This window comes from Sinohyriopsis cumingii, chromosome 16 (genome assembly GCF_028554795.1).
Source record: "Sinohyriopsis cumingii isolate HCF-2022 chromosome 16, ASM2855479v2, whole genome shotgun sequence".
NCBI lineage: Eukaryota > Metazoa > Mollusca > Bivalvia > Unionida > Unionidae > Sinohyriopsis > Sinohyriopsis cumingii.
The window spans coordinates 90,645,127-90,717,215 of NC_142976.1; the positions used below are offsets into that span (position 1 = coordinate 90,645,127).

Consider the following 72,089-nt stretch of genomic DNA (forward strand, 5'->3'; position numbering starts at 1 on the left):
AATATAGACATCAGTGTGCAGCTCACTCTCACCAATGTGGTCGTCAAGAAGCAGACGGAGTATTGCTCACGGCGGCACAGCAGAAGTGATCTACGATAATGGCACGCTCAACATCGTATACAATAAAGATATCATTATCAAATACAGCATCTCTTGCATGCATCAAACAAAACTCATGAAACTCATACATGGATAAATAACAACACAAAAAACAGGTACACACTCGCAGACAATCACTTATTTTCTTTTTCCATCCTGAGTGGAGGATACGCATATACTTTATTTTGTTTTTTTCTTCTTTTAGAATCCTCTGCTACAAATTTTTTAAATCCAGCAAACAATTAATGTCAGGCTGTTTTTCAATCTTTATATTGTCTAATCGATTATCAGATTTAACCTCGTTAAGGTGAGTGAGGACATATCCGATGAAAACGATGCCCCTGTGAGTTTCAAACACATGGCGGTCCATCGTGGCTCTGATACCACCTGAGTACAAATTAACGGTGGAGTTGCCAGTACTGCTGAATCTTAACACGAACATTATTTTAGTGCAAACGCTACATGCATCTCCATTCGTACTAGCTTCGTAGAAAGTAAACACTGGAAAAACTTTACAATTGTCGAATTGAGATTACATCATTCTTAATGCGTCATGTACACGTAGATCACCGCAGAGGTTTTATTGATCTTGCTACTTGTTCTCAATTTCTCATAGTAATATTTGGTTGCTCTAATGTTTGAACCACCACAGTTTTTACACACTGGAAAATCACCACGAACACCTACTCTACACCCCGTACAAGGTTTAAGTCCTTTACTTCCATGTTTGATGAGAGCATTATGCAGAGCACATAACTTTCCTCTGCAGATTTTGTCACACCTCTACGTGCTGCTAACCACTTTTACTAATTTCTTCCTCGTAGAAACACATATATTAAGCAGAATAACTTCATCTCTAATTATCTGCAAACACAAAACATGCAGTGTCTCCAGCAAAACGTATATATATATATATATATATATATATATATATATATATATATATATATATGTGTGTGTGTGTGTGTTACGAATCTATGCTCTTAAAATAAGTAACAGAAAAGAGTGAAGACAACAAGCTTTGTAAAATTTAACAAATAATTTATTTCTCTAAAATACAAAGTGAAAAATGAGAAGAAAGAACGTATGGTCTTGCGAATTAAATCCAAAATTAATCCAAGAATTAAAAGCACAAGTCCTAGTAATAAAAATTCATGAATGAATCTGAGTTCAAGTCCCGATGAGATACAAAATTGAAGGCGATTACGTGTATGCTATGGTCAGCGAAGTGCTGATGTGTCAACAAACTCTTGTGGAATCACATAAATATTATTCCAGTTTTGAATTCAGCATAAATTCCAATGAACAATGAATGTCTTTACCCAAGAATTTTGTCAGAGCACTGTTGTATTTCCAGAGAAAATAATCACTTGAATTAATTAACTTGAAGAAAATAAAGTTCAGCATAAACTGGACACAATATAATAGAACTTAAAGTGCTATATGTTAAACAACAACTAGTAAAACTTCATACAGACAAAAGATAATATAGTTCTCTCTTTGACCCCAGGTCACATATTAGCATGTTCTAAAAAAAACAACCATTACCTAATGGAAAATAACTTTCTAACATGATTTAGTGAACCTTGTTTATTAAAACATAATACCCTATAAAATTCACTTTGGAGTCCTCAAAACCCTGACCCAAATCAACATGTTTACATGACTAATATTTTGGTCAGTGAGCTCATACACATACAGAATAACAAAGCTATTTTCACATAAATGAAATAAAACCAAAAAAAAAAAAAGAGTCAATCAGGTCAAACAGAAGTGAACTCAGTTTTAGACATGGTCAAGTCCAGCAAACAATGTTACATTAAAATAACATGTAATGGAATAAAAACTTTTAAAACTTACAATTTAAATTAAATATAGATAACAATATATATATATATATATATATATATATATATATATATATATATATATATATATAGTTCTATAGCCGGACCAGAGAGTCCGTAAAGATTACTTTTCTCCCTGTAGTGGAATGAAATGAAGTAGCTGTTATACAACGATCTGTCAAAGGCGGATGTAATGTAAGATAGAGATGGACAACAGGAAATAGTTGTGTTATGCATATCTACATTGTGTGCTTAACTTGTGTCCATTATTTTTATAGTTTTTAAGGGTTATTTGTATGTAACCTATTACATAGCTAACTTTTGTCCATAATTGTAGATTAGTACTTTAAGATGATCATTTGTAAACGTCATTTGTATTTGGATTTGTGTTCAGGACATTGTTTTTTCCCCTTGGAAAATGCATGGTTTACCTGATCTAAAAGTTTAATTTAAACAGACCTGACCTTGTTTACGAATTTGATAGGAATATGACCTACATCCTTGTTATCTTATTGTATCATATGTTTTTTTAAAAGAGATGTGATCAACAGATTTATTCATATTTCAACATCTCTCTAGTGGAATCGGTCTTTTAGCTGTGTTCAGTTATAATTTTATAGGATTTATTTATTTCAATTATTCAAGTGCTGGTTGAGTTTTGGACTTTACAGTTTTGGGATTAGTGTGAATTTATTCAATGACATTCTGGATTATATCACGTAGTACATCAGCTAATTCTAGGCTAATGACACCGCAGAATATTCAACATGGGAATTCATTCAGAACACTCTACACGATTATACTTGTGATATAACTTTTAGGATGATTTGTGATTTTACTCATAATGCTGTAAGTTCCTATGAAATTTTTACTTTGTATTCTATGAAAATAACTTTTTGGTTGAATTTTACTAAACATTTTGGTTTTTGCTTTTTCTGTTACTTAGTTTAAAATCACACAGTCATAACAGTAGGCTTAAATATGTCACCATAGTAATCATTTTGAATCAAGTACTCAGGATCAGAATAGATTGTTTCAAATATATCCAATATTTTCGATGGCAGACAAAAGTGTGTAGGAGTGAAACTTGCCGCCAATTTTATGCAAAGTACAGAAATGAAGTAGGTGCACTCAGATAAAGTGATATACCTGCAATTACTTTATGAACCAAAATGTAACGGAAATCGATAAAAAAGGGTATTATAATAAAGTTTAGAATAACAGAACAAACAATAATGAAATATATATAGTACTTATTAGCACACAGTTATGTGGTAGAAAACTTGTTTAATAGTACACTGATCGATGGATATTTACCAGTTAGGTTAGTATTCAAATGACTTAAACAAAAGGTAATTATGCACGCTAACTAGCAAAATAGTTTGAACAAAAAGTAATTTTTTAAATAAAAAACAAAAACTTGTTTACAGTGGTAAAATATTGTAAAGTTATAATAATTAGCATTTGTGCATCTTATGCAATAAATCTTTCCCAGACTAATGTACTGTTAGTCAAGCTTTCCCAGACTAATGTGCTGTTAGTCATGCTTTCCCAGACTAATGTGCTGTTAGTCATGCTTTCCCAGACTAATGTGCTGTTAGTCATGCTTTCCCAGACTAATGTGCTGTTAGTCATGCTTTCCCAGACTAATGCGCTGTTAGTCATGCTTTCCCAGACTAATGCGCTGTTAGTCATGCTTTGCCAGACTAATGTACTGCTGGTCCTGCTTTGCCAGACAAATGTACTGTTGGTCATGCCTAGCACCAGAAAAGTAAGTACATAATAAATCAAATCTGTTCATCCTTGTCTTTTTCCAATGAGAGACAAATAAGATTTTTACTGTGCAATGGAACGGTTTAGGAACATTTCCATTGCATGGGTTGGTGAACATTGACCAAACATATATTCTTACTTAATCTAAATAAAACATAGCCAGAAAAGGTAAAAGAGCAAGTGATAGTGATTACTTAAACAATTCAGTTAACACACAACCATAGTTGTTGTGTATCAATGCTTGAGAAAACAGTGTGATGTTTTACTTGAGCCTATCAAGTATAAAATTCAGTGCCTTTAACATCCTAAGTACCTCATAAGAATAGTTATAATATGATGTGTGGACATCTAAGATAAATTTGACATTAAAAATAGTATAATGAAAGTATGCTGAAGTTTGTCATGCAGGGGTACTAGTTCGTAACTAATTTTGCAGTCCATGTGGCAAGCATCATGTGGATAAAATTTTGGCACATTAATTTAATTCATTTTTACATTGTCTGATATTTTGGATGATTGTTAAAAAATTGCTGAATACTCTCTGATTACATTTGTCAAGTACTGGTTTAGTATATTAAGTGTTGTACTATTTTAGTTTAGTCTACAGATGATTGTGGCTTTGCTAAGACTTTTGTTAAAATATATACATGTTTGAAAAAACAATTCAGTATAAAAATTGTCCTTTTCAGCAAAACACTATGCAGGGATTAGTTTACATTCTCTTTTGCATGGCAGTTGTCTAACTTGATAATATTTGATCGGCATTTGTATGGTTTGATTCAACACCATTCATATGAACATAAAAAACACATAAACATATGTTGTGATTTGGAATTTTAACGTAGCTTTACCAATTTTTCAGTCATATCACTACAATGTCTGTAGTGTGTAAATTCATAGTCAGGTTTTAACAGTGGGGCATCATGCCACAGACATGTAGCATGATGTCCCACCCACTCACATTATCCTGACACCAAGCCGACCAGTTCTAACACCAACCACTCAATGCTGAGCACCAAGTGAGGCAGCTGCTAGTACTATTTTTTATAAGTCTTTGGTATGACTCGGCTGGGGTTCGAACCCATGACCTCGCACATCCAAGGCGGACGCTCTAACCACTTAGGCCACCAGAGTGGTTCATAAACACATAAACAACATAGTTTGTAAATTAATATGGAACAGAATGAGCTAAATCCACAGATATCACGTCTTTCACTGGCAGTCACAATCAATATACAAAATAATCATAAATCTGCCAACTTTAGACATGAATATAATCAGAATACATTCAAAGTACCCTAATAATACATTCTCTAACAAAAATTTTCACACTCAAAATTAGGTAGACCAGGATTCCGTCTCTTCTAGGTAAGAATAATGAAAAATATTTTGCAAATTTCAATGAATAAAAAAATCTAGGGGATCTCTGTATCTATTATGGAGGGGAGATACTATATAATACATATATGGCATTTTTAGTATATTGCACATAATCCATGCATAAACAAACAAAAATGTGAACGTGGTACATGCAACAGGGTACAACACTAAGGTCCTGTTGTAGACAAAAGTCAGTCCAATATGTATGTAAAATCGAATTCATTGTGTTGAAAGTTCCATTTCCAGTCTTAAGATTAATTTGTTTGTTTATTACTCAGCAGTGGTAGTGACCCGGGTGGCTGAATAGTCTAAAGTGCTTGCCTTTACTGATCACAGCTATCTCACTTCTGTCTGCATGGGTTTGAGTATATGGCTCAACCAATGTAGTATGTTAGAAAGCTTTCCAGTAGCTTCCCTTTGGTCAGTGTTTCTTATCGGGTTCTTTTCCAGGTTCTTACTCCACCAATTATATTGGCCACCATGTGCTGAAAAATGACATTAAACTAACAACAACAATTTAGCAGTGGCTGAAAGTTGCTTTGTGTTTGTCATTCTTCTTGTACTTACGTGCTGGTATGATGTGTGTGTATTGAAAATTTCAATTTGCTAGTCTAAAATTAAGTTATGGTACATGAATATATTTTCTGTCGATAATTTCTTCATTTTCAATTGATAAATTTGGTTTTAAACATTCTGTTCAAACTTCTGAGGAGTGGAATGGTTTAAATGCTCCATTTCTAGGACATGATTTGAACTCCATAGTTTTCTTAAGGACATTTTTCAAATATTTTAAATTGTTAAACAAACCTTCCACATCTCCATGCAGATATTTTCATCTCATGTGATTGGCTTTTCTATGTTAAACATGCATAATCTTAGTTGAGTTCACTTGGACATTTATTTATTACATGACTGAAACACTGCTTGGCTATTTACGTCGAGAAATAATTTCCTCAACTCAGTGGAAATAGCTGAGTGTTGTTTAAATCGGTCGATTAAACTGAACACACTGAAGTCATCCGAGTTTAGTGAATGAATCAGCTTGTGCTGGTACATTTCTTTTAATTTTTTTATTTGTTCCACATCCAACACTTCTTAGAAAACATTTAGTGGCATGGCCATACCTAATGTATTTCCAACTGTGCACACAGAGACTCATCCAGCATCCCAACATGTATTAGGATGAAGCTAGTTAAGATGTGAAAGAGGCGTTTTTAGTTCAAAATTCATGGCATGTTAATTCAACATGTACTTGTGTAAACAATATTCCATATGTCAATAAACAGTTATAATTATATTTTGCATGTAGAATCAAATTTGGAACTGGAAAGTTTTAATTAAATGATGATAATGTTCACTATAATAGCAAATAGAGACCTTCAAGGTCATATTCAAATCTAGCACATTCTAGATCAATATATATGATACAGAAATGTTTCCAGAAAGAATTTTAAATAATGACTCTCTCATAAAGTTGTAAAGTATAAAAGATCTTATAGGTCATTTTGAAAGGTAATATGAGGTATTACAAATAAACATAATTAAACACATTGTATACACACACACTATCAGGGTAACTGACGCTGTTGCATACCAAGATCTTATTCTGCAGAAACAGATTTATTGAAATATTCATAAGCTGTCAGAATTAGTCTAAATTATATCAAGGGAATACATTTTTAAACAAATATATGACTGATTGACGATGTCTAGTATAATACATTCAGCAATAGAAATTAAATCGTCATATATTTTATAGATAGTCACATCATAGTGGGAGCTGAAATAAAATCGTAAACGCATTACACTATGTTTTTAAATTCCTTCACAGCAAACTGTAAGAGATGGAGCATTTAATTTTCAGAGAGGTTATTGTGGGAGGTGACCTGGGATATTTTTTAAAAACAATTTAGGCCCTCAAATAGCTCGAAAAATATTCTTGCTGTGATTTGTAGAAAAACAGACTAGTTATTTCATTATGTTCATTGAAAAAAATTTTCTTGAAATAAAAAAAAAATATATCCTGGTTCTAAAGAAAATTCCAAGCATTTCCCACCCCTAAACTCCCCCACAATAAAATGACTGGTTACTAAACATATTCTGAAATCCTGACTGATTTATCATCAACACAAATTATTTAGCAAATTCCACTTACCAGTACAACAAGCAAAATTTACATTTAGATAATGCATATAGCAACTACAAATCTCTTGCATGTACATCAATCGACCAAAGATAGTTTGTTCCTGAGGATTATTACTGATTTTGAAATAAAATACACCATGCCATGTTTTAGTTTCCCTCAAAACCTGCAACTAACAGGAAATAATGCAGGAAATTCATATCGAGCATGCCTAGCACACAAAGCTTGTCTGAGGGTTTCAGTCTTTGACTTTCCTGGCTCAGAGACATCCAAAATGATACTCTCATGAAGTTCTCAAACACTGCACATTGGAAGGTGGTAGATTATTATTTAGAATGTTTACATGCATGTAATTTTACAACAATATGCATCTATAGAATCACTCACATGGCATAAGAAGAAATGTAACTGCAGTATTCCAATATCACAAATATCACATTTACAAAGAAATATTTGCAATTAATCCTATGCAAATCAGAATGTAAATCATACAAAAATTGAAGATATAAATATGGAATATATACAGCAAATATTACTAAAAGTATTAAATAGAAGTAACGTGGTGAATACCTTGTATAGGCAATGATCATGCTATATATGAACTTAATGGCTGTCCATGTTATAAACAGATGACTATTTAATGGATGGACAGCAAATGATGCATACAGGGACATGTCACAGATTCAAAAGTCCTCATTTCCAGATGTGCTCAACATGGTTTTCTATTACCATTTTTAAGGCTTATAAGAGACTGCTATTTACTTCATGTTAATAACTTTTGATTCATGGGTAATCAATCTGAGGTTTCCAGGTACATGCAAGAAGACAAATTTAAAGTCCCAATAAGATCCAAACTGATATTGAAAGCACACTATGTGTTTTGTCTTGCAATACAAAATCCACAAAACTGGTATGCATGAATATCCATTTTTATTGAAACCACAAACTTTGATATCCATGAATTTAATGTGATTCGCAGCAGTTGTCTTGTAATCTGGATTATTTCTCGTTTAGTATTTACTGATTTGTGAATGTAGGTATCATTGAAATGGCAGCTGCCATATTCTTTTTGAATTTTCTATAGTCATTCAATACTGGAATCTTCAGTTCCATCGTACAGGTGATTGCAAATGGAAAACCTACAGTACTCTGCTCTTGTATATCCTCTGGGTGGCGAAAAGACAACTGCGGTTTTCCATGGAAACTCAGCAGAGGCACCTGATCTGCTCCAGTTGCAAAGACAAGGAGATTTTCAAGGGACAGACATACCTTGCTGTCACTTTTTAAAACATTACCACCTAAAAGATGAAAGAAAATAATTTCACCATTCATGAGTAAAGTAGCTGGTTTCTTTTGAAAGACATGTATACAGACCACAAACCTTTCACACCCATATATTTTAAAGCTGCATTATCAACAAGTTGTAACAGTACAACCTGCCTTGTAAGAGCATCTCTTCTGCCAACACCAAGTGGTCTACAAAAACAGGTGGTCTGTCAAGAGCTCAAAACACTAAACAATTGTATTGGTACACTGAGAATCAGGTCTGAAGTAACAGGCTTCAACAACAGTGTTATCTCAAGTCAAGTTTTACTAAGTTGAATCATTATGTTTTCTAGATAATGAAACCTAATATAAAACATGTTACAAGTACATTATTTTCCATAAAACCCCTGGCCTTACACAAATTCATAGCATGTTATTCTGTCATTGGAGGAAAGGGGCTGTCTCCAAAGACAAGGTAACCTTTTACAAGTCACATGATAGATCATATATAAATTAGTCACATGATCCATGTGTTTTATACTTATTCTGGTGTAGCAATGGAGTGGTAAGATATTTAATTCCTAGCAGTCAGTTTGGTACTATGGTGTTGGTGTAGCCAGCTTAGGGCATAGTTCAAATTACAGTTGTTATTCGTGGTAATTTTGCAGTACATGTTTTTTCTTTTAGTTAATCTGCAATGCTTACAGGCGAGGATGAAGTCCTCTCAATTACTAACAGTGAAGCTAACTCAGAATGCTTGGGTTTTAGTCCATGTAGAGACTGAAAATGAAGGGTCATCTGACATTGATACATATTCCTGCTGAGGGTGATCAAAGTAGACCAACAAGCAAATATTCTTAAGTGGCAAGAAAATGGGAGAATTGCTTGAAGGTTTAGAACCAGATAAGAATGGACAATGCATTCAGGATTGCTTCCTGATAGTACATAACACTTGCCCAAACAAAGCTGTTCAGAGAGAAAGGTCCATTTCTAAATCAATGTGGTATGCACTTCTTAGTGTGTAACTGATCAGATTGTATAGAAACAAGATCTCTGAAATGTATGATAATTTGGTGTCTCACTTGTCAATCAAGAAATTTGTAATGATGTAAGTAAAGAGTTCATTCTTGTCACAAAGTCTTTAGGAATATACAGTACCTTGTTGCTGCAGGTAGTATACCTACTGTCCAATTAGCAGACTTATTAAGGTCACAAATTGCCACAAATGTTAAAAGGAAAAGCTTCATTTCAGATACTACTACTCTCATGAGGCAGATTCAATACCATTATCTCTAAGATGGAGGTACATGATTCATCCACACTTTAAACTGAAATATTCTAATATTTGCAAAATAATCAGTGCTTTCGGGGGATCATGTAGCTAGAGAACTGAAAAGATGTGACACTGGTTTGGTTCTAGCAAAAGAAAACTTAAGTCAGGTGTAAAGAAGTTTCAGTAGATGCAGTGATAATAGGGTGGTGGGCCCAAGAACCTGCAGAGGTACATTCTGTGGAAAAGCAAAAACAATGTTTTACTATATGGAAGAGTTTCACAAATGTTCCAAAACAAATTAGTACAACTTGGTTTGGAAAAAACGAGCTTTTGGTGTAAGATTAAGAAATGTAATCCCTTTCATGTCTCTACTGATACCCGTAATGTTTGTAGTAAATGAAGGTAAGTCTTATAGTATTGTCAACACTCATAAGGCAATGTTTCTTCAAGCATACAGACTGTTTGACGATGACTGGTGCCTTCAACCTGTTGCTCATTCATAGATACAAGAAGGGTCTGTACAACAAAAGCCAACTTAAACCACAAAAACATTGACACTTGAGATGCAAGTTCAGTGACATGACCTGTGTACTCTTTATCCAATGGAAAACATATTTTTGGGAATGCTAACAATTAAACTTACTTGTTCTTACTGCAATATCTACAGCTTCTATTGCACATACTTTAATAACTTTGAATGTATGGAATATGGCAATATGACAAAAAGTAGTTAAATTTTTCAAATTTAACTTCTAGGCAAGGCAAGCTTAATAAAATGACAAGAAGCTACACCTTATGTCCACTGCATACTCTGCTGCATTACATTGACAGGACATAATATGGAGCAAGTTCCAGGTTTTTGTGTCGTATAGTTAATAAACAGCTGTAATAGCTGGCACAGTTGCTACATAAGACTAACAACAATTTTAGAATGATCAGGGATTGATATATTTAAGTTTCAGTTTCATTCTTACAGAGCTGTTTCAGCATTAGTTGGTTTCAGACAAGACTTTTCATTGTAGGAAATCTTTAAAACAGCAGACTGGACATCAGGAAAGAATTTTCATAAATTTTGTCCGAGGTATAATCAGGAGTAAAAACAAGGTAAGCTGAGGCAGTTATTACTTGCAATAAGTAATTTAGAACCTTTTTGCCTTAACCACTTAAAGAGTAATATAATGATGGAAGATTTATTTATAAGTAATGGTTATTATTTCTTCTGATTCTGATTTATGACTTAATGATCAGCCATACTGAACACATTTCCCTGTTTGCTAAGTGAATGCTGTTTTGCTGTTCATCTTTAAAGATGGTTTATATATATATATGAGGCTGAAGGCTGGTGGGAACATACACTCACCCATGCATTTGTGAAGGAAGGGCAGCATTATTGGAGTAAATCGTGAGGCTCAGAATGTATACACTCACTCTTACCACAAGTGTTATCCTCTCCCTTTATTACCTTGACAATAAAACTGTTAGCTTTGAACTCAGAAACATGCAGCTTGTTAATCCAGTTTAAATATGATGCATTAAGTGACTTGTAATAAAGTTATCTTCTTTTTGATTAATGTTTGATTTTCCAATGACATAATAACATACCACGCATTCATGCTCAACCTTTAATCTTTAATCCAATGTTGGCAGGCCCTCTTATTATGCACAACCGCTTTAAGAAGGAACATTTTCATGGCACTTATTCATAAGGTTCTGGTCAGGAACATCTGGATTTAATCCAATATTTTCTGCATGACAAATTATATATGTACCTTCTAGATCTTTCAAGAACATTCTCCAGTGCTTTTGTGTTTTCTTTTCCTTTTTCTTTCTCTCAGATTTATTTTCTGACCAAAGAACAGGAAACAATTTCTCAATTTGTGAAGCAGACAGTGGCTTTGGAGAGAAGATGAAAACATCCTTCCACTGCTCCTTGTTGTTCCGAATTTCATCTACAAGTTCCATGGTCTGAAGTCCTTTCTTAAATCTAAACATTTGAAAATTAAAATTAAAAGTATTTGTATGAACAAGGATGGACATGGGTAACACTGCATGCTCTACCACTTTATAAACAATAAAACAGAAGTAGCAAAAGACTTAGAAGAATTGGAGACAAAACCTAAGATGAGACTTATCATAGTATTACTGACTGATATGTATAGTGTAAGAATATTGCTTCCTAAGCATAATGTCCTTCGTGAGTGGATGACCATTGTGTGGAGGTGTCTGGTTGGTTAGGTCTCATTGCAGATGAATTGCATGCATGCAAATTGTCATTTGAGTGGTAAAATTTCAAAACGTGCACTTACTAACCATTTCACATGTCAGAGTGATTGCGTTCATACAGAAAGTCACATGATATAACATACTACATATAAACAGAACTTACCTTCTTGAATATATGTACATCTCTAGAAATGCTGTCTCTTGGTTAGAGGCCAGCTTTCCCAGCAAACAGTATACTTCAACCATCATTTACCCCCTCTATAGATGCCACCTATTATATACAGCCATATAGAAGGGGGATTTCCTGTTGTGTCTTTTCGATCACCATTTTAAATGACATTAAATGTGAAGTCGGTATGTAAATGTGAAATCATGATGCCTTTTGTGCAAACTTAGCAGACTACCATCCGAGCCAACTGTACAAACCAGTTGTTCTCAATAATCTTATGATAAATATTAGTTTCACTAATCTTTTTGTTTAAGGTGTATTTGATATAAGTAAATAGTTGTGTTAGGGAGGGTTTGAGATGTATGACAACTTGACAAGTTAATTTGTTACACAGCCAGTTACTTACTTTCCAAATGTTTCCATTACCACAAACTTTCTCAAGGATTGTACCAATTCGGTCATATTCTCAGTATTAAACTCTGTTAGACCATCACATTTTGCCAGTTTGATTATTTTCTTTGCTTTTAAAACAGCGTCTGTGAAATCCTCTTCATTAGCAACAGCAGCAGCGATCTACAAAGATAGATATATAATATCCATAAAGGTAATGTACCAATCCTCTCCTCAAAGCAAATTAATTATTTAATTTTCTGATGCCCTATTTAACTCCTGAGGTGTGGTTAACTTTAACCAATATAAAATGTCATAACTTTTTAACCTTAAAAATGATGTACTTTCACATTCACTAATGCTGCTTTGTCAATATTTGCTCAAGTGAATTTTAGAAGTCACTTGGAAAGATAGAGATATTTATGTCTTTTTAAACACAGAGCCATGGCCAGTTGAACTGAGTCATTTGTGTATTCATTTTAAATTATAGTGGATAGAATGATAAAATGTGTATGATAAGGATCTAGGAAAGGTTAAAGACCAGTTCTTATTTATATAAACCATTTATTGGAATTAACTCTTTCTTTATGCCATGTGTCACTCTCCTGAATTCTTAATTGTGAATGTGCAGATAATAGTATACAATGGAACTTGTTCTAGAAGTATAAAATTGAGGACCTACATTTTTATTGATGATTTTTGTGCAATAAAATGATACATATCTGTGGTCCATAAGTCAGTTGTATATTTAGCTATCCTTTAATCATTTCAATACATTTGGTTGATTGTTGGCCACTACAGCATACAACTGTTAATGCAAAAAAAGCATTTCTATCAAAGCTGAACATTCTGATTGAAATGAATAAAAGCAGCTTGTGTAGAGAAAATAAGCTAGAAGAAAGAATGGGCAATCATGGACATAACTCATCAAATTAATCAAGTGGAATGCTGGACATCAAATTCATCTGATGTTCAATTAATATAAAGCTGAATCACAATGCTAAATGTAAACCATCATTCCTTAGTAAAGTTATGCTGTGGAAACAGTGAAGGTCGAGAAGTCAGGGCACATATATCTCTTTAATGATGATGTATAATGCTAGAAATCAAATTAATTCCAGGCCTTGACCAGATAAAGCCCTTACAACATTTGGTTGAAGACCCACACATCTTGGTAAAGGCAAACATCAAAGACAGGAGGTTGGGCAGTCGGACACAATTCCTATAAAGTATGCCACATAAATCTGGAAATTAAACTTATGTAAGGCCTTAACAATATAAAGCTTCTTGCCAAATCTGGTTCAAGTCCAACAATCCATGAAAACATTATGCTGTGGAAACTAGAGTTAGGGCGACAATCAAGAGCCATAACTCCTCTAAATGAAGATTGGAAATATAACTTGTTCAAGTCCTCGTCAAGATTGAGCTTTATGTTAAACTTAGCTACAATCAAACAATGCCCTAAAATCAAACAATACCACAAAAAAATCATCTTGCAGAAATCAAATTGTATACTAACTTTATTACTATAGAACTCGGGATAGTTCTTCAAGCAGTGCTTTTGTTGGTTTTTGCTTTAATGATCATTAGACCCGATTTTAAACATCATTTTTAAATAAGCTTTCTATATACTTCTGGAGCATTTTCATTCTTTCTTATCTGTATGATCAGCATTTCTAGATGAATTGTTTACTTGAACAGCCAGCAACTAGTATAATTAAGAACAAATATGGCATGACGATTACAACAGATATATCACAACACCAACACAGCTCAAAACAATTTGACAAGACAACCAAAATTATGCTTTAAATAGTCTCAGATTATGCATTTATTAAGAGACTAATATCACTTGCTCAATATTATAAAGGGACACGAATCATGTCTGCTATTCTTTTACGATTCCTTCAGGTATAGTTTATTGCCAGTATAATATTGCCAGTTGTACATGATCCATTGTTTGGCAAAAAGGATACTTTGTCAATTCTAAATTCGATTATTATAAAAGATTATTTACCGCTTCCACTAGCTCACAGTTACAAATCTCAAGAGTTGGCTGCATCGGTTCAAAATCCTCAGTTAATGCTTTGTAAAGAGTTCGACTAAAAAAGTTTGGGCATGGCCCTCTGTGTACAATGAAGTAGGCTAACATTTGTCCAGCTTTATAGTAGAGATCATCAGTCACACCTGGAGTTAAAAACAAACTTTTAATAATGACATACATATTTGTAAGGTGTATCAAAATCATTTGCACAAACTTAAAGGCCTTTCTGCTAGAATGTTTTTTGCCAAGAGGGGTCAGATTCCTTTGATTTGTATTTGAGAAGTCATTTGAAGGCTATTATTTGGAACAATTTTCAATATTTTATGTCAGGTCAGTAGAATTTACAGAAATTATGATTGACTTTATGCAAGGATGCTTTCTGTGAATTTGTATAAATATTGGAATATTTTGGTTTTGAAGCTGAAAAATGAAAACTATTGAGAGATGGGAAATGATGATATATGCTGTTCCATATACTGTAAATCAAGAACATAATGTGTCCAAAACAAAAATCTGCATTGAAAAAATCTGTTAGGCCTGAAAATAATAAGGTTGTTTCAGTTTAACAGTACAAATGTAAGGGGAAACAAAAATGAATGTGTCTCATTCATTTGGTTATTTTATTTTACATATTCTTTTTTTAATTTACTGTACCATAAGCTCATTTTACACCCTGGTGAGCTAAAATGCTATGTTACATAAGATACGATATGATTATAACCTCTGTGGGACAAATATCACAGATTTGTATTGCGTTCAAACGTTCAACTTCTTGGGTAGCAGTTGCAACAACCATGGACAACATATATTTTATATATTAATTTAAAAAAAAACACTGGGGTTATGTGATTAAATCTTGCAGAGCAACATGGATCCAATTCACTTTTGGTACAAAATTAATGTAGAAACCTGACATTTAGGACAATTATAAAGGATAACTCTAGAACACTACTTTAATATTTTCCAGTGTGAAAAAGAAAAATACTACAGAACAAACACACGATGACAACTTCTTCCTTCTCTTGTATCTATTTATTACTACTAAGATCTAAAAGGCTAAAATGTGATTTTATTATGTAGTCCAATTATACCTGACGTATATCTGGATATAAAACCTTTTGTCAGGTTAAACAGAACTGAACATAAAGCTTGCACAAAAGGGTATTATAGAGCAGGTTCCTAAAATATAGAACTTTTTGAGGATCACACGCACACACACAACTTTTTGAGGATCACACACACACACACACATACACATATATATAAAACACATTTTATAGAAATTATTAATACGATTCAAGAAGACAGAATTCCCAGTAATACAAACTGCTAGCCAGTAACTATTGATTGCACTATCCTTAAAGAAGTTTCAAGGATTGCATTATCCTGAAAGAAGTTTAGTAACCTAGAACTTAGGTTTAACTTTTGGTTGCTCATGAAGTTGCCTTTAATAGATTATGATCAGGCTGTAAATATGGAATATATGATTTTAGAATAGGCCAGCACATACTGCCATATATCTTACATGCCATTTCAGTTTCCAGGTGCATTGTCTTTGCATGCTAAATCGCTTATGAGTATATTACTTTGATGTAATAAATATCTTATTAACCGTGCCTTTTGATTACTGCTCAGATATTATATATTTGATGGAGGCCAGGACTGAAAATAACAAGAAAATCCCCCAAAATCACCAACATAGTTTTAAACAAGAGGCCTCTGTCAGATTGATTTCAGTTAAGGGGGATTATGCTGGTATTAAACTCTTCACTGTTACATATTAACGTTCAAATGGAGGTTCTGAACATGTATAGCTAAAATACCAATCCTCTAAGTAGCAAGTAATAAGAAATTTTTTTTCTATAATTTAAGAATTAATTGGTGGTCAGTGTTAGTATATAATTTATACAAAACAAGACTTACACGTGTGATCAAATGCAATACTTTTCTCATTATCAGGACCTATAAATATCGGTAGTTCTTTGATTGCTCTGAGGGCAAGGCGCATAAATTCTCGTCCAGGGCCACCAGCATCAATGGCATCCTCACTCGAAAATTTGACATCAAGCCTCCTCCAGGGCTGAAAACTGCTGCTTCCAAATGCAGAAAATCCTCCAGCCAGAATGTTGTCTCTATCAACATTTACAATGTTCTTGCCATCTTCCAAAACTCTGGATTCAAGTCTAGTCAGGATCTCTGAGAGGGTTACACTGCATTATAAAAGATTTTAAAACTGGGCAAATTGTCAGGATGGTGAAAGAAAACTAGCAATGTGAAGACTGAAAAAGACATCTATTGAACTTTGCATAACTGTATATAACAGCAGTGGGACATAATGCCTTTCAGAATTAAACAAAAAAACGGCTGAAACGTTCTTAAAAAGTTGTGACAGATAAATTAGGGTACTATAACTGTGTACCAAAAGAACACAAGAGTGTGCCGTGAGTGGCATTATCTTGCACAAGTTTTCCCAATGCCATTTTAGAATACACAAGTTGCACATCCAGAGACGTACATAATCAAGAGAATTGTAAGTGCCAGAAACCTACCACAATTAAGTTAAAATTTGTTTCAAACATTAATAAAATGATTCTTGACCTTTTGTTGCACAAGTGCTCAAATTAATGTTTATAAACTACATATACAATTTTTATCTAAACTAAATTTGACCTCATTAGATATTGTAGACCCTAACTTACACATGTTTAAACAATAGCATGAATACTTGGATCAAACATCTGCATTTACAGACAAATGACATCACTTCTGAATGAAATTTTCAGTTCTCAAAGCTCTTTTTTTTATAAAAAATCTCATTTATTTTTAAAATGTTTGTCCGCAAGAGGCCATGACTATAAGGTAATATAATATTTATCTCTTCCTACTGGGAAAAGAAAAAGTTGATAGCTGATTAGTTTCCAAACCAGTATATTATTTATCAACATGAATGTGACATGTTTTAAGGCGAATTGAAGATAGAAGTGCATTTTTGCCATAATATGCTTTTTCAATCAAGGCGAATTGAAGATAGAAGTGCATTTTTGCCATAATATGCTTTTTCAATCATGATAATAAACTTCTTATTCCTACACAAATTAGGTAACTTTTCTGTCCAAGTGTGTGCAAGGGGAGGTGGCTATAACTTGTGTCTGGCAAAAGATTGGTAAGCAATGTCTCCACAAGTGCCACCTTATCTACTTTTGATTCAGTCTCAAAGAAGAACTTCAAAATGGGCATGCTTGTTATAAAAGAATCAATGCTCATATGTGATGGTGTCTGAATATGCCTGGTGATCTATTTTTTCTATATATATAATACTCCAAAATCAATAATGCATGGAACACACTCTTGACGTTTGCTATTTGCCTGTGCACGCTTAAAGATCTGGTTTTCCAGTGGAACAGTTCTAGTGGTCAGTAGGCTGGTTCTAACTGGTTTCTGTATTGTGTGGATATAATGCATAAAATATAAAAAGTTTAGTTTTCTTCTTTTCAATTTTGCAAACATTCTGAGTTGTAGATTCAAACTATAAAATGGCATGTACGCCTATTGGAATGCTGGACTTCATATTCTATTAAAAAAATTATGAAGTCTGATGTGATCTTAACTCTGAAAATTTCCAAATTAAGATAAGAACTTACGTGTCAGTGGTCTTTGTTTTAATCCCTTTAGGGTCAAAAGATGCTGAACTCGAGTGGTCATCAGAACTGAAAAATTGTTAATAGAGCCAAACAAATTAAATTTGGTAGACGACTCACTTCTGTAAAAAACAAATATTCTGCACGTAGAAAGAGAGTATTTGCCTGAAAAACACTTTAACAAGATGCACAAGATAAACTGCTTTTATGTTGTTTAGTCACTTGCACCTCAACTTGAAATCACTGTTCATTTTCTTTTTTTTATTCTGATGGCTGCAGTTACAATGTTCACTCAAATTTATGCCTCACTCACTATCATTTAAGTCTTTTGTCCCAGCTACTATGTTCAATATTCTTGTGAAGATAAATTTAATTAGAATTTGTTTTTATATTGGCAGCTTTTAAAAGGCATTTATGTTGGGTGCTATCTAACTGCAGTAAAAGGTAAATTCATAAATCAGGCTTGATCAACCCATCTCGTCAAATTTGTCAATTAAGATTTTTCACCTGATTATTACAGATGCTACTAACATGAAAGATAATTAGGGAATATAGCTAATAGCAATTAGTATTAACAGTCACATGATTTGCTATCAAGGTTTGCCATTCCACGATGACAAAAATAGGTTTCAAAACCTGTTTCCCATTGAAGCTACACAGTTGCATGAGATGCTAGCTTAGACACAGCTTTGGCATAATGTCCTGAGAATTATTTTTGTCATGTTTGATAAAAACACTGGATTAGCCATCCTGAAGAAGCAGTTAAGCTGTAGGTTTTACATGTTATAGGTATGGAAGCCAAATACAGGTGACAGACCACACTAAAATTAGTTCCTGTTGCATTATTGGATGCTATGGCAGGTGATAAACTTTCATGATAAACCCTTGCAAAAAGTATCCTTGAAATATCTAAAGTGGTTCAAAGGTTATGCTCTGGACAGGGATACATTTACTTTGACATGACTTAAGCCTTGTCATAATACATAACTGTGTAAAATTTCATAAAAAATATCATCACTAGTTTAAAAATTATACTCCAAAAAAGGATGTTAATGACAAAATTACATTTTCCCTTGTTGATACCTTGATACTGAAGAAGGGAAGGTGCATAAGGTGGCTATGGTATGTGACACTCCATGTAGTCAACTACCTCAACAAGTTTTATGAAACCCTCTCCAACTGATACAAAGTTAGTGACTGGACAAGCAAATATTAACAGATCTGCAGTTAACCTAAAACGTATGCATAAAAAGGTTGTAAGTGTTTGTAAAACATATACATCTCCACCATAATCAGATATTCCATGTATAAAATTTTTTCGACCAGAACCATGTACAATAAGCATAACATATGCAAATTAACGTTATGTATAATCAGCCCATTTGCATATGCATATCAGAAAAAAACTCAATATTTAATTTGTCTTGAGCAAGCAGATTTGTGTAACTGCATATTAAATATTAAAAAAATATGCCTATATAATTTCAAGTTTTTGTACAATTGTGAATACAAACTATCAGTATTTCCAGCAAAAAGTTCAACATGTCAAATAAATTAAATTTAATAAATAAAAAATTACCTAGATGGTATGTAACTCTAATCAAGTCATCAACACATTAATAGAAACACACATGCACATTATCATGATTCACAAGTAGTAAATTCATGACAACTACTCTTTTCTTACATTTGAAACTTCTTAGGCATTTCTGCCACATGTTGAATCTAATTTCAAAATCAAGGTTAAAAAGACAATATGAACAAATATTCAGATAATGAAAATACTGATATAATGGTAAAATCAAGACAAATAAATAATCTAAATAATCTTTACATTCAAAATTGTAAGGCAATTGTTGCATTTTCCTACACAAAAAAACTTTAGTGAAAGAGCCTTTCAAATTCACCAGAAACACAGACTCACAAAGAAGGTGAAAGGACTCGTACTTGCAAAACTCTCAAGTAACCTTTTGTATTGATAAGGCATTCCTTTTCCTCAAAGATACTAAGGAAATCAAGAAGACTGTCTTAAGGGTAAGGTTCTTGAAAGAAACATTTATTCAATGATTCATAAAGGGAATTTGACAAAGCCCACAAAATACATGAGAAATTCCATTTTGGCATTATTGAGTGTGATACACGTCTCTGCAGCTCAGAGTACCTGATAAGATCAGATATGAGAATTAGAACCAATGGACCCATGGAGAACTAAAATTTGTTGGACACAGCTATCCAATACACCTCTGATAGTAGAAACCAAACATTCTCTCTCAACAGAAAGAAAGGAAGATCCATCACTGCACTTGAAGAGGCACAGCCTGCTCAATGTGCTTCTGAAAGATCATTCACAGAAGATTGTCTACTAGACCTTGCACAATACTGCTGGCAATTTTGCTCATAAGCCTGTCATGGCATATCGAAGACATGAGATGAGCACAGTTTGAAAGTTTAGAATCTTTGGGCTGCTGTGAAAAAAGAATATCCTGTGATGTGACAGCAGGTCCCCTATCCAAGGTTATAATCTGGGTAGGTTTACCAACAGGTAAAGTAGATCTGACACTGTATGCCAGAGAGTTCAAAATCCACATGAGGGATAAATAAAGACAAACCAATGAGGTTTGGGCTTAAAGAAGAGCCACCAAAAGAGCCAGGATTCTACCTATCCTGTCCAGTAGAACACAGACTCACCTAAATTGGTTTGCAAATTCATCACCAATATGATATCACGAGAACTGATTAGCCCCGATTTCTCAAATTTGGAATAAGTCAAAGCCTGGTCACTCTGAACCAGCAGTGGTACAGATCTTGCAAGAAGGCTTCAAGAGGCTCTTGTTCAATGACCAGTAATCAAAATACTGGAGAATGGGGATCCCCAGAACCCTCAGATAGGCAGTACTTACTCTCATCACCCTGGTAAAATCCCTGGGAGTGGAGGCTAGACTGAATGGAAGGGCTCAAAATGACAGAACCTACCAATCTGGGTATTTCTGGTGGGTAGGAAAAATTGGGACGTGAAACTATGCAAAGGTCAATGTTGACTACTAAGTCACAAAGCCTTATACCATTATTGACTGAAGTGGCAGTCTCCATCCTGAATGCTTCCCATGAAAAATCTGGTTTAAGGAAGCAATATTGATGATAAACCATACTTTCTGCCATATTTGGATACCAGGAAAATCTTTAAGTAGAAGGCCAGAGAATGGTCACTTGCTACCCTCATTTGGCACTCTTCCACAGAAGGTGTGCACCACTTCCTTTATTTAAAGCAGTTTTGACCAAGGAAATGGATGAGGGTGCTTATAGAAAAGAAGTCAATAACCCTTCATTAGAATAGAAATAGTCCAAGTACCTTCTGTGATACCTGACCAAAAATCTGAAAAGTGTCCTATCTAACCACCCATGGGAATCCAAGAAGGAGGGATATAGAGCAAATGTCTAGGGCTGCCATCCCCACTTCCTTAAGGAAGGCAGAGGGAGGGGTCTGCAAATATCCTCCATGAGCCTCTATGACAAGCTCATCAACCTACAGTCAGGTGAGGGAGATTTATATTTGGGGTTGTTTCTTTGGTCTGGGACTGTATCCGTTTAAAGAACTTCACCAAAGACCCAAGGGGTGATCAGGATAAACAAACATTCTGGCTGGTTTCGATAGGCCAGGAACAAATATGAGGAACCAGTGCTATTGGTCCCTCGCATTCTCAAATGATATGGCGTGAATGAGACCTGAAAGAAGGAGTGTTTCTGCCTCCCATGTAGCAGCCCTAAAATGTCATTATTGTGATCCAGTAAGACCCTTGATGAGTTAAGTGCAAAATTCCAGTGGACATGAGTAGCACCATTAGCAGTGCCATGAACATAAACAATGCATCCGTTGAGGTTTAGACAACTGCTGCCAGCAATCAATGATCTAAGATTCCTCCTCCAAAAGACTTAAGGAGGCTGCTGAGATAAGATCAGTAATCAAGGCTATGGTGATAAGTGATTTAACCTCAAGTTTCGTTGCCTCCAGAGAGCCTCCCAAATAATAACAAAATATGGGGATAAAAAGAGGATCAGAGGGTGAGGTGGCCCCCGAGAGGATAATCTTGTCCTCTGGGCTCGAGGCAAAATCTGGTAAAAGAAGAATCTTTGTTTACAACCTTATTGGGAGACAAGACCTCTTCCTCCTCTGCCAACTGAGTTAATGGGTCATAAGATGCTGGGGGACCCTAAAAATGAGGAAGTGCCATCTCAACATGTTTCTGAGTGAACCTGCTATAGACTGCAAAACACTGACAGGACACCATCATCCTGCCCTTGCTCCCAAGAGGCTGAAATATCTAACCCATTGTCTCTCTGTTAAGGGGGAGACTTGGAGTGGAGAATCCTAATGTAAATGTTTCTCAACCATGCTTGAGCATCTGTGGGAGAAGACCCTTTCTCTTAAGACTCCACATCTTAGCAGGCAATGTAGGTCTGTAAATGCTATGAGGTAAAAGTTTTGGCATCAAAGGTTTTATAAAGAGAAAGGACAACATTCCTGGAATGGATGAGGTCACAATCTGAAGTGATTAAGAGGGATCATAGGGAAAGGGGTACACTGACCTAATCCCTTACCCTAGTCTGACATGCACAAGCCAACTCCATGCCCCCAACAGGATTGGCTAGTTGCATAGTGACAGGAGGTTTATCAACCCCTATCTGTCCCCCATACAGATGGTACTTTAGTGACCACTGATTGGTGCCCAGCTGTTAGTCAATGACCAGTTATGCTATTCCAATGTGATGGAGGAGCCCTCCTCAGAATTTTGAACAAGATCACTGATTTATATTTTTCAGGTGACTTGTCTCCTCGTCGCTTTCACTCATGAAAGGTTTTTTCACTGGGTGCAGCTTCTCACTAATGGGGAAAGGGTTGTGCAATTCATTTTCAACTCAACTATTTCCTCCCTTGGGCAGTACCCTGGATAGAACCCTCACTACTACTGGACCAGATCAACCGTCATGAATCCTTGAGCCACAATGACCATCAGGGATTCTAGAGCCTTATAATTCTCCAAAGAGATCCCATACCCTCCTGGGATAAAAGTGTTTTGCTAAAAGCCGTACTGGACTCAGAGAAGAATCCCATACATTCCTGGGATCTAGCAGTACTCTTCTCTAACAAAGTGGTCTTCTTATTCTGATCCCTAAATAACCAGAGAAGGATCCCATACTCTCCTAGAATCTAGGAGTCTTTCACTTACAGAGGGACTCAGAGAAGAATCCCATATCCTACCAGAATCAAAGGAATGAGGAGGAAGAATAGCCTTTGTTCCTTCCCTTGTGCACTGACTCTCAGCAAGCAGCAGAGAGGGCGATCAGACCACTTTAGGGAATGGTTACCCTTGTTTTTAGACCAAAAAAAATAGTGACCCTTCATAGAGGTCAATACCACGTCTACGATTATTGTTTGTCCCAAACAGAATTGTAGACGATCCCTCTCTGCTGCTATGTTATTCTGAATCCTGGGAATCTTCATCTGAATCCTGGGAATCTTCATCTGAATCCTGGGAATCTTTTGTTCTATGTTTTAAGTAATATTCAAGTTCTGATGGTGGTTTTTCTACTTTTGGATTTATGTTCTTTCTTTTTTTGTAATATATCATTAAACTTCTGTATCGATCTCCACCGCAATTTTTGCAAATCTGATATAATCCTCTAACGCCGTTGTTACAACCAACACAACTTCGTGGACCAGCATGAGGGTTTTTCTTTATAAGATAATTATGTTTTTTGCAATATTCTCCACGGTATTTTTTATCACATTTGTTAGTGGTTCCTTGACGCAGCCACGTACAATTGTTCATTATATTAATGATATCTGTTTAATTAAATTTATTAATTTATCCAAATATTTTATCAAGACCCACACGATATCTTGTTCTAGGATCATGTAAATTTATTGTTATAAATCCATGAGGAGTAGCTTGCGCTCGTGAAAAGAAATTTCTGAATTTAATTATATCCATGTCACCGCTGCACCAAGTTTGATGAATATTTCTAAGTGTGTGTGTGTCTACGCCATTAAACACAACTAAAATATTACAGTTGTCTCTGATCACTTTTGGTATTTGTGTATATCGTTGAGTAACATAGATCACATCTATATTTTTATGTCTACAACGAGAAAAATGATTGATTTGTGTAATTTTAAGTATCAACCACCCCAGGAGATTGATTCATAAAAAACAAAATATTTCAGAATAATAATAAATTATTTCAGATTGTACAAAATTGATTAATTTGTGTAATTTATCCCATCAGTGATTATATTTATTTATTTATTCTGAAATATTACTTTTTTAAGTTGATCGAGTTTAATACAGGAGTGTGTATAATTTAGAATCTGATCTCTGTTACAGATGATCTCGATAATATGTTCTCGACGGAGTTCATCTAACTGTTCTTGTATTAATAAGAAATCCTCGCTTCCGTATTCATCAATAACTAAATTAACGTTAAATTGCTCTGTGTTTTGTGAAAACGCTGTTCTGATGGCGTTTTCAAGTGCTTCTTTGTCATGTATAAAAACAATCACGTGCTGGTACCTTATATAATATTTACTTGATTAATAAGATTTTACATACAGATTTATCACAAGCTCTTCTCCACGTATGTCAATTAAGCGATTAAGGTGGTCTGTGAGCTTAAAATTTATTCGTGTTAACATATTATTATGACACCGCAGATACACAGGATTAGTTGGTTCTTGCACGATTAAACTTTCAGGGGAAACTTGTGGTGTAAATGTATATAAAATATATCCTTGTTGAGCCTGATTTGATTTTCTGAGATCTATTTGATAGCTACCATCGACTACATCACAAACCAGATTGACCACGATCGTGCTGGTTATATTAACGATTCCCGGAGATACGTGTCTGCCGCCGCCGTGTGGATCATTATTATATCTGAGAACAGTTGGAGGTGGTGCTAGTTTTTACAACGCATCGAGTTATTTTGGAAAATTTTCGTTGATAAGATCGAGTGATTTTACTAGTTCTCCAGCATTAATGCCTGGTATTACAAATGTTGGTAATTGTTGTTCAGTTATTTTGTAATGATTGAGAAACCATTCTCTAGCGTTATAATTATTAATAATTATATTACCGTTTTTAACCATATTCACAATGATAGTTTTATTAACGTACCTAAGATCTGATATAACCTGATTTAAATGTTTTATCGTCTCAATGATTTGATGTTTCACATCATCGCTGTAGCTATCAGAAAAGAAATTTCGTAGTTTATTGACTGATTGTTTAAATTCAAAATTAACAGGATCAGAATATGACTGAATAAATTCCTCATTGACGAGTGGAAGTATTACAATTTTTCCACCAGCAACACGTTATTATCTATTATTTTAGGAAGGGATTCACCATCATCTGCTGTTATAAAAATGGGAATACCGGGCTGTTTCCACGGATATTTACCTCAATATTCAGGAACTGTTATAAATTTCCTTTCATGTGTAATAAAATCATCCAGAGTTGGTTCAGGTGGTATCGGTGTTATCGGTGGTGATATTTCAGGCCAACCTAGTATGGATCTTATCGATGATTGATAAATATCAACGGCATAATCAGGAGAATGTATCTCAACCGTCGAGGACAGCGTCGGCTCATGAACATTAATTGATATTTTTGCTTCTTTTCCGGTTATTGATTTTATTCTACGTTGAAATTCTTCATTGATCTCTTCAATCTCATAACTACCAGTGGGTATTCCAACATCTATCCAGTCAGGAGTACCATCTGGTTTGTTCTTGTTAGCAAATACAAGCGAATTATTTGCTGGTGTACCATTAAATGATTTTGATCTGATATTTGGCCAGCTGTAATATACTCGTAATTGAGCCAGTGCTATTTCCTTTACCGGAATTGCAGTAGGAAAGTTAATACTAAATTCAGGATTAGTTGAACTTACCGAGATCATTGTTATCTTTGGTGGAGTTGTATTAGTCACGATCTGCTGGAGTAATTCTGTCATTATTAGCACTTGTATCTTTAATACCGATGCCTTCGTCGTATATTTTAGTCATCATTGAAAACTCGAAATCAGATATAATTCCGTCACTGAGACTCGCTGATAACAACGAGGATAACTTCGAGTATGCGACTGTCGCTGTATGTAATCTTATCATGCAATTGGATAATTTTTCATTCGTGCAGGTGCATATTTTTTTGCGATGATATTAAGCACACCTGCAATAGTTGTTGCTGCTCAAATACAAATAGTTACAGCTGCTGGTGCCATCACTGTCACCACTGATAATATAACACCAGTTCCAGCAACAACAGCGGATACTGAATAAACAATCACATCAACGATAACTAATCGTCGTCGATATCTTTTTACTTTTACTGTATATTGTTCAACTCGATCTTTTAATGCTGCCTGCCATTCACGCGCTTGATTGTACCTGTATTGTGCACCATCCATATATTTTTATGCAGTAAATAATTGAGGTGTTCCAGCTACAAATTCCAAACACCACCAGTAAAATGTTGCGTTTAATGTCTTATCAGCTGCTTCCAAAATAAATTCCTCTTCGGTTCCGCTATTTAATATAACAGATACAACCCCGCAAAACTTATCAGTTGAATGGCGCCATGGAAACGTTGTAAATATTTCAAATTTTGTAGCACTGAACACGTACATGCCAGTGACTGTTGCGGTATATTTGATAGTTTTATTTTGCTGCGACCATGTTGCGAATCCAGATGATACTGTGTATACGATGTTTGTGATATCAGCAGGGGTAACCCCGCCGGGAATTTTAATCAGACTGGTTTTGTTAACGATATCAGGAATCCCCGCTACAATGTTTTGCTGTGTTTGTTTGATCGTGTCAATGTTGGTTTTGATATCAGAAAGATTTATGTTAACGGTGAGCGGATTACCGAAGAATTCTTCTACGATTCTTTGATGAGTTCTAAAATTTCTACGAAGATTTGAAAACACGTTTACGTGAACATCATATTCAGCTCGTAACGTGGATAATTTATTATCTACGGTACCATAGCTAATGTCAACATAATTTTTCAATGCAGCATCTTCACCGGGGGTTGGATCTCTTAAAACTACTATTTTATTTCCGTTCATGTTGAGTTCACCCGTCACTGTGTCGCCGGTGTTTTTCAAGCGATTATCAACACTTTTTGCAATTTCATCTCTGATGGTTATGAACGATATATTTGAATCCCTGATTTTGCTGTTGTCAGTAAACACAGGAATATTATCCGTAACTGCACCGAGTACTCGTCGAACTATATCATTCCATCTGATGTTGCTCGTTTTTAGTTTTCCGTATCGATCCTGAAAAATAACAACCTCATCTGAGTCAACTCCAGCCAGGCTCATGATATCAGCGAGTTCATCTTTAGTTGCATACTTTGACAGATCAACGTCGGATTTTTTTTCTTACTGGTAGATGAAGATCTTCTGTAAATAACAACCATTATAATAAGACCTGTTGTTTAAAACGAAGCGGTTGCTTGTATAATCATGCACGACTTTATGTGGCGGTTTGGATGATTTTGATATAGCGTCAAGTACATTAATTACTTCACGGCCACATACTGGTGGATCTGTCATTGTTTGTGTGGGTAGCGTTGAATACCAAACTGTGGAACCAGAGGTTCTTGCGTGATGTGGTGCAACATACTTGATAAATTCAACGGGTGTAGCTAACCCGTATGAATCCAAATAAACAATTCCATGTGGATCAACCGCATATGATACCCAATAAGTACCAGATCCTGAATTTGAGTCGAGATTAATAATACCTGTTTCGACTTTGTTTGGTTGTTTCGGTAATTGATCTCGCATAAAAACACCTCTAAAGTTTTTTATTTTTAAATTTTTAGCAACATCAAGTAAATCAAAATTTGATGCTGGAACATCTAATGAAGTGATCCTGGGAGCCTCAGACCTCTTCCCCAGCGAGATCCCGGTAATCTTAGACCGCTTTCCTTTTTTTTGTATCCATTTCCTGTTGCTTTCTTTAGAGCCATTCCAGCAGCTGTTCCAACAGCACCTAACGCGGCTGCTTTTCCTACAGCTGGAGCAGCAGCAGCTATTAACACTGGAATAGCCGCAAGAAGTGGAAATATACCACCCGTTTTAACCATGTCTTTGATGGCGCTCGGAGAAAGATGTAATTGAACTCCGGTTTTTGATTCTAGGGCTTTATTGAAATGTTTAATCTGATTATTTGTCAATGATAATTTGTTTGGACCACCACCAATCTGATCTCGTTTTAGTGATATTTTAGTTCCGCATTTGCTGGTGGTTTTTGATTGAAGCTTTTTGACCTGACTGGGAGTCAGAGTAACATTAACATGACTATACAACATTTTTATATAAATAATATTTTTCTTAATAATTAAAGATTTTCCACTGGTGCATCAACGACTCTCATTCGACCACTACCACCTTCAAGTAACATGGCTTTATCGCTGAGTATGACCGCGATTGCTCTGTAGGTGCCGCAAATAAGAGGTGGACCAGCTATATCAGCAGGAGGGTTAGTAACACGAGCTCGAAAGTGTATATCAACGACAGATTGCTTGGATAAATCAAGATGCTCCAGCGAAAAATAATAAATCGGATATAGATTTGCAAAATCTAGTTGTGATATTTGCAAACCAGTATTTATATTTTGATCACATCCCATGAATGACATTAAACAATGATAAGCACGCGCTACGTGATTTTGATCAAAATTTAACAAGATATCTTCAGTTGGTTCTTGATGTCTATTTATCCGTAAGGAAACTTCATTAACTCCAAGGTTGTCAAATATCATATGTGAACGTTCTTGATTATTTGTCCGGGCATTATCTTGCAGCCCAATGAAAATATGTTGTGGTGCAGAAACACCTTGTTGTGATGCTATATGCCATGTGAATAAACCATTAACAGAACTTTGAATAGCATCTGTGGTTACTGTTAACCATGATAGCAATGATTTACCACCTTGATCCATAAAAGAAATTAATTTTTGTTCTTCAGTAATAGATGGTGTCATTACTGGCATCCACAATGAAAGCTTTGATATATTCACTTTACCATCAGCAACACCATCACCTCGCCAGACTGCATCATTATCATCACCTTTTCTTACGAGCACAATTGTGTGTTTAGCTCCAAAGATGACCTTTCTAACACTTCTGCAAAATCCAAAGATGTGAGATAATGGAATTGCACATGAAAAATTTCTGTTATCTCCCAACAACGTCGCTCGGCGTGTTGCAAACCCTAAGTTGTAAGTCGCATTAACACTTCCTATAATATGAAAAGCAGCACCTGGTCTGGCTGCGTGTTCAAAGTCAACTGGCTGTGGATCAACTGCATTATCCTGTGCTGTCCATATTTTAGTATACTGAACATGATCAGCGTGGTTAGTAATATCCTTGGCAAACATCACTGTTGGACCGGCTGATCTTGTGTAATCATCAGAATATCTCGCTAGATCAATTTTTGTTATCAAACAACGCCATAATTCCGTTGTTGACAAAACCAACTCGCAAATTAGCAGCATATGGCGTATTAGCTACAACATTCGTTACAAGTCTACCTTCTACTTCAATAAACGCCTCAGCGGGCAAGAAATATCTACTTGTATCATGAACCTGTAATTCGATTCTCCCCCGCTGATTTGGTTGTCTTGCGTCATAGGAATAAAACTGATAATCACGTACAGATTCATACTTAAGGACAGGTGCCTCCATATCAAATGCTGTGTCTGTTTCACGCTTGAACATTTTTATTAAAATTACCATTTTTCCAAATGATGATCTAAATCATCGTCGACAAAGACCGCTTCCTGCTATTAAATTTGCTGTTATATTTTTTCTGCTTCTTCAGATAATTCTGCTAGTTTTTTATTTGCAGCCTGGGTCCTTGATCTGCTAACGCCGCTAGTTTTTGATTTGCAGCCTGATTTATTATTTTACTTACGTCTGCGGGCATCACCTAGTACTTGCCAGTTTCACTGGTGGTTGTCGTTTTCATCGCAATAATCGTGCTAGTCTATCTTTGATCGCCGAGAACACCTTACCAGCAACATTGACAATTGCTCCAGGAGCTTTATCACGAACAATATCAATAGCTTTCATCGATAATTTTTTTGCAACAGGTACTGCTTATGGAGCTATCCTTGTAAATAATCCCTGAATAACATCACCAAGTCCATCTCCGTAAGTAGCTCTGTAGATTGGTAATCGTGAGTTTACCGCTCTGACCTGTACAGGTTTACGATGATTATTATGTATGATCATCTTTTTTAATTTACCATTTATTTAACAACTAGTCATCAACAAGTTCATCGATAAGTTCTCGGTAAACTCCGATATCCATGATACCACCTTGAAATAATCGCCGACAAATATCATTAATGATATTATCAGGACAAACAAAATTATTTCCCAGACCACTTCCCGTTGCTCCTTCTTCTGATTTCTTAGATGGTGTTGTTCTAAATAGTTTTTTAATTTTTGACAGCGGTGAAGAAGATTGTTGTTGTTCTATTTGTTGCAGGGGTGGAGGAAGTTGATACTGGGAGAGTGTTCTTGTACTAGTTGTTTCAGTCTCTCTCTAAGTCTTTTATTTCTTTATTAAGATTTTTGTATTCTTGACCTTTAGTTTGTTTTTTGTTGTAATATACACGATATATATATTTAATAAGATTATCATCATTTACTTTTTCATGACGGGGTTTTAAAATACTAGATTTATTAAATATACTATTTAATATTTTTTCGGATAATTGTTCTCTTTTAGTATTTCTAATTTCTTCAACAACCCCTTCTTTGAATTTTGCAATCAATTCTACGTTTTTTCTACTAGTTCGGGTTCAGGTGTATGTTCTTTTCTCACGTCGGCGACTTCAGTACGAAGTTTTCCAATACCTTCAAGTATTTCTTCGCCGACAGGTGGAGGTTGAGCCGCAGCTATATCAGCTGGAAGATCTTGTAAAATCTTCTTTCTCTGTTTAGTTCTGCTTGCTATTTTTTCAGTTTGTTCTGCTGTTTGTTTTGATACCGGAAGATCTTCTTTGATGACAGTTGTAACTTTTTCAGTAGCTGCAGTGACGGGTTTAAACAGTTTTTTAGTTTCTTCTTTGCACTCAACTTGTGCTTCTTGCTGCGCTTGTAGATTTTTTCTAAATGAGTCTCTGACAGGAAGAAATTTTTTAATTGCTTCTAATCGTTCTCGTGCTATTCTTGCAGTATGAGATTCTGTATGTACCATTATTTTTAATATAACAATCTTTTAATTGATATCAGCAGAAGGGGTGATGATAAAATTAAATTGAATTAAAAAGATATCATTAATATAATGAACAATTGTGCGTGGCTGCGTCAAGGAACCACTAACAAATGTGATAAAAAATGCCGTGGAGAATATTGCAAAAAACGTAATTATCTTATAAAGAAAAACCTTCATGCTGGTCCACGAAGTTGTGTTGGTTGTAACAACGGCGTTAGAGGATTATATCAGATTTGCAAACATTGCGGTGGAGATCGATACAGTAGTTTAATGATATATTACAAAAAAAGAAAGAACATAAATCCAAAAATAGAAAAACCACCATCAGAACTTGAATATTACTTAAAACATAGAACAAAAGATTCCCAGGATTCAGATGAAGATTCCCAGGATTCAGATGAAGATTCCCAGGATTATTCAGAATAACATAGCAGCAGAGAGAGATCGTCTACAATTCTGTTTGGGACAAACAATAATCGTAGACGTGGTATTGACCTCTATGAAGGGTCACTATTTTTTTTTGTCTAAAAAACAAGGGTGACCATTCCCTAAAGTGGTCTGATCGCCCTCTCTGCTGCTCAGCAGGGTCCCAAACCTTCTTTGAATATAAACAATAAAAGAAAGGCAGGTGTGCTGTATGTCTCATGGGACCTTTCTATGCCTATATCTACAATATTTATATCCTTGCAAAGAAAAACGTTTCAAACAGAAAGCAATACACAAAAATGCTGATGATTATAACTGAATGGTGTGAGACCACCAGGAAACATTTGCTGAATAGAATGAATGGTGTAAAACCTCCACAATATTAATAATAATGAGTGGTAAGATCCCATAAAAATACTACTGATAATAATGAATGGTGTGGGACCACCTCACAAGGTCTTATTGATTCATTGCACAACATTAGTCACTATACCATTTGAAAACAGATATAAAAAATATATAGGCCACAACAAATTCTGGAATGACAGGGAAGACAATATATACCCTAATAATCTGAAAACATCCAAAAGAATCAATTCGATGATATGTTGGCAATGATTGTGGATGGCAAGTGGAAATGCTATTACCTACCTTATGACTAAAGGGGAAGGGTAAAACAGATGATCACTGCTGAAAAATGGCACAATAATGCCTCTGATCTCACAAGAGACTTTATGCCATGGATCTTTGAAAAAAAATGTCAGTTTTGACAAGTGCAACTTGAAGAAAGAAAACTTATCAACATGGCATCCACAGAAAAAGATGTCAGCTGCTGCATATGGGCCATGATGGCCAAGTCATGTTGGGTCTGTTTTATTTGTTTTTGTCTATCTATAATGTTCTATTCATGGAAGGTGAGAAATTTTATATGGATGAGAGAAATTCTGCTATGAAAAACATAAACAAGCTCATACTGAAAGGCAATATATAACTGTGATGAAATTAAAATTGAACACCATGTGCCAAAATCTTTCAGCACTTTATAATTTTTAAGCATTCTCATTTTCTTAATGAAACCAAGATTGCATTAAAAATGGTAATACTTTGCAAAATAATGGAAGACTAATACATCCTTTCCAGCATCCCTTTATGAAAACGTATGGATAAAGATGGCTAATATTTTTAAACAAGTACGGTAAAGGTAGGAGAAAGATATACATATTTTAAAAAGAAATGAGGTATGATAATTACATATAAATGGGGGGCCCCGAGTGGCCGAGTGGTCTAAAGTGCTCTCCGGTACGGATCCCTGCCATCTCACCTCTGCCTGCGTGGGTTAGAATCTCGGATTCAGCCAAAGTGGGTATGTGAGAAAACTTGCTAGTAGCTTCTCGTTAGTCAGTGGTTCTTTCCGGGGTTTTCCCGGGTTCTTCCTCCACCATTAATACTGGCCGCCATGTATAGCCTATCATGTGCGAATAAATGATGTTAAACCCTACAACAACAACAACATATAAATGGCTGAAAAATATAACTTCATGTTTTGTGTGTTTGCGAGTGTGTGTATTTGAGTTTTGGATTTTTAACGTAGCTTTTAACAATGTTTCAGTCATATCATTATGATGTCTGCAGTGTGGCAGTTTATAGTGATGTCTAGCACTGGGGCATCATGCTGCAGACATGTAGCATCATGTCCTACCCAGTCACATTATCCTGACACTAGGTGACCAGTCCTAACACTAACCTATTAATGCTGAGCACATAGCAAGGCAGCTGCTAGTACAATTGTTAGTCCATGCCACCTCTAATCCCTTAAACATACAGCTCCACACCACAGAGATCATATCTAAAATATTTATTTTAATAGTCAATATCAGCATTTTATATGAGAATACCACTATCACTTTAGTATATCAAAAATGAAAATAAAATGATATGCTTTTATAAATTTATAACATCAACATGATATTGTTTTTCTAGGCAGTCTTATAAGGACATAGGGCCCACAATAGTAAAATGTCTGTTATTTTCATTTCTTGGGAATATGATACAGATGAAATGCACAACTATTTTGTAACTTTAGATGGACGCATTGTGTAGCAAATAGATATAAGTACCTCAGCATGAAAGTTAGATTGGTATATCTCTTTGATGAAGAGAAGGATTTGTCTAACTTTTGGCTTGTCTCTCTGAATATTGTACAGTGTATTAGTAGTGTTACAATTGCAATAAAAACAAACTGCATGCCTCCTCACAGAACACAGGAATCAAAAGTTCTTGCTTTTGAAACAAGGTCAGAATCAGCAACCCCACAGTGATTCAGAAATACAGGCAAATACAAGTTTCCGTATTTTCACAAGTCTCTCAGATTCTTTTGTACCTTTCATTCTTCATCAGAACATTTTGTGATATACCTCCACTTACTCTTGCTGGTAAATCTCAAAAAGTGTCTTGGATTTTTAATGTAGCTTTAACAATTTAACAATTCAAAAAATATTGGTACACAGCATCCCACTTATTTTCAATCTTCATTAGATCTAGCAAAAGAGTGAGCTAAATATCCCTTATAAAGAGATCCTCTTCAAGTCCCCTCAGACTTCAGCTCACCTTCCTCGCAAAATGTAATCATCACATCGACTGAACTGGTAGTTAGAGGGGACTGTAAGACAGGGATCTCAGTGGATCTGAGGAGCAGATCTTTAATTTTGCTAAACAATACTGAGGAAAAATACCGAGACAAAACAGTAGGCTTTCATTGTGTGGTTCACAAAACAGCATTCATCATGTCAAGACAAAAGAAGAAAAGTAGGGATTGTTGGGTAGAAAATAGGGATGCCGGAAAGACTGAAAATATGACAGGGACTTTTGACTAATTGTTGTAAGTATCTGCTCCCACAGAAGTCGATGTACAAAACATGGGAGAAAATGGACTATCCTTACCTTTAAAAGCTCTTGCATCTGGATAGTAGACTTATTTACACTACTATAAATTGATATTGAGATACAAAATGGAAAATGAATTTAAGTTCGTTACCTCCAAGGTTTCCTTATTTGGCAGAATTGCAACTTAAAGCCTGGATAATTCTTAAATTCCTCTTCCAGCCATAAAAGCTCGGCCATTGCAATGTAAGAATTTGTGACACAAGCTGCTTCAAATTGACTTCCAGAGCTTTTCACATTTTGAAATCGATCTGCCTTTACGTTATCTAGAAATGCATATACGTATACAATCTTTTTTGACTGAAACAATTTGATAAACTTTTCTTTATTTTCAGTCGTCTCAACCAGATGATCTTTCTGTTCATTTTCTTTGTATTTTATGACACGGTCATACCACTCACCCAGTACATCTGGGTTTGTTATATGAGAAGCTGATTTGTACAGCAGACTAGCAGATATTCCAATCTGTGAAGCAGCATCTCTTGTTTTTTGTCCAAATCCTTCCTTTACATGATAGAGGTAGACAGTGTTGTCTGAATTTCGTAAAATGTCAAACAGTTCAACGTTTTGAACCAGTATCTTGTCTCCTACCAGAAAAGTAGGAACAGGTCCTTTGATTGTATTTTTTCGCCAAATTCTGTCTAAGGAAATATAAGCTTGATTATATTGGCCCTCATCCACTTGTTCCAAACTTTGCTTGTAGAGTTCATATTCTGATTGTCCTATTATAGCAATTAAATCATCAGGTGGTGATTTACATTTACCTGGAATTTTACTCTTTATTGCTGATATAATCTCCTCACCAACAGTTTTCTTTAATACACTTTCGCAGAATGTGATGCAGTGTTCTGCATCAATGGTACCTTCATGTTGGTTGCCACATCTGCTGTGCCAGGGTAGTGGCAGACACATTTCATTTTTTTTAGTCATCAGCTTCTCTTGCATTAGTTTATTAAAACTTTTTTCTATTTCTTCAATGTGATTTTCATCAACACTGTACCAGTTCTTTCCAGCATGAAAGTAACGCTTGTTTTGGCAGATAATACTACCGTGTACATAATTTATCAGAGTTTCATATTTCACCCATTTTCCATTTGCCTTAAAGTTTAGCTCAAAACAGGCAGGATCTTGGTTATCCAATGCAACAATGACATCTGAAATATGCGGCTGACATATCCATGACTTTTGGATCATCTTAGTATTTTTTTCTCTTAACTTAACTTGTTCACATTTAGCCCATTTCTCAATATCATTCGGACACAAAGAAAATCCATTTTCATTTAGTTCATTATTTTCTTTTAACACATTTTCTAACTCGGTGTCTAAACTTTTAATGAGTTCCTTTTCTTTTATCTGTCTGGCAACGTCTAAAAACTCAAAGCCTGCAGTGTCTTTATGTTTTAAATTTGACAGATCATGCATCAGATCTAAGATTTCTTGCAGATTGAGGGATGTATGGAATGTTAAATTAGACTTCTTCACCTTCACCTTCACTTTGCTTTTCAAAGCTAATTCCTTAAGTTTCCGATAATTTGTTTCATTAACAGGTGCAATAGTGCTCTGGAATTCTTCAACTATGAAAAATATATTGTGTAAGTACAAGACCCGATTTAAACCTGGAGTGCTTTTATGATAGTATCTGTCATCTCTAATTGTTGTGCCATTGAGATATCTACACTTTATTTGCGTTATATTATTGGGGTCCAGAACTGCTTTAGCAACGTTAAAAGGAAAATCCATGTCAGCAAATGGAAGTATATGAAGATATGCCTTGCCTGAACAGATGGCAAAAGCATCTTGATTGTTCTTAACAGTTACTATTAGAATATAATTATCTCTTGTGTATGATTCATTTGTCTTATTACCAGAGATGTGTTTTTTTAAAAGATTCACAAGTTTGTCTTTTGACTTGCTGTCAACCGCATGTAATGTCAGCCCAAATTCTGTTTCGAATTCATGATAATTCAACCCAACATTAATGAAAGGATCTACTGATAATTTTCTATTCAGTTCTTTCACATTGCCTTGCTGAATTTTATAAATTACAATGTTACTTAATTTAACTGTTTTATTTTGTTCATCCTCTTCTAATTCTGCCATCTTAAAGAAATTACTCTAGAAAATGGCAACTATGTGCCTTTCCCAAGAACACACTATTAGGCGGATGACCCAGGCTGGCCTAGGCAAGTACTAAATTCATGACCCATCAATGATAAACACAAAACTCTACCAAATGAGCTACTGTGAACCATCCTGGCACATCAACACATTGGTTTGAGAATTGCACCATAATAGTTGATCTGGAATTCTGATTACGGTGATCATGCATTTGTTTTAGACTCCTTTATCTGCAAAAGAAAACAAAACTAGCTACAATTTATTTTCACATGTACATTATAAATCAATAATTTAATGACAAATCATTAAAAAACAAGACATAATACACGCAAGTAATAAATGTCTGAATGTTAGAGAAAAAAATGTAAAAAGATCACACACAGAGGTATATATATATATATATATATATAGAGAGAGAGAGAGAGAGAGAGAGAGAGGCAAACAGAGAGAGACAGAGAAAAAGAGGGATACATATGTAAGGTAGTCAACCAATTATCTAGGTGGATAGGGGTGCAATAAAAATATTCATCAGTTTTTGTTATGCCATTCAAAATGTTTTTGCAAATCATACCTGTTTATACTAACTTTAAAATTCTGATCTTTGATCAATGTATTTCCTTTGAACTTTGAAAACTGTTGGTAACCAGCATAGCCTCAGTAATAGTCTATTAGGTTTTCATCATATACATACATTCAAGAATCAGTTTGTAAATATCAGTGTTTATTGAGGAATCTCTTAAAGACTGCTGAGCATAGTACAAGAAAATCAATCATACACATTGACAGATGGACCATTGAACTGTCGTGCTTAGGACTGGCTTGTTTGTGCTATGGGAGAAGTGATACTTCATATCTTTTATCATTGTATTTATTTATTTTATATTTTGCACTGTACATCCTGGCACAAGGCTTCTTGGCTTCAGAATGACCACAAGGTTCAGCTTGGGTAGCCTCAAACATGCAACACTCTCATCTGGACACACCTTCAGGAGTGACTTCATGACTGCTAATCATGTGGATACCGATGAAAACTTCCTGAAGAAGCTTCTTAGCTGTCATAACAGCTTGAGTTTACACATGTCCGCAGCAGCATAACACAACGGGATTCTTTCTCTTGTGCTTGGGCAACTTGTGCCTGTTACTGAGGATGTGATGTTGAAGTCTTGCCAAAAGTAAGAAGTTGCCATTGTGTGGAGGTTTCGGTGGAAAACTTTCTGGCAGCCAATAAGAACTGACATCACTCCACCTGCAGTATCTTTGTTGTGGTAGCTGCAGGTGCCTGCACATTTGACCATTTCTTGGTGGCTTGTTGGTTGTATGGGAGATATTTGACATTTTATCTGTTCTAGCAGCTGGGACAAGCTGTCATTTGGCTTCAGTTTAATTGGGTAGACTTGTTGATCAACTAATACAATATTGGAGTTACTCTGCAATGTCTATCATATTTTCATTATCTTAATAAGCTCACTTGAGAAGATCGTGGTCTGTATTAATGGATTTTGTACCTGCCATTAATATATAAAATATAAATAATGTGCATCCTTAATAGCCCTGTCAAAGCAGTGACATGACTGATTCAGCTTTATGTAGTTTTATTCATTATTGATATGCATTTTATTTTTAGGCAATAGTTATGCTTTATTTTGATGAAGAGCAATAGATCTAAAGGATCAGAGCCATTGTTTTTGTGTCGGATCGGTAATCATGTTTGGGATCTATGAATCGGGTTGGTGGTTGATTATAGTGGAGTAATCAAGTGTGATTCATGACCATTCATAAAAGGTTTGTGATCACCTGACGACAAGTGATTTTCAGGGGTATTGGTAATGCAATAAACCAAGTTTATGTGTTTTTTTCAAGTCTCCGTTCTATTTTTGTTAGATATTAGTAATTATTTGTTGATTATTGGGAACTGATGTTCAGAACATAGTTCTCAACCCAACTAATTAGCCAATTTATAGAAGCAGATGCCATGATATACAGCATTCATGACACTTCATGACAGCATGGATTAGTTTCATAAAATGTACCCTCCCTAATTTTTTCACAGGAAAAAACTCTTTGTAGGTACACATGTTTAGTATTTTGTTACAGGAATAATTATTTGTATTGTTTTTATATTACATGGCATGAAATGCTAACATCTGGCTTGGAAAGGCATACTAATAAGTCATACAAATATAAAACAAAAGGTAAACCATGCAACTATGAGTTTTGCGATGTGTGATGATTAAATGATTATAGGAACATTTCTGTAGTATTGGCATGTTTAAGAACCTGTCAGCTGTCAATGACTTGTGTTCAGGTCCTTGGAGATGGGTAAAATATGGACTAACAAACCACATCACACAGGAGCCTGATTCACTCAGTTGTGAGGCCTCTTGCATGTAACATTATAAAAAGTCTCTCAACTGTACTATTCAAAATTTCAAATTACTGTTGCAACCACAGAGCACATGTTTATAACTGGCAGACATGAAATGTATGTGTAGTTTGAACTGTGTAGTTGCTTAAATATTCACCCATTAAACTAATTATTTGCTTCATATTTATGTTCTAGATTTGTTCTCTCACTTGTATAAGTGACAGTTATGGGTATAAAGAATTAACTATGGTAGTACTTGGCATCTTAAACAGATTTATCATGAAAATTTCAAAAGGCATGATTTTGCAGGAAAGTGATTAGCATTATTCCACAGTTAATGGTGAAGCTACTTCAATGAACTCTGCACCATTGTGTTGATCTTAAAAGACATTTTGAGTGGTATAAAATAGCTGCCACGATCACAAGTGTAAGAAAAACGCTTGTCACTGTTACCCCCATCAATACACTGCAACACTGAGCATTGGTTTACAGCATACCTGTCAAGTCTCAAGCACTGGGCATGCCTGCTTGGATGCCCATCCTGAGTTTTTAATGCATTCTTAAGAAATATATGTCACATACATTTAACCTTTGGTGCAGTGGACAGATTTCATCCATAAATTTTGATGCCACAACAACCTGTCTCATACAAAATGAAAAAATAAGGTCAAAAGGTCCATATTTCAGATAACTATAATAAAGGAAAATATGAGAATATTATTCACTTGACCAAACAAGTCAATGGAAGCTCACAACAAAAGAAGTTTATGCACCTCAGACCCAAATTCATACGTGTACTTTTCATGTCCAAAGGTGATTGTTGACAGAAAGTCATGCTCACGATGCAAACGCAAGCCCTTTCCCTATGTGATAATTTTGAAGAAAAACAAAATTTGCAATAAACAGCTTGATGCAATTCATAATATTTGCAATCCTGCTATTTCTGAGATAGTCTACATCTTGAACCCACAATAATTGTTTACTGCTATGTGTGGCTAGCTCTGCTTTGAAATCAACTATTGGTCTGCATTCTGTGAAGTAACTATGGGAGGCATACACACCTCACATTAATTTCATGAACAGCCCCAACCGAAACATCTAATTCACAAATATATCCATATCTTTAAATATTAAACATTAATAGCTGAAAAAGTCACATTATCTACATTAAAAATTTGACACTGTCCAATTTATGAAATGATTCCCTGTCACCTTAAACATTCTGCTCCAAGTAGTCTGTGAAAAATTATGTAAGTATCACATATTCAGACTTTATCTAGTAAGCTGATGTAAAGGAAAATTTATTATATGCAAAACTAATATGACTCTCTTAGAAAAGTGACTGCTTTGCAGCTAACAGCATTTTATTGTGTACATTGTGGGTAAAGACTCCCTGCATTTGTTTAAAACTTTTAAATTTTGTGCAACCTCAGATTTTTTTTGACTTTGTTTAGTAGTAAAACAGCATCAGGACAAAACCATAAATCCTTTACATTGTTACTTAAATGCCAAGTTGGAATTTCTGACTTTCAAAATTTTATGAGGAAATATAAATTAGTGCTGTGCTATTTTAGCTCCCTATGACAAAACTGCCATTCTTGAGGCAAATATTTATTGGAGTTCGTTGTCTAAAGTGTACTAGAGAACTTATGAAAAAGACAAAACCACATAGTTAAATAAACAATATGCTTAAGACATAACTTTTAGACTAATATAAAAATCAGTTCCTTATATTATTGTTCTGGTGGTGCTAATAGCAGCATGAAATGGTGCATGTCTGTGTGTTGTTTTATCACCACTGCCAATAGCTAATTAACAGGGATCAAATTTTATTCAACATACACTTGGCCATTTTGGAACACTGATTTACTTCTATGTGGGACCCAGCTATAAGCTTGCAGAGTGACATCAAATAGATCCAATGATTAATTTTCTTCTCAGACACACATTTACTTACAACTGACTTTAATGACTGTTGCAGTTTACAAAATGAAAGTAAATAGTAACATGAGGTACAGAACAAATATTAACAAAGGAAAATTCAGTTGAAGATAGGAAGCATTTCAAATGATTTGCTTTTAATAAGTCCATACCACCAAACACAAATCTTGCAGAAGCTAAGTCTGGTCATCAAGCTCAATCCCTTACAGAACAGGATGTGTAACTGGATAAAGGTCAAGTTAGTGCATCCATCAGCATGACTAATCCATTAGTCCTAATATTTTACCATGCAAATTCAGACCTGAGAAAAGAAAACAAACAAATGATATTAATCCTCTTTCTGAATACTCAATTAAAACATAAAAATGTCAGAGGAAAAACTATAGTAATAACTCAGAAAAGGTATGCATTAATTAGAAAGTTTCAGCTGTATGAATGTGAAACTGTTTGTCCTGCTGTTTAAATCCATATAATATGAGGCATGTACCTTTAGCTTCAGATTATAAAGGCAAAGTGGTTTTGGCTAGGGCAATCAGAATTCTGTGAGGTAAGAATGATCTCATTTTTCAACACTTTACCTGTGAAACAAATTGTTGATACAATGCAATGATGACGATTATCTCATTAGATTTTTTATTAAAAAAATAAAAGTGGTATACTATTCAAAAGAAGCAAAGTAACAGGAAATTATACGCAAGTTCATTTTGCAGACCTGCTGAACCATCAACAAGAAATGAACATACATATGGCATAATTAACCCAACAGAATATTTACCTCTTATGATACATACAGCTCAAACGTTACATGTCCAACTTGTAAGTTTTTCCTCTTTTGTTAATTGACCCATGAATTTTCAAGAAAGAATGGACAACATTGATACATTTCTTATTATCACTCAAGTGTGAGATTTGAATCTCCGATGTTGACTTCACAGTGGGGTCATAAAGTTAGAGACTAAATCAGTCACTACTTCAACTTTTATTCTTCTCCACCAAAATGTGGCCACATCATTATTTGCAAGAATTTTCAATGGTGGTATTCATGATTCATGACAGTATCTTTCTTCATTTTGTCTCTGAAGCATATCTGCTTATGTAGAGTTACTTTACATTGAAGAATACATGTTGACATGTTATACAATTGTTTATGTGTATCTGTACTGAAATATGAATACTATTTATTAAAATCGGAATGCAGAACTTGCTTGACACCTACTGAAAAAAAAAGACAATACCTTAGAATCGTCATTATTTTCCCATATCTAGTAAACCAAAAATATTCTACTTTGTCTTGATGCAAATAGTTTTAACTCAGAGTGCAAATTTAATGTTATATACACCTGCCTAATATAAAAATTCATAAAAACCAAACACATGAGTGAGGACAAAAACATCTGTATTTGGACTATTGTTATTTCAATGGCTAAATACTATGCAGTGACTACATGAGATGTACATGCCTCATGTCAATTTCAAGCACACCACAAGGGGCCCCGAGTAGCCGAGTGGTCTGAAGCGCTCTCCGCTACGGATCACTACCATCTCACCTCTGTCTGCGTGGGTTTGAGTCTAGGATTCAGCCAATGCGGGTATGTGAGAAAGCTTGCCAGTAGCTTCTCGTGGGTCAGTGGTTCTTCCCGAGGTTTTCCCAGGTTCTTCCTCCACCATTAATACTGGCCGCCATGCATAGCCTATCGTGTGCTGTAAAATGGCATTAAACCCCAACAACAACAACAACACAAACTGGAAATACCAGGTTCACAGGTATGACCATATCTTTAACTATAACATAATAATAGCTCAAAAAGTCACACCATACCCTTAAGTTAAGACATTTGCCAGGGGCCAATATATAGGAAACTGTCCCCTACCACTTTAAGGGTGCAAGGGACAGTTTTTATCCACAAATTTAATGTTACATACAACTGCCTAATATAAAAAAAATTCATATGGAATTAAATATATGAGTGAGGTCAAAAATGTCCATATTTTTGGATAAGTATAAAAAAGCAACACATAAGAATATCATTCATTTGATCTGAGAAGTCAGTGGAAATTCATAGAATAAAGTGTTGATGCACCCTACCCACAAATTTATAGATGCATTTTTCATGTCCAAAGGCCACTTTTGAGAAGAAGTGATGCACACAGTGCAAACACAAGCCCTTTCCCTGTATGAGTATTTTGATAAATATTGTGTACTTAATAGTTTGATGCTATTCAAAATAACCGTTATCCAATCAGTTTTTGACATCTTCTACATGTCTTGAGCCAACATGTCTACTGCTGTAAGTAGCTAGCTCTGCCTCCTAGCCAACTATTGGTATTTCACTGGCTATATACTGTGCAGCGACTACATGAGGTGTACTTGCCTCATGTCAATTTCAAGAACACCACAAGCTGTAAAGACAAAATTCACAAATATGTCTGTATCTTTAATTATTAAACAATAATAGCTCAAAATGTCACACCATACCTTTAAGCTAAGAAATTTACAAGGAACCAATACACTAAGCTGTCCCCTGCCACCTTAAAGATGCTATGAGTAGTTACTTCCCTTGCACAGTCATCCATACAGGAAAGAGTGGTATGGGAGAAAAGGAATATAGCATAATGAGGCTAATGCATAATAACAGCATATATATAGATTAAGAATCAGAAAGAATAAACAGGATGTCAAGTGGTTGTATGCACTAAGTTTTTCTCAAGGGCACAAGAGATAATTTTATGCATAAATTTAATACTAAATTGACCTAATACAAAAATTCTTAAAATAATAAAATACACCCTTAATGTCAAACTGGTCCCTTTCTTTAGATAGCTATAATAAAACAAAACATAAGAATATAATTTATCCGATTTAACAAGTCAACTGAAGCTCAAAGCAAAAGATATGTATGCATCCCAGCCCCAAATTCATATATACAATTTTTCACAGCTGAAGGTGCTGACAAAACATGATGCTATCTGTGCAAATGCAAGACCTTTCCCAAGGTGATAATTTTTAAAAACACTGAATAAAATCCAGCTTGATGCAATTCAAAATAGTTGCCATCCAAGCTTTTTTTGAGATATTCTATTTGTCTTGAACCCATAATAAAAGTGCAACATGTATGGGTGACTAGCTCTGCTTCCTAGCTGACTATTGGTATTTCAATGTAAACATACTGTGAAGTAACTTTGGGAGGTGTATACGACTCGTATCAGTTTCAAGAACAGTGCAAACCTGAAACATAAAAATTAACAAATATATGCATATTGTAAATTATTAAACAATAATAGCTGAAAAGTAATATCATAGCCATATGTTCAGAAATCTGACAGGGGCCAAATTTACATAACGATCCCCTCCCACCATAATGGTATGGTTTCCTGACTCTTGCAAATAAATTTCCATTTTTATGCAATAAATTATATTTAAAAATGAGTCAGAGGAACCATTTAATTGATTTCTGATTAAACTATAATGTGTTGGCTTCAGTAAGACATATCCACACTGATTGTCATTTTATTTATGTAACCGAACATTCTTTATAAAATTAAGAAATCACTGATGCTTTAATTTTTCCAAATTCTTTTGCAGGTAATAAAATATATCATAAGATCGCTATCATGGATGCCAAGTTTACTCTTAGATTAGACAAACAAAAGAAATCAAATTTAAGTACTTTTTAATATCATCAACATATGCCAAACACGTGCGTTAATCAGTTTGTTAAGGTGCACAAATTTACACCTGAAATGAAGAGCATATATTATCAGGGTTTGCAAGGTCTATACAGCTGTTTAGCAGTGGTCATCATGTGATGTCAAAAATCACTACCTTGTATCTAAAAAATAGAATGCAGCTACAAGTTTAGACAAACAGATTATATGGTAGGTCAGTACCACTATTTAAATTATAAAAGATTAAGGGTGAAATGATACACCTATGCTGCGCATCGATATGATTCACAAGACACAGCATGTGATATGCTGCATATCGATACACATATGAACTTAATGTTCTTTCCATCTTTGGAAGTTATGTGGTGCCCCTTTATGCATTTGACATACTGGCTGTACTTCCAGCATGCAGATTACAAATATAGTTATCATATTTATATGTAATTCTCATTGATGACAAGAAAAAACAATACTTTTAAATAGACTACCTGTTTGTTGTCAGTGAGTTTTATTCCCTGTTTTAGGCCATTTAATGTTGGCTCCATTTAACTCACTTCATCTACCAGGACTTTTGTTTTGCATGACATGAATTCTTTGAAAACATCTTATTTGCATGACATGAATGCTTTGAAAACATCTTATTTGCATGGCATGAATGCTTTGAAAACATCTTATTTGCATGGCATGAATGCCTTGAAAACATCTTATTTGCATGGCATGAATGCCTTGAAAACATCTTATTTGCATAACATGAATGCCTTGAAAACATCTTATTTGCATGGCATGAATGCCTTGAAAACATCTTATTTGCATGGCATGAATGCCTTGAAAACATCTTATCTGCATAACATGAATGCCTTGAAAACATCTTATTTGCATGGCATGAATGCCTTGAAAACATCTTATTTGCATGACATGAATGCTTTGAAAATATCTTATTTGCATGACATGAATGCCTTGAAAACATCTTATCTGCATGGCATGAATGCCTTGAAAACATCTTATTAGCATGACATGAAAGCCTTGAAAACATCTTATTTGCATGACATGAATGCTTTGAAAACATCTTATTACCAATTTCATGTCTCACTTAAACTTGGAAAACATAAAGATATTATCTTCAAAACAGAAAAAATAAAGCAATGTCCTCGTGCAAAAATAATCTCATATAGAACAAATCCCGACATGAGGATGAATACCAACGACATATATCACACTGTACTTCCTGCAGATGCAAAAGACTGCTGCGGCCACAGGTACCTGTATTTATTAGTGGAAAAGGAAAACTATTGACAACACCCAGTCCTATTATATATTTTTTTAAATTTTACTTAAGGTGATAAACTTGAGTGGTTTGAAATCTGCACCCTTGCTGATTCTGTGCTCATTTTATTTATTCAATCAGCACCTTCATTCACTGGTTAAATATCTCTGCTTAAAAAGAGAAATTCTAAATTTGTTCAAAATGAACAATTTAAGGAGAGATGCTGCCAGGATTTTATCTTAAGGGGGACTTCAACCTTTGTCAACAAAAGGGGAGAGTAGAAAAGGAGGGGGAGGAGGAAACTGTCATAGTTCAATATTTACCTAACACTTCAATATCTATCTATCTTCCTGCTCCACTGTTTTAGCGTTCAAATGAAATCAAAATCTTTAAGAGATCTCATTTCCAGTTGTATGTGGTAAGTATTAATCGGTTAATTTTCTGAGCATCATCTGTTCCTTATCCGAGTATAAATATTTGTATTTCCTTCTAAAGAAACATATGACTAGCTAGCTTTGTCAGCTCAAAGATGTTGGGTAACTGATCCTCATGGCTCTTATTTATCACTTTCCAGAGCTCTATTATCTATTGGATACATCTGCTAAGATAGGATATTTCACTACCAAATTTACTTTTTTGAATCGGTAAATAATTGACTACAATGCCTGATGTCTTATCTGTTCAGTAATGCTGTACTAAGGGTTTTTAGTCCATCAATGCCAGTCTGCTTGTGCGGACAGAGGTATTCAAATAAATATCTTTATTACTTCTTAATTTCATTTTTTTCATCCTTACTTATTCAGTTTATCTTAACCTTGATATAGATATATGGTTTTGCAGCACATGATCCGCAGCTTTGCGGCAGGGTAAACTGACTGATGAAAACATGAAAATTGCATTCTACTTTTAAATTGTCTTTTTTAAATTAGATTCAGTATTCTGCACTTTCTAAATTTAATTTCGAAATACCGCTGAAAAGGAGACTGACCATCATGCTGTTTATTTTTCTCCATCCAACATTTACATACGACTCGTATTTAACACCATTTTCAGGCTCAAAATCACTTACTGGTATCTCCATTAACAATTACCCATCTCCAATAATCAATTTGTTGTCATCATCACTATCACCAGCCAGTATCTGCCAAATCAAAAAGTAATGAACCACGCTGGTAATCAGACATTTTGGGTTTTCTAGGTAGTCTGTATTTTAAAAATGCATTTGTAAAACTTCCTTCATGGAAGGTTCAAATTACTCCACAATGCTTATTGTTATTATAACAACCATTCATGACATGCTAGAAGAGCCCACATATGTAAACAGTTGCCTACTCTCAACAAACAGATGTTAAATAAAACTATACTTTGCTGAACACATTTCCATATGCATGGCTTTCAACTAAATAGTGGGAATTTTTGCACATAACTGTTGCCCAAGTGTGCGAATTCATACAAATTTTGCACAATTCATGCAATCGCACACCCTGTGAGCATCTCTGCTTAAGTACTTTACATATCAACGACATTTGCACGAAGTTTTCTGTTGTATTACATGTTTAGGCTCTAACAAATAGTAACAAAAGAAAGAGTGAAAACAACAAGCTTAAAACAATATAACAAATAATTTATTTCCCTGGAAAACACTGTAAAGATAAAAAAATAAGAACTTACAGTTTTAAGAATGAAATCCAAAATTAATCCAAGAATACTCCACGAATTCAATTTTTGAAGTCCTAGTAATGAAATATTCTAATGAATTCAAGTTCGAGTCCTGACGAAAAATCCAGAATGGAAGGCGATGACATATACTGTCTTCAGTATGGTGCTGTATCATCTACAGTTCTTTTTATTGCACAGTCAATAATATTCTGGTGTTTGAATTTCCAAATAAAATTTATAGAAATGTCTTTGTCCAAGACTTCTGTATAAGCACACAAATATTTCCAGGGGCCCCGAGTGTCCGAGTGGTCTAAAGCGCTCTCCGTTACGGATCACTGCCATCTCACCTCTGTATGCGTGGGTTCGAGTCCAAGGTTCGGCTAATGTTGGTACGTGGGAAAGCCTGCCGGTAGCTTCTCGTGGGTCGGTGGTTCTTCCCTGGGTTTTCCAGGGTTCCTCCTCCACCAGTTATACTGGCCGCCATGTATAGCCTATCTTGTGCTGAAAAATGGCGTCAAATCCTACAACAACAAGAACAACAACAACAATAAATATTTCCAGGAAAAAGAATTAATCTTTAAGAATCCAAATACGCTGAATAAAAATTAAAATATAACTCCAAACTGATCACAACAAAAGGAACACCTTTACATCCCAGTATTTAGAAGCCTGACAGAAATATCTCTCTAAACGTCACTATTAAAACTAACTACTGCGCAATTTTAAAAAAACCAGAATTGCGAAATAGAGGCTGTTTACATATAAAGTTACGTATTCCCAGTATGACCTTGATAAAAACCAATCATTTTATTCTAAGAATAAGATAAAAATAGAACGTTGTTTATTTGACTCACTGATTTCTGAATCAAGGTCAGGAACATGGTCAGCTATAGGTGTTTACAACTTAACAGTCAGGTCAAACTAATTTCTGGAAAATATCAAATTCCTAGTAAACAAAATTACATTACTTTGACATGTAATGAAAATTAAAAATAAAAAGATTTTAAAACTTATAAGCAATTAAATTAAATCAAATATAAATTAAATCCAATATACCTAACAGCTGTTTTGCTAGTACTTCCTATTTGTCACACAACGATTAAGCTATACTAACTCCTGATTGGTAGTTATTATTTAACCGGGACTGGAACAAGCAACAATCATCAATGAGATCTGAATGCAACATATTTCACTGTTTGACCCACTGGTGATGTAGCTTTCAAATCGACCAAAGTAGACAAGATATTATTTAACGTAGAAACTTTGCATAAATATAGTTATTAAATGATGAGTAAAGTACTTCTTTATACACGTGGAACACGTTTGGAATATATGGTATGAACATGCTGCTGGGTTAAGATAATTAGCATGGAATGGGGGAGAAGTCAGATTATAAACCATGTCACTTTGGTGCAATTTGTAGATGGCAAGCAAGTATTCTCCAGTCATTTTCGTTTTCACTAATAAAAATGAGTGCCTAGGACTGCAAATGATGTTTCAGATGAATTCTATATTTAAAGAATAACAAGGGAAACTATTAATAATTGTTCATGACTGCTGAACAAGGTTACAATGTTCAACACTAACTTTTTTAAGTAGGACGCCTGCAGGACTTCATGCTCTTGAAAACTGGTGGTCCTTTTTACTGACAGAAGGTCCTGCTCATTTATGGCTATAGTTACTGAGAAAAATACATAGGTGTCAACCCCTTGCGATAAAAACATGTACGCCAGACCAATAAAAACCTTACAAAGACCAAAAAATCCTTACATGAAAAAATGTATTAATATATTATATAAGATCAACAGTTTTAAAACAACAAATGCTACACACAAAGTAGTTTTACACATATTTACATAAATATTTACATTTCTGAAACTTTCTCTCATTCTTTTCACTTATAACACTATCATCCTCCTGCTTTGGCTGAGCAAAGGAGGTTTTGATGGATACTCCCTTCATTTCAAAATTTCTTTCATACAGTTTTGTTCTGAAGTGTTCCTCCAGATCATATACGCCCAACACCACCACTTTAATGTCTTTACTGCATACTTTACAAAACGCATGGGAAGATCCTAACTTGGATACATCTACAATGCCAGGGAAGAATTTAATCCAATCAGCCTGAAACTTGCCATGACCTCGGTCAGTGTCTTCATACTTGTGATTTTTTTAGTTAGGCTCAGCCATTTGATGGATGGAATATTTCACCTAGATGAAAGAAATATAAACAAAATTAAAAATTTAGATTTGACATGTGATAGAGGAAGATCTCCCGATTACAAATGTGTTACGAATTTATATTTATCCCCATAAACCCCAAGATGTCAGGAGCTCTCCAAAAATTGAAATTGAAAAATATTAAAAAAATCGAAAAAGTAGCAGTCCAGAAGTTTATACCTCATAAGTTATTGATTGTTTCTATTGAAATTGCATATCTGGTGCTTGAAAAGTTATGAATTTGCTATATGGTGTGCCGATTTTGGTCAAAAACTTTATATAAATTGACAGTGTTACATATTTTCAAGCCACGAGAATGACGTCCCTCAGTTTCTGTAGTACTTCCATCATTATGTAAATGCATCTTCTTGTTTGCATTATGTATGACAAATTTAAATCAAAACTAAGACAGCACGCTAAAATGCCGGTGCTAAATTCAGCAGACTATTTAATTTTAGTGAGTATATTGTTTAAAATGTTAATAAATCAACTTTATCTCCACACAGAAAAGTCGGACGAATTTTGATTACACCAGCATGACCGCCACACTTTGTAAAGTGATGTAAACTTTATGCATAAGTATAAATAATAAAATAATAATGTATAAAATAAGAAAACATACTTACTACACAGCTAGTTTAGTCAATATTAGAAATCCGAGTGAGCATCAAATTTTCTGAGCGATAAACGACAAGATCTTCACACAAACAGGAGTTGAACCATGAAATTAAACTAATTTAAATATCAAAGGAAAAGCACGGTTTTGAGTATGATTTGACTGGTTGTTTCAGGCCACCCTGCACACAAAACAAAACAAACAATTTTTTTAATGTTGTACAAAAAAATTTACAAAACGGTTGTATGGCTGTACACTGAAGAAAATGGAAAAAACATACAAATTATGGGTAAACCGTACAAGTTGACACCTATGAAAATGTGTAATATATATTATAAAATAAAACACACATACAAGGTTTGCATTAAATTCATCAACAGTTTTTATGCTCTGTTTTTTAACGCTGACAAACGTTGTGTGTGGTATTTATTATCCTCATCACAATCATTGTCGTCATCAGCTGCATCAACTTCATTTACGCACCACCTGTTCCCATTGCATCAATCTTTTTCATCCCTTTCTTCCCATAATCTCTGACATAAGGCCCGCTATAAAATGACTGATGGTTTCGCTGTACACCTAGGGTACATTTTTTATACCAAAAAAGTGAGTTGGTGGTTTAAGTGTTTACAGTGTTATAAATGGAATGGATCTAAATTTTAAATTTATGGTTAAGTAGTTTAAATCTCTAGCATTATAGTTTAAATTCAATAGTATAAAATGAAAGTTAATAACATTTACCCTGAATTCAAAAGTATGGATACAATTTCTGCCTCTTTGTTAGATGTATTAGTGGAGACATCATCAATAACAGACAAAAAGAGGCAATGATATGGACCTGTTCTGACCCTGATAAATTTATGCCAATACTGCCTATTTCCAAACCTTGTCCAACCCACATAATTTCACATTGTCAGTATATGGGTTTCACCACAAAATGAGCATTTATAAACATGAGAGGTAGTTTTTAAAAGGCTGCCTTATTCAGCAACAAAATAGATTTCTCACCTTCAGGGGAGCCAGGGGCTGCATTCACAGCTTTCTCTCTTAAGGTATAACGGTACCAAATGCGCAAGTCCAGGTGGGCGGAGCTTAAGGTGTATGGAACATTGTATTCAGAATTAAAGAACAACACTAGCTGTGATTGGTGCATTATGTAAGAGTTGTACTTTCTGTTTGGCTTAAAAAAATGTTGAGCCTCTTGGCAACATGTGAGTTTGTGTTAATTTCTATCTAGATCATATTTTGTATTTTTTATGATTTTTTTTAAATTATGGTACACATGGCTGAAAATGCGCTTGTTGTGACTAGATAACTCTTACCCCTGTCTAGTTCCAGTAGAGTTATCTCTCTTAAATGCAATGGAGTACCTGGTTATGTCATTGTCAAATTGACAATCTAGCATTGTTCTATATGACAGTGTGTGACATGCATGCCCAAGTAGGACAGAAAGTATATTTATTTCACAAAACATTAGCATTGAGGTATATGGAAAAACAATTGGTACCGTGATACCTTAAGCTATTCCTTTTGTGGCTCTCTGATGAGTCATGGGTTCTGACTGTACCAATTTTAAAGTTTTTGCAGCCAACTAAAAAATGTTCCTGAGCGTAATATATACAGAGCAAACTGAACATGTCATCTCATCCTTCTCCTTGTTGCGAGTTAGCCACGGGAATTAGGTATCTTGCAATTTTCATTCTCTTTTAGTTTTATCGTACACACGTATTTTGAGTTTCTTGTTTTTGGTGGGGTTTTCTTGGTTTGGGGAGGGGGTTGAGGCAGGGGGTGGTGGAGAGATCAAGAAATCTCCATATTTGTCAAACACATGAAACCAAACAACAAAAGTCAATCACCAAAATGTTTGATGCTCTTACATGATAAACAAAGTAAGCACCCAAACGATAATTTACTGTAAGTGCTCTTTGCTTTATTTTAACTTCATTTCACTTTTGATTTTCGGCGTGTTTGACATGTTTCTAATTAGATTTATACAATCCTATAACATAGGATAGATATAATTTTAATATCCACAATTTAAAATAGCAGGCCCAAGGTACTACCCAGCTTTAGGAAAGTGGTCGTCCTTCTCAAAATCAGGTGGCCTCGAGCTAGTGACCCTGCGTTAGTGTCGAACCCTGCTGAAGACTAAAATAACGTCCATACAGTATTGTTTTGTATTGATTCTCCATCTCTTGTATCGATATGTGTATCGTTACGGAAAAAGTACTGATGTATCGATATATCGATCAATTGTTTCATGTCTATAAATTACTGTTCTTAATGAAAATGGAAAACCAATTTAACTTTTCATAAATATAATGAAGCAGTAATTACTCTCACTAATTGCTTTGTACATACTTTCCTTGCTGCCTAACAACCTTTATGTACGATGTTCTCATCTATTTTTACATCTCTTTAACACTATTTATAAACCTATACTTCTGATTTAATGCACTATAATAATTATGTACCCAAACTGTTATTTTAAGATCCATTTTAGAATGATTACATAGTTTTCCAATTTTATCGTTCTTTCAATGATTTTAAAATCTGATGTCTTTTTTATGTAATAATATATAATTAAAACCATCTGTAATTCTTTTTTCAAAATTCAAATAATTCTAACAGACAATACAACAACATGCATGGAAAGATATAAAACATCCCAGTTATGAAAGTATGAATGCACCCGGCTGGACACCACAACCCCAAAATTTAGTAAACATATTATTTTAATAAAATTTTTTGGAGGTGCATGGTACAAAAAGATATGTGAACTTTGACTTTTTCTGAACCAGGCCCTTAAGTCTTTGTATCATTTCTGTAACAGTTGCAATTAAATGAAGTAGTTTGTGCTCTAACATGGGGAAAATAATTTTACTGTTAAAATCACAGGATTTTTCAGAGTGGTGTGGGCATTTAAGATTGAATTTGAATGGGTTACTTTGTTTTACTCTATTCAAAATGGTCTAAACTAAATAATTTATATCATTAAAATGCACAAATATTTTGAAATTCACTTCACAAAGATCAAAATATAAAAAACAATATTAATAATAATAATAATATTAATTATCATTATTATTCATCCTTATATATCTTTGCAGGATTAAACAATGCATAAAGACAGGAACAGTCAGTCCAATTTCCATTACAAGGACTCGTGTCCTTGCTAACAAATTAAAGGCACAAAAGTGCAGCTGAAGGTGCATTTTCTTATAAAAATGTTGGGACATCTATGTCAATGAACTGATTAAATACTAATTAAAAGGTAATTATGGGGTAATATCAAGTACTTAGAGGTTTTCATTATGAAACACAAGCTCTCTGAAATCTTCGTATGTAGCTTAATTATCTATTGTCTCCGTATTGAAATGCCGCTCAGCAGTGATCGGCAGATCCCAAACAAATAAGACACATCCGGTGACCGAAATTTCCATACAGTGATTATATGACAAATTGTGTACAATGAAGTTGATGACGTAAAACACAAACACGCTACGAGACTGCATAAAATGTCAACAACAGTAAATACAATCTTCTACTGATCTTGTTCTTTTCTCCTTATCCTTTTCCTTTTTAATTTTGAGTGGAAACATTGAAATTTATTTAAAAGTACTTTTATACTTATATTTAAATAGAAAATGACTTAAATCTATGGGCTTTGTACAGTATTGCAAAATTCCACAGTTACTCGATTTCTTGTATAGTATTCACAATCCTTTAGTCCCATTCAATTTTATAAACGAAAATCGTCTAGAATATTTACTTTTATTGATATTCTCAAAACTTAGTAATTTCATTAATCATTTTATAAATTCTAACCAGATTGTCACCAGTGGACTCCTAACACTCTCATCTTCCTGGCGTTTCAAACAAAGCAGAAACAAATTCATGTTCTGCTTCTCTAAGTTAATACCTTACATACACAAGGTTTTAAAGATGAGTTTTATTAAAATCTGCAACTGGAGTATGGAATTCAGGTCCAAAAACATAGGGCCAGATCATAAAGAGTACACACACTCAAATGTACAGTCACTTGTCACTTGAAGTTTGACCACCATTTTATTCTTGCACATGTTTATTGGGTATTATGCACACCGATTATATAGACACATAGACTTTGCTTTGGTGCCCTTTTGAGGAAAGTTGGGGCCCTTTCGAAATTTTGCTCCCCCCATAACACTTTACATGATGAAGCCCAGAAAACTTCCATCAAATCACAACCTCACGTGTATTAGTTTCTGATTCTCAATTAGGACTATATTCCTATAAGTTTGATAAGTAATCACGAATACATTAGTTATCAAATTATGAAATACTTTTGCATATTAAAATTCATTAGAGAGACAACTGGACCACGGTAGCAATCATCGCGTGTAACAGAGAAGATATACACCAAAAGATAAATTCAAACGTAGAAACTTTGTTATTACCCGGACTGAAATCAGCTCACTTTGAAGCTCAAGTCCAAAGTGACCTTTAAGAAGGAGAGGGAGAGAAAGGACGAAGCATGGAGCAATAAACAGAGGGGGGAGAGGAGGACCTGCTGTGCAGCCTGAAAACAGAGCTGACCAAGCTCTACACATAGTTCAAACAACTTAAAGGCAGACAAGAATGAGTGTAATTGTTTATTTATATCTTGCAAAACAAGTACTAATACATACTGAAAAATGTTTGGTACTAGGTAACCTGGCAAAGACTCTAATATCTACAAGTCGGTAGTGTTCTGCACAGCATAGAAAACGGATACTTATATTGAATGATTCTTTTTTTACCAAACAATATGTTTAATGTTGTTGTTGTGGGTTTTAACGCCATTTTTCTGCACACGATAGGCTTTACATGGTGGCCAGTATTAATGGTGTAGGAAGAACCCGGGAAAACCCCGGAAAGAACCACCAACCCACAAGAAGCTGCTGGCAAGCTTTCTCACATACCCACATTGGCTGAATCCGAGACTCGAACCAGCACAGACAGAGGTGAGATGGCAGTGATCCGTAACGGAGAACACTTTATACCACTCGGCCACTCGGGGCACCAATATGTTTAAACTGCTTTACTTTTTGTTGCTACTCACCAGCCCACCCCAATATCATTTGATAAAGGAAGACTGTGCACAGATAGCATAGAAAATACAGAGGCCACCTCATTTATATGGCCACCTTATATAATACATGTCATCTATTTCGCCTTTGTCAGTCATTGTACTTAATGATATAGGACTATTAGCTTAGAGTAGCAAAATAGAATGATGTAAATAAGTGCTTGTGGTACAATTTTAATTCCTGTGGCAATCAAAATATAACTAGCTAAAATCATTTCATATATACAAACAAATATTTCATACTGTTAAGTTCAACTTGACCTTTTTCCATTTTAAGTAATAAGTTTATATTTTTTACTTTAAAAAATAAAAAAAGGTAACAAAAAGTCAATGCGACCTTACATTAAGGTTCCTCAATTAGACCTGGCTAGGTTGCAGTTTTTTAAAAAGTTAGACCTGTGCAAAATTCATAGATCCATTTAAATCTTGTAAAATAATGATTACACCTTTATTCTTCTGTTTTAAATATGATGCATGCCTTCTTGTGCATTTATAAAACCCCAAAATATGTTAAGATAATACTACATATGCACTATCATGATAAACGTAAGGACTTAAAAATCCTAAAATATTTTATTTGCCCAGCATTTTGACTGACATGCAGGGTCATAGAGAGCGATCACGGGCCCTGGGGTAAGAAACACCCATGCATCTCCAAGTTCTTGTTCAAAATTTTCTTTAATAAAATTAAAAAGTGTTGCTCAGCCTGGGCTCCCTTATGGGTCCAGACCCCGGGGATATATTCCCAGTTGCCCCCATCTCTTGTTGACCCTGCTGACATGAAAGCTCTCAAAATTTCTACATGGCATTCAGTTTTTCCACCTCTGAACTGGTGATTACTGCTAATGATTTTTCTAATAAAAAGTTTACTTGATGCAATGGCAATTTTGAAACTTCTTTCATTCTTTCAATAGCTTGTATGTATTCCTTGACCATGTGATTGCCAAAACTTACAACTGCCTATGAATTTGCAACTTGCACTTTCTACCGATAAAATAAAAATAATGCATCCATTTACACAAACAAATAAAACTTTGGTGGTTACTCCTACAATACAACATTTGCAATCACTTATGTTTCCAAGGTGGACTTGCAACGAGTGATACCTGATGTAATACATAATTATTGTAAATTTCCACGGTATCATGATTTTAGTTTTCAAGCTTTTTGTACCACATACACATTCAGTATGCTTAACCTTAACCGTTTAAACAAATTCATGGAGATCATAGGAAATATGGAGCCAGACAAGCTGAGGGAACTGTTCATACAGATGTTGCAGTTCCACCCCAGCCTTGTCAGTGTGATGGTTATCACCCAAACCCTAACACAGGAGTATCAGAATGGTGTCTGTGGAAAATGTAGGGAGATGCCCACTGATTTGGTGTGTTGTGAGAGAGAGCACTGCATATCACTTCTGTAGGTAATGAATATATAAACTTTGTTTCGAATGCGTACTGTCACTTAATGCATTATCAAATGAGGCATATGATTTGATTATTTCTTTACAACCACTGTGAATGAATTTTAAAATTGTAAGCCGTCCAAAAACAGACATGCATGCATGATAAAGACTTTTTGTTTTTACAATTGATCCTCAATGAGTAGATTCTTTTCATCACCCGGTTTCAATGTGGGTACCGCACTATGCCAAACAAACCTAAGCTGATGATGATACAAGGATAAGATTCTTGTGTAAATATTCATCTGCAATCAGCCATTCTGATTTGATCCCAATGCAGGAGTCGCTGACTTCTAGAAATGCTCCCCCAAAACTTTGAGTTGTCCATCTTAACATAAACTACACTTCATATCAGTTCTAGTTGTGATAGCAGTCTAGTACTCATGTCAAAATAAAAACCATGTGCAGTTTTGATCCATGTTTAGTTTACAGTGGAATTTGCTGATTGAAGATGAATAAAATTTGAAAAAGTGCATGTTCCTGTTGTTTTTATAAAATGTGTTTTTATATTTTTGAAATAGCATATTACAAATTGGAATAATTTTTCATGATTTTCAACTTCTAATCCTTGATGAGACTGTACTTGCCTTGGCCAGGATGTACAGAAGGGATGTTATTGTCGTCAAGGATGAAGTTGACTTGATGTGCGCCAACAGACATGCTGCCTATATGCAGTTCATACTATGGCAACATAGAAGGCTGGGGTCTGGACAGAGACATGTCATTCCCTCTTGCAGTGTCTGGCGGATACGTGACAAATATCTGGATGCTTTTGGACAATACACTTACTTCTAGGCTTGCATGAACTTAACCACTTTCTTGTGTGTACGAATTTGTATATAGAGGAATACAGTTGACTTGATTCTGTGTTGTCTTATAACTGAACATAACAATGCATCAAACAATAATGTTTTCATTCAGATTTTTTTTAACACCAGTCTATGTCTGCCTATAAACAATGTGGGCAAGAAGATCATACATAATCAATATAAAAAGTTTTCAGCAATTCCACATACAGCATTATCAACTACTGATACAGGATATTATATAAATTGTAACCTGCCTTAGCAGACAGCTCCATATATCAGACACTTTTTCATATTTTACATAACTAAATTCAAAAGATCTTCTCCTTTACCAAGATTTGAGTTGATGGTGGTTCTTGAAGCACCAGGTTTTTACAAATTCTCCTGGAATCACGTTCCTTTAGTTCTCTTCTCCTCATATCCTGCTTGTCCCAAGGTTGACAGGTGAGGGCTTTCTGTATAAGCTCCCTTATGTGGGGATATATTTTCTTTTCTTTTTAAGGGTAGACGGACCATCTGCCACTTTTTTGTTGTAACATCGATGATACCTATTTTCTTAACTTATGTGATAAGCATCCCCATGCTAACTCATGGACTTTTCACCCAATATTAGAGCCTCATGACCAGTCCCCAAGAAGGAGTTGTAGAGGGGTTCGTTTTGCCCATTTCTTCAGAAGACAACATATTTTCATGAACATGTATCATCATCATGACAAGTATTTTCCCCAAACCTCCTAAGGAAATTCCATGAACCCTATTATCCTTAAAAAAAAGTATGTCAGTCCCCTGGGAAAATGCTATGTATATCATTGAATCTAATTATTCGATTTGCATTGCTAAAGTCAAAAGAAATATCCACTAGAATGATGACAATACTAATTACAAGATTTGTATCACGAAAATATAAGATTCCTTATCACTAATATTAAAAACGTGTCCAGACTGTTGCAAAATTACTTGTATCTAATACAGTTTCCATGACTTGTGTGTGATTTATATTCCATTGGCTTGATGTCCAAGCAGGGATCATAATGTTCAATCAATATATAAAATTATTTCTAATTTCCTGTAGTAAAATAAACTTACACTATCTCCCCTTCTTTGTTTCTCATTACACCTCTGCCACTATGGATGTTGTGATCCAAAGCAGCCAGCTCATTCCTAATCCTGTACACATGAGGGATATATGAAAATCTCTTGGCACAGTACATCAGGATGTGTTGATGAAAACATCAGGTTCAGCAGTTCTTCTGCAATTATGAAGAACATGCATCTTGTAATGTGTGTCATCTGTAATCTACTAACAGATACAATTATTAAATAAACATTACTGTTGGCAAATTTTGCATACATAAAGTCTTTACTGCAATGTTTATTAATACAGAGTGTCATGGAATTATTTATACCGGATGTGCATGTATTATACCTAAACATACCAAAGACTCGAGGAGAGTCACTGTACATGTATCATGTACACACATCTATGAATCTTCAAAAATGGTAAATATATACAGTAAAATATATATTTAAGTTGAGAATAAAAACATTTAATGCTTTCTTAACATTTTTCTTTTAAATCTCATGCAATTAATGCAATCCTGAAATGGCATACCTGAAGTTAATGTAATACTCCACTCTGTTTAGGAATCTTAGGTCCAAGAGCAACTTATCCGAGGTTTTCGGCACTTTACCATCCTTCTTGGGATGAAGCCAAGGTTTTGTCAGCTCTTCAGTCTCCAACAAAGGTTCATGTAGGCATTTATTAATGCCATGGCCATTTAAGAGGATCCACTCATGTGTATCGGTGATGTGATGTAGGACACTCCTCCAGATATTTAAACTGAAAGAATGACACAATCAATATTTAAAGCACCTAAAGCTGGTCTCTTTTGTCATGGTGACCCAACATTGATAGATTATAATACAGCTTGATTTATATCATTAAGCGAAAGCTACACTCTAGATTTGGCTAATAGTTAATGTAGCAGGATTGCAGTTTTGCTCAGGTCAATGTTCCTTCAATATTCCACATTACTCTGACATTCCAAGCAAATTACTTTTAATAGACTACATACCTACAGGGTTTGGTGATGTATATACATGGAAAAAATATAAATTAAAAGAAATCAGAAGATAAGGATTATGCAATGTAACTTCGATTTCATAAAAATATCATACAGTAACAAACATTTATATATATCTGTACAAATTACAAGGACAGAAATCTCTCCAAATATTTTTCATAGCTGCCAATAGTCCAGAACAAAAAAAAAAATAATGGTTTATGATGTTTTTGGACCATTGTAATAAAGCCACATTTTCCTTTCGTTTCACAACCTTGAAAATAAGGTAGATAAAATAAAGTTAAAAGTGCATGAACAGCAATCATCAGAACAGAAACAGCATTCCCATTCCAAAAGTTTTATAACAAGAAAGAGTGAAAACCAACAAGTTTTGTAAAATTCAACAAATCATTTAATTCCCTAGAATACAAAATGAAAATTTAAAAAAGAACTTACAGTATTGTGAATTAAATCCAAAATAGTCCAATAAGTTTTATCACCTTAATGAATAAAGTTGTATTTAAATTCCACTGGTGTTCAAAAACACTTCAATTCTTTTACAACAATATGTTGTTTTTAAATTAAACATGTCCTATGTGCATTCAGCATGAGCTAAGTGGATAGATGGGAAGAGGGTGTTAGCAGGAATTGCTTGCTGGACACAGCTGTAAAGGAAACTGCATAGAGAAAGCATATGGGGTATGTAAACACAATTTAAAAATATATCATCACTGGTACTCTAAGTATTGATTTACCAGTAGTGAGGGAAGTGGAGGGTGGGGGAAAACAGCTGTGATTAATGGGTTAGCCAGCATAGTATACTGGAACTTTGTTCACTAACTAAAACAATTGCAGTAAAAAGCATGCCTTTTTTCCATGCATCAGGCAGCACAGTCTAGGTACCTCACCCAATTTCTGTGAAAGTGAAATTCAATGTATTTTGTTTTCTAACTCAAACTAAGAAAAGTATGAAGTGGGGACTCAACCTGCTGCCACAGTTTGAAAAATATCGTTTATCAGCATTGCACTTGTTACAGTATTGTTTTCAGTAGAATGACAATTGTAGCAACCCCATCCCCAAAAGAAAAATCTGCATGAAATTTATAATTTTTACATTCCTGACTCAATAACTGATACTTCAGATACTTAAGGTGTCTTCATTCTCTCTGTATGTTGCAAAAGCATTTGGCCATGTGTTGATGTGAAGCATGGAGATGTACTGGCCATTGATTCTGTATGCTTGGGTTTATCTTTTACTACATTCTTTTTAGCTTTATAACTAAAAGTATGCAATAAATAGTCATTTGTATTATAATTTACATTTTAGATCTGTTTCTTTTGTGTTAAACACTTAGAACTGAAATAATTCAGTTTAGCAAGAATACATAATAATAAATCTAACAAATTGTCACATAAATAAAACTAACTTGATTGCAGCTCAAAACTTTAACTAATAACATAACAACCTGCCAACGATATATTCTGGTAGCACTACAATATCCTTTCTTATCACGACTAGAGATCCTTTTGTAATTGTAGTCAATACAGTGCTTTATAATAAATTTACTAGTAGTTGAAAGATGCACAATAAAATCTTAGCATCCAGCCTACTGTAATCATGAGATGAAACTTGTACTGGATCATTTCTACATTCTGATACAGAAAACCCTATGAACAGTTCAACATTAAACAAGTATTATTTGTTCTACACGTTTACATAAGATTATTAAGCTTTTATACAAGTAATGTGCTTGTCACATTAACCTAAGGTGTTTGTGTGTGTGTTAGGGATACAGAGGGTATGCATATTGACAACGCTTGTATATGTATCTAAGTTCCTGAACGGGATTTAAAGAACATGTCTCACGAGGGTAATGGACATGCATACAAATGACCTTTGTGAGCAAGCTGTCATAAAAAAATAATAAATAAATTCCACCCCAACATATATAATACACACAATGCAATCAACGATTGAAATATCGATCAGCCAATCATATCTACTTTGGGAATCTTACAAAGCAAATTAAGTCCTTGTGCAAACAGAGTAATAAAAAAAACAATGTACCTCAAACATAGAAACAAGATAATATTATTGACAATTGGAGAATACTTTCTATAGTCTGACTATACTTCCCCATTTGTTTGTACCCCTTACCTATGTCAATAATGGATACCTTTAATGTGATAAAAAGTGCAAGGAACTTAGTCAATTCATTCACTGAATTATAATTTCTAACCTGACTGTGAGCAGAGTAGCCCTAACACCACCATCGTCTGCGCGTTTCATGCTTAACAAAGTTTTCATTATAATAGAGGGGCATGCTCGAGATCCATTTCCAGTTCCTGGACAAGTCCATTTTCAGCAAAAGGGTGTGTGCACGGCTACAAATGTACATATATATGTCATCTGCTTCCAATATTTGGAATGTTGAATCAAGCAAAGGACACAAATGACAACAACAAAATTGCCTTTCACATGGATTTAACAAGCAGTTTAATTTCTAAGTTCATGTGTGCAAAGGGATATAATTCCAAACTCTCAACGTTCTGGTCATTTACAGAATTATCCAGCAGTTACTGAATAGGATGAACTACATCATTATGTTGTCTGAAGGAAATAAACTAGCCCATATTGTATGCAATATAGGGCCGTGTTAGTATGGAAAGTCCGTTAAGCATGAAAGTTGCAGGTGATGCCAGTATTCGTGCCATTCTGGTCACAGTCAGGTTAGAAATCATACATCAATGATTCAATTGACTTAGTGCTGTGCACTTTATACCACATTAAACGTTTTCATTCTTGAAATGGGGGGAGGTTTACAAACAAATGGGGATGTATATTCAGGCTGGTAACGGGTCAGAAAGGACCGGTACGTAAAAAGGTCCGGTCCAGAAAGGCCAGCAACGGATCAGAAAGGACCTGGATGTAAAAGGCCCGGGTTAAAATAACCCGTTTAAAGACTGATTAATAATAATAATAAGAAGAAGAAGAAGAAGAAAACAGCTTTTCTACAATACACATATCTATTCACTTCTAAGTCAATGACATTGTTACATATATTACTAAAACGCTGAGCTGCAAAAACTGAAGCACTGGTCAGTATGGATGAACTCCAAGACTAAAATAAAAAACAGCAGACCTTTACATATTACACAGATTGTAGTACCAATATCGGGAAAGAATCACAATCGCATTGTACTTGTCACACTTCCTTTATTTGTTTTCTATCTCAGATTTATTTAATGTTAGGAAACTTTGATAATCACAATTAACCCTTTATCTCATACAGCATAGTGGCAAAGTGCAGCGCGCTGTAAATAGAACACCTGTTACCAAGTTGACCGCATACACATAGGCCTGCCCTGAACTGTTAAGCAATGCAGTGTATGTTATGTTTAACAGCAATTTTAACCATTTTACATTTTTGGTATACATCTATTATATGTGGAAAAATTTGAGAGTAAAGTCCGATTGTTATAGCTGTGTAATTATTTTTCATGGAAGAATTTTTTATGTGCTTTAAAATCTTGAGAGAACTCGTTCACCGTCAAGTCAGTGAGGCCGCGTGACCAACCGTAGCTGCCATTTCCCATACTCGAAATTTACATGTTTTTCGTCAGCGTCTGCATCACTAAGTCATCTGAATTTGATAATTTATAAAAAAACTAATTGCTGCCTACATCAATATCAGAGCCTTTACCTAAGTTATTGAATCTTTCATAGTTGTGATTCTAATTGTGAAAACTTCATAAGTACTAAATGAAATCCGTGACCACCATTTTGGAGAGTGGAGATTACGACTCACTTTAAATAGCAGATATTGACCAGTGCATAAACAGCGACCACGTGATCTGATGTAATTGTCATTCGCAGAAATGAATGTAGTAGCTAATAGGGGGGTTTTCCCCGAAGGTGGCGCTATGAAAACCAGCTCAAAATGGCAGATGTTTATAGCAGGCGCCAAAAGGCGCTTCCATGCGAATGGAGTAGAGGTGTCAAAGGGCACTTTCATGCGAATGGAGCAGAGGCGTCTAAAGACGCTTGCATCGGGTAAAGGGTTAAGACGCGAAAAGAAGTTTCTAAAATCACAACTCTGATATTTTCAATATCTTCAACATGAATAATTTATGTATCTTTCAAAATTGCTGTGACTTTATCAAAGGATACAGATTTTGAAGCTACTGACCTTGTATTACGTACTTGTATAATGAAATCATTGCCATTTTGTTTAAAAAAGAGAAAATGTATGAGTGTGCAATATTCATAGATCTCACATTATAGTGTCTGGACCCACAATGGAGAGATGCTTGATTGCTTTCGTGTAATTTTGTTACAATTGTTCAATTGCGCCATACAGTTCTGTAACAGTTGTCATTACACTACTGCAGTAAACTGAAATCAAAATTCGGCCCTATATGTAGTATTAAATCAAAATGTTTGAACTATGTGTCACACATACAGTTCCATAACTGAACTTTTCTTTAAGCATTTATTTACGATTTTGTATGCGAGTGTTTTCTTTTCTTGAATGTCCAATAAAATCATCTGTTCTTATGAGACTTTCTGATAACCACATATCTGACCTTGAGTTGTAACACCGTGTTTCAGCATTATTTTCTACCGAGCATTTTAATGTTTTGTTATCCACACTAGGAAAACAAAGGCTTGGAAATTATGAATCAATTTTGACAGCCACTGTGTGCAATTTTGTTTTATTTTGTTGAAAAGTGAATATCTATGTATGCATGTTTTTATAGTTCGGTGATTATTTGTTGCTGTTATTGTAGAATTGTTTACTATATTTTGCTGTTAAATTTATCTGACAGCCATGATGTGCAATATTGTTGTAGTATTTTATATAAGATTTTAATATTTATGTATTTGCAATAATTCTTGTTATTATTCACAAATTTATAAATCTGAAAAGGCATTAGCATTTGTCTTTTGTTGCTTATGCTAGTCAGACATATGTTTTCTTCTTTTTGTCTTTCTATCCCACTACAAAAAAATTTTGTTACTTTTTTAATAAATAACCTCTTAATTCTCTTCCAATTTCGACATGACTTTCATTGCAACCAAAACGCAATAGCAGTGCCTAAAAGGCACAGAATATAGCAAATGTCTATTTAAAGCATACATTATAATTAACAAAAATAAATTACGCATACACATGAATTAACGATATTGAATGAATGTGAAATAGGAAGAGTCAGTAATCTTTGCAAATGAAAATATTCATCCATCATTAATGAAATAATCATTACTTAACTAAGGTATTACCATTACAACGTTGGCATGCACATATCACACGTGGGTGACACTAACTCATATTCAGTCTTGATATGTTATAACAAAGATACTATTACTTCCAATGCATTCTTACACAATTATTATTTGCCTTCTTTTAACATTCTCACATTCAGTAAATTTGTTATTTTCTGCTTTGTTCATTTTACATAGAACAAGTAGTAGCGTGTTGCAATTAATTTCATGATCACTGAAGGACATACTACACAATGATTCTCTACTGCACATTATTTATAGACATTTCACAGTAAAACGAGGATTTGATATTTACGTATTAGACATGTTTAGTAGACATGATATTATAATTAGACATGTTTAATAGACATGATATTATAATTGGTACATGTAATTCATATATAAATGGGCCTTTTTGGGTCGGGCCTCTTCGGATCGGGACTTTTAAGCATTAGTCCGTTTTCGTCGTGGCCATTTTTGGTACTGGTCCGTTTTGACCCTGATCCATCAGAATATACATAGAGATTGGCCTACCTGTCCAACAACAACTTCACCATTTCAATGTCTGATGCCAGTCCTAACTCCTCCATCAATGTTCTCCATTGAACAAACTGGTCCCAAAGACAAATCATTGATAGGTCCCGTTTGGTTTCTCTGATAGCTTTTCGACATTTCTTCTTGGTAGCGACAAGCGCTGGCGACCTTTACATTTTAGACTCACTCGTGCAGCTGCCATATTTGTGTAGTAAATATTTAAATTGTAACCATGTGACTTATAACCCGCCCACTAGACGAAGATGACGTGTCCGTTTTTGTGGTCATGTGAGGTTTCCCTAACAGTTCGTGACTTACAAGTTTCAATTAAAGAGGGCCCCACAAAAATACATTTTTTCTCGTTTATTTATCAATTATTCTGATTGAATCTTCACAAACTCTAGGTTTTTGTGAATTATTTCAGATTATAAGTTTACACATTTCATTAGTTTCATGATCTTTAAAATTCATAAAATTACAGACACTCTGCAATTTTAACTGTCAATATTACATTAGTATAATCAAATATCATTTTATACAATAAGATACTATAGTCAAAATGGCGACTAATATATATATATATATATATATATATATATATATATATATAGGTACACACAGGAATTATGATTTGTTTTTGCTTGAATAGTAATATAGAGCAAAATGACATCTGACTGGAGCGATTTTGATACGAATTATTTATTTTTATCCTAATTATAGCACTCGTCAATCGGCTGTACTATATCGGACGTGTACAAAAAAGCTGATCGTTCCGGAACAGAGGTGGCATGATAAAGACTAATCTACAAAAGGGACAGTGTAAGTTGGCTTAATTCATATTAATCAAAAGTTAATGTAAATATAAAAAATATATAATTTCAGAGAATACTTTTGATTGTTTTCACTTTCATGCTGTGTATGTGTTACTAGATCCTCTGTTAATCGGCTCATGATCATTCCGTAACCAAGTCATTTTGTACCCAGTGGAAATTGGTCATTTAGTACCCAAGTTGCTAGTCGTTTCGTACCCGAGGTGCTGGTCGTTTCATTCCCAAAGTGGTGGTCGTTTCGTACCCATTAATTTACAAGGTCAAATATACAGTATTGTCATATTTACCGCTCCATCTCTAGGCCTAATCTTTTTTCTACCTTACAAATTGCATGAGCAAAGCATATCCGGTGAAATAATTAACCAAACACGCTGTATAATAGCATCTATGTGTAATAAAGAATTTTTTTTTAAAATTCACATTGTCATTAAAAAGGAAAAGAAAACGTTGGCGAGGTTTAATTAATGTAATAAGCTCATTCTTTTTTCTTAAAGCATGCAAAAATATGCAGGAAATTTTGGCTGCACACATCGGTGCAAATGTTTATCCTATCAAAGCAACTAGAAATTCTGCAATCTTTTTTAAACAGGGCTGAATGCAGATAAAACATTGTTGCTTGATTACGTTTCTCTTCTCCAAGGACCAATACTGGTGTGAATGTGGTATACTATACGGACCGCCAAGCCATTTTTGGGTACACTGCCGGCCAAATTAGCATACTTGTTCAAAGTTTTGGACACTTTCCCTGATCACAAGAAACTAATAAGTTGGTGGCATAATGGAAATTCTCTGTTTTCAACTACCGCTAAGTATAAATATTAATATTTTTTTCATGGCAAGTTAAAATTTGTTTTCATTGTTTGGCATAATCTGTTTAATCTCTTTTTATTTGTTGGTTCGAAACAGATTTTCGGAACACAGACCATGATTCAACCTGGAATGTGGTGTTCGTAATCCAGGTTGACTCCACATAGTCAACCCAACTGTATAACGGGAATCTTTGTGGACTGCTTCTTAAGACTGAAAAAGGCAAGGGGCTATATGTTATGTAGGCAAAATTTGTTTGTGCCATCACCTGACAAAGAGACACATAATGAAATCAAGTTTTTAATACGATAACACATTTTAAGTTTTACAAAAAATAACGAAGCCCTAAACATGGGAGAAAATACAATGAAAAGTTACCAAACCAATGACAAATATATTATTCAAAAAACAAATTAGCAAATTCATTAGAGTGCCAGTTTTAATTATTACCTTCCTGCAAAACTGATGAATACTCTTTGCTTGAATGTAGATTGTTCTCAACCCCAATTCCTGCAGTTTTTGCCACATGGCTTGCCCCATGTGAGATGCACAGCCATGAATAGGCACTCCAGGATACACACGCCGGAAAGCTAGCCAGATACCTAAATAATTAAAAATAAAATGTGATGATGATGAAGAAGTCTGTGCGAGTGTTAAATAATATAAATAAACAATTGTTAGCAACTATGTTTCAATTTAAAGGTACAATGAAATAATACCGAAAGCTAACATGAAAAGAGGGTAAACGAACGTATAAAATGGCTACAGCTTGCTAGAATCAAGAAAACTAGTTCGTCGGTAACAATACAAAATATACTTTGTTTGCTAATAATTGGAGAAGAAAGAAAATACTACTACTCTGTACTAACCTGCTTCAAAGTCTCCAACAATCTCTTTGACAGCACGAGGAGATGGGAAATGTAACTTCAACGCTTTGAATACCTAATTACGAACAAAGAAGACCATGATAAGTTACTTTAATATCCAACATGAAATAATAATAATAATAATAATAATAATATGATTATACATACCTGTCTAACATGTACGAAGCTGCCACTGAGATAGAAATCAAAACGTAAATTGTACAATACCTGACGACAAACAATTAGGAGTGGAACATATGTCAATTGTAACCGACAAAGTAGACTAAGAGCAGAGACAATTAGTAACAATGTATGTGCCCATAAGAACTACTGAATATATTTTCTAACTGATTCTTCTTGGCTTAATGATACATTTTTAATTCATTGTATATAACTCCAAGTTTGCCTTCTGATCATTATTCTAAATTATAAGTGCCTGAGCAAAACAGATTTAAATTTCAGAAGATAAAATAAAACCCCCGTAAACAAGTGAGGTAAATAGAGTATTAATGTCAAAAAATTCTGGACACGGAATTTATTAAGATTTTTCCGAATCAATAGACAGCTGAAAAACACAGACCGCGTGTAATTATTTCAAAGTAAAACAAAAAAAAAAAAAAAAAAAAAAAAAATAATCAAACACGTGTGAAATTGAATTAAGCTTGAAAGCTTCAACTTACTAGATATCCGTGGATTTTAACATTTGATAACTTAACATTTCAATTATGCTTCCTCTTAAAGTATACAAGGTCATGTAGTATTCATATAATATTATCCCTTAATTAGGCTCCTATTATTAATCGTATTATTATTATTATTATTATTATCCATTTATAAATAGCCGTTGCTTCACTAACATGTAGATTCGTTTTAGCATTAATCGTTCGTGTAATTACCTTTGTAATTTTGTATGTATGTATGTATGTAAGTATGTATGTATGTATATAAGTATGTATGTATGTATGTATCTATCACAAAATGAAAAGAGCAACACAGAAATAGTTTATTCTGATGAAATGAAAACTATACTGGTTAGAGACCAATTCTCGTCGTGTACCAATTGTCGCCATAGTAATAATAACTCGTGACCGCACGCTAAATTTTGGTTTCTGTTTAGAAAATAAGAAGATTGATTTAAGCTGACAAGTGCGAATGAAGATAAGCATAAGGTAAGTCCACTAAGTAAAGAAAATAACCAAAATCCCCACTTTAGCCCCTTATGCCTCCATTTACTAATGTGTGGAGTCACGTGGTACAATTAGCATACATCGGTCAACAAGAACTACGTCATAAAACAATACCTTGATGTAGGCTCCCGCTTTTATAACAGACGCTGTAAAGGAGAATTACAACATTTCCACAAAATAGCGTCCTCAATTAAGCGTTTTCCTTTTTCCACACTTATGCAAAAACACAACAAATAGCATGGCTGCAGCATTCATATCTAATTTATTATCAGATCATGTTAACACAATTCCACTAGCATTCACGGCGTCTTCAGACTCCATATTTAACTTGCAAAGAAAGGTCAAGGGGCAAAAGCCATGGAGCATTGATTATTACATTTCTCCCTAAATGGGGGAAACATCTCTTTTAGAAAATATTACACTGAAACACAATTGTTACCCTCCTATGGTACTGTGTGCACCATTACTATCAACACGAAAGCAACTATCAATTATTCCAGGTCATAATAAAAGATGTATAAACTAGTAAAATTAAATACTTCTATTTTGGGACAATTAAAAAATAACCAACCTCCTAATTGGCATTTAATATATGTTTTATTTATCTTTCTTTTGGTTATCAAAAATGTATATGAAACAGCTATGGAAAAAAAAAATAGTCAGCTGACAAATATTCATTAGTCCACATATTAAGGCATCTAAAAGGTGTTTTCCACTGCACATTATTTTAATGGATTTTACTTTAAGATTTTTTACATTTTTGTGCATCATTATACTTCAGTGTCACAATTTTAATAATTCATGAGAAAGAGAAATGATGATCTTTTCCTCAAATAAATCAACACAAGCAATATGAAAACTGTTAAGGAAAATAAAATATTTCTGGTGAATGTTACCTACAGCAGTAAAGACAAGAAATAAATTACTTAATTTTATTTTTAGCAATGCCAAAGAGGTATAGAACTGAAGAACTTCAATCGGCTGTGTCATCTGTAAAGCAGAAAAGGCTCACAGTTTCACAAGCATCTAGGGAATTCCAAGTCCCTAGAAAAACTGTAGAAGACCATGTCATGGGGAAGGTACAAGAAAAGGCTCCTGGTAGATGTCCAATGTTAACAAAAACTGAAGAATTGTCCATGGTCAATTATATGAAGTATTCAGCACAACAACGTTTTCCGCTGACCAGAAAAATGACCAGGCAATATGTAATTACCATCATGAAGCATAATGGGCGCCATTCTCTATTTAACATGAATAAGAGTCCCAGCGACACATGGTTCCGAAATTGTTTTTAAGAGACATCCTGAATTATCAGAGAAACATGCTGAGCCACTGGACCGAGGCAGGAACAGGATGTCAAACATGCATGTGATGACTCAATACTTCACTCTTCTTGAAAACACACTACACAGATTAGGATTTGACAACAAACCAACTACGATGAAACAGGATTTAGTGGAAAAGAAAAAAGTAGTCAAAAAGTTATTGGTATCAAAGGCCAACAGTTACCAACAATATGTCACAACATCCGGTCACATCACTGCGCATTTATGCATATCTGCAAGTGGAAAAATTCTTCCAACCTTTTGGATTTACCCCATTTGGCTTTTAAGGATGGTGTTCCAGGTTCATGGTTATTTGGATCCTGTGCTAATGGGCATATGGATGGAACACTCTTCACTCATAGGTTTAAGGAATTTATTTTACATCATTGTGGATCAGCAAGACCAGTGCTACTTATCATGGACAACCATGACAGCCACATAAGCCTAGATGTCATCAAGCTTGCACGAGATAATCAAACTGAATTACTGGGGTTGCCACCACACACAAACCACATTATACAACCATTGGATGTGCAAATCATTGGTCCACTTAAAGCAAAATTCACCTCAGTTGCAGTTAACCTTGGCTACATCAACAAGAATCAAATATTAAATAAAGCCAAGTTTCCAACAGTGCTGTCCTATGCCCTTGATCAGTTTACCACTTATCAGGTCAAAGAAGACTTTAGAAAATCTGGTATATACCCATTTATTCCTGACACTATTGACAAGACACAACTTGTCAATAGCCATTTGAAATTGGTGATTTGTCAGCTAGTTCCATCATGTGAACCATCCACATCAGAAAAACCATCATCTGATGAAGAATTACAGGCATCAAAATCAGTCTGTCCAACATGTGTTAGTTACATTGGAGTAAATCCTTTGGTAGCAGAAGGCTTATACCTCAAACATTATCTAACATCTTCCCAGCAGTGCCTGTTAAACCACAAGTTAGAAGAGCAAAACTGGTGTAACATTCTAGATAATTGTTATATCATTAAATGGTTCTAGTAAAACCTGTTATGAGAGACCGCACCTTCTGCCAACCAAAAGCGGTCTCTCAAGACAGGT

At 34.6% G+C, this 72,089-nt stretch overlaps 1 protein-coding gene across 1 annotated transcript; it reads right to left on the reverse strand.

The window, feature by feature from the left end:
- Positions 1-1,119: 1,119 nt before the first annotated feature.
- LOC149780983 (uncharacterized) lies at positions 1,120-41,632 on the reverse strand. The gene is made up of 8 exons (XM_089938094.1): positions 41,487-41,632; positions 35,005-37,258; positions 18,249-18,314; positions 16,531-16,817; positions 14,581-14,750; positions 12,580-12,746; positions 11,551-11,765; positions 1,120-8,540 (listed from the first exon to the last, which is right to left on the reverse strand). Exons 2-8 carry the CDS (start codon positions 37,008-37,010, stop codon positions 8,260-8,262), a joined length of 3,192 nt encoding a protein of 1,063 aa, XP_089794220.1. The 5' UTR covers positions 37,011-37,258; positions 41,487-41,632; the 3' UTR covers positions 1,120-8,259.
- Between the last annotated feature and the right edge of the window lie 30,457 nt (positions 41,633-72,089).

Excerpts from the sequence above, each read along its gene's own strand:
- LOC149780983 (XM_089938094.1), bottom strand. The coding sequence starts at position 37,010 with ATGGCAGAATTAGAAGAGGATGAACAAAATAAAACAGTTAAATTAAGT. Across the intron at positions 18,315-35,004 it reads CAAATAAGGAAACCTTGGAG|TTCTGATGACCACTCGAGTT; the intron begins GTAACGAACTTA and ends ACAATTTTTCAG. Across the intron at positions 16,818-18,248 it reads AAAACAAAGACCACTGACAC|TGTAACCCTCTCAGAGATCC; the intron begins GTAAGTTCTTAT and ends TTTATAATGCAG.